The 70,788-nt window shown below is 41.5% G+C and overlaps 2 protein-coding genes across 4 annotated transcripts; both read right to left on the bottom strand.

Moving 5' to 3' along the window:
• Positions 1-10,436: 10,436 nt before the first annotated feature.
• LOC144713705 (WAT1-related protein At2g37460-like) lies at positions 10,437-13,468 on the bottom strand. The gene is made up of 7 exons (XM_078588373.1): positions 13,266-13,468; positions 12,731-12,793; positions 12,534-12,650; positions 11,563-11,803; positions 11,319-11,477; positions 10,811-10,962; positions 10,437-10,728 (listed from the first exon to the last, which is right to left on the bottom strand). Exons 1-7 carry the CDS (start codon positions 13,454-13,456, stop codon positions 10,548-10,550), a joined length of 1,104 nt encoding a protein of 367 aa, XP_078444499.1. The 5' UTR covers positions 13,457-13,468; the 3' UTR covers positions 10,437-10,547.
• A 13,772-nt stretch (positions 13,469-27,240) lies between these two features.
• LOC144713678 (Alkaline-phosphatase-like family protein) lies at positions 27,241-66,591 on the bottom strand. 3 transcript variants are annotated; one of them, XM_078588339.1, is made up of 17 exons: positions 66,217-66,591; positions 66,036-66,129; positions 62,990-63,034; positions 62,729-62,896; positions 62,540-62,624; positions 62,342-62,448; positions 61,940-62,020; positions 53,457-53,509; positions 53,281-53,380; positions 52,897-53,040; positions 33,318-33,414; positions 30,046-30,274; positions 29,873-29,966; positions 28,921-29,793; positions 28,753-28,845; positions 27,776-28,056; positions 27,241-27,695 (listed from the first exon to the last, which is right to left on the bottom strand). In XM_078588339.1, the coding sequence occupies exons 1-17, from the start codon at positions 66,342-66,344 to the stop codon at positions 27,608-27,610; spliced, it is 2,760 nt and encodes a 919-aa protein (XP_078444465.1). In that variant the 5' UTR covers positions 66,345-66,591; the 3' UTR covers positions 27,241-27,607. The 3 variants fall into 3 exon arrangements, with proteins under 3 accessions (XP_078444465.1, XP_078444466.1, XP_078444467.1); XM_078588340.1 differs by having other exon boundaries at positions 27,341-27,695; positions 29,873-29,894; XM_078588341.1 differs by lacking the exons at positions 29,873-29,966; positions 30,046-30,274; positions 33,318-33,414 and having other exon boundaries at positions 27,341-27,695.
• Between the last annotated feature and the right edge of the window lie 4,197 nt (positions 66,592-70,788).

The following is a 70,788-nucleotide window of genomic DNA, read 5'->3' as shown; positions in this document are numbered from 1 at the left end:
GTGGTACTTGTGCTTGGGCCATATAAGTGAGACTGGTAGGCATAAGCTACATGCACGAGGAGTGCTACCCAGGGCGAGAGCTTGATAATTAGACTTTTGCAAGTATTGTGTCATGGGAAAACAGTGCAGGGTGATATTCAGTGCGGGAGGGCAATTTAATGGTCCAAATACTATACAGTTGCACATGCGTATGCATATCAAGAGCATTTAGCTAGACAAACATTTCATTTCTTCTCTTGGAGAATATGAACTCATTTGTATTGTTCTTGGTCATTCACCCTTTCAAAAATAAAAAAAATAAAAAAGGGAAAAAAATAAAAAAAGGGAAAAAAATAAAAAAAGAAAAGAAAAAAGAAAAAAATTCAAAAAAAACTATTATGCGGTTTTGTTTGTTTATTCCTTCATTCCTATTTTTCTTTTCCCATGATTTGTTGGACGTTGTTATCACTCCTTTGTTTATGTGGATACCTACCTATCTCATCCACACTCTTGATGAACTCCACTTCCTCATTTTTTGTTCACTTTCTTGTTGTGTATTCTGCTCATTCATCTATCATTGGGAGTGGGCTAGTTTAAGTAACATCTACCCATCTGCCATCCTTCATTTTCCCTTCACCCAATCCTTCCCATGTTGATGCCATTCACCTATCTCTTGTCTTCCCTACCTATAGGTACCCATGTTTGAATTTAACCTTATCACACATGTATTCCTTTGGTATACTCTTGATATTCTGTCCTAGAAGTTGGATGAGAAGAATGACAAATTTCAAAATTCAGGTGGAAGAGAGATATTGTGCATGTGAGATGAGGGCCACCTTTCTTTAGAGGGTGATAACTTTCTATGGTGATAGTACCATACCTAAAGAGTGTTGTGTTCTAGAGGCCTAGATCTGGATGAACAAATGAACACGATTCGCAGCGAAAGACATAAACGAATCGAACGACATCATAAAAACTATTCAAACGAGTACCTTTACACGGATCCATGATTTTTTGGATCCCGAAGTGAGACGAGTCGAGCTGCTCATGTGTGCAGCCTTATCCACGCAATCCTTGGTAGATCAAATCTCCTTCTTCTTGTTGACGAGCCACATTCCATCTTCGTCATCATCCTTACATCGTCCCGATCGCATCAGGGATGGAGAGGGGGTGTGGGGAGAAGGGAGAAGAAGGGGAAAGGCCCATGAACAATTCTGGCCTGGGTGAATTTCATTCTGGGCCTTCCCCTATTTATACTAAGTGGGTATTTTTCATAAAACCCCTAAGACTTAAGTATATCTTCCGACGTCCAAAAGACCATTTGCGTGTGACCCTCTAGGCCCATGTATCAGTCTAGTTAATGACTCTAGCGGCCCAATAACCTTTATTGGCCTTCCAAATTAATTAACGTCAGATCGATTTAACCTAATTGATAGGTCGATTCTCCGACACATGGGGTGCCAAGCTACACCTCGTGTCCTAGAAGATACAAAGGAGTGTGTATTGACTCACTCATGGAGCCTGTTCATCATCAATTACCGTGTATGTATAATCCCTCATCCACTGACGTTCCTTGGACGACTTAGGGTATGGTCAACTGTCAAACCCTAATCGATCATCCGACTTAGTACTGATGCATTCGAAAATCATCGGAGAACTCTTCTCTGATATTTCACTGCCTTGGCCAAGAACTTTACCGCATCATCTTCCTTGAGCTGTCACCTCTTATACCGCAGGTGGACGATCCCATCTTGACAACTCAATCATCTTCGTGAACTTATTGATGTATCCGAACTAAGACCATTTAGAATCCCATGATTAGAGACCCGTTGGCCATAGCCAAAGTGCAACAGTCTGTCCACAAGACGTCTTTGGTGTCTCAGATCTAAGGACCATTTACACAATCGTGACGTGAATCAACCTGATTGACATTTCGGTATAATACCATTCAGGGACTCGTACGGATCAATTCAGTGAACTCTTTCCACTAAAGAGCACCCACTATCTATCCTTAGTGTCTCCACACTAACGGCTACGGGACCGGCCATACTCATCATATGAGTGAGGCTAGATAGTGCTATTCGATCCGTATACTTCGATATCCTTCTCGCGTATCCTTTAAATAGGAATGTTTAGAACACATGCTTAAAGACTAGCGATCTATGTATTACGATATCATCATAATTCACGAAGTCCGATCATGTGTTCACGGACTTCATTATAAGCATCACACGTGCGCTATAATGAATATGTTTTATTAATGAACATGGAATGAGATGACCACTAGATCTTTCCATCACTATAAAGGACTTGATAATTAGTGCTTTAGTATTTTATGGGCTAGTTATACTTAGAGATGTGATTGATACTCATAATGCTTCATACTTCAGTTCTTTTGTTTCAAGGGATGGACTTCTGAAGGAGAATCTAAAGCACATTGCTAAAGGACTAGCAATGAATCAAGTTGGGGGGTGTTGATAACATGATAAATGTATGTATATTTTCATATATTTTAGATGTTTTTGGTATCATTAATATATAATTTACCATGTTATCACTCTGATTAACTAAATATTTATGCACTAGCTATAAATTCTAATTTGTGCACATTATGATTATTTTTTACTAAATTTTGCACACTATAGTTATTTTTGACTAAACTCCTCGAATTCTTTGAAGTCAAACAATTGTAGTAATGATGAGTATTCTATAATTTCACGCGCAGAAATTTACAGGAATGAGAAGATGGAACTCTTAAAGAGTTGGAGAATTTTTGTGAGCTTAGTGATTCTACAAAGGGGCTTGAAAGGATCAATTGGAGTTGTGGACCTTCAAAAGAGAAATCTGAGGAAGATGGTGATGGGTTTGGTGCCTTGGTTCAGCCATGGAAAACATGTTCCATGGATGCAGAAGCATTTTGATCGATTCACAATCGATCTTTAAAATAAAACTTTGAATGTAGATTTTGGGGAACTTATTCAACCATTGACATGCTCATTTTGAGATTGTTCTGAAGCCATTCACGCGTCCGGCCTCTAGAAGTATCCACGCAATCACTCATCTTTTGGATCTCCACCTCTTCCTCTTCAACTCTTCTTGGAGACTCTCTCCTTGGTTGATGTAGAGAATGAAGAAAGGAGGGGGCTCCCAAATCAGGCTTGCATGGGTGCTTAAAATGAGAACCCTTTCCCTCTTTATATTTCACTTAAGATTTTTCTCAATAACCCTCCAACGTAAAATATGTCCATCAATGCCCTTATGACCTTGTGCGTGTGACCGTCTAGGCCCATCTATTGTTCTAGTTAATAACTTTAATGGCCCAATAACATTTATTGACCAACCTTAGTAATTAACTATATCAACATATAGATTAATTAAAGAATGATCAATTTAACCTAATCGATTGGTTAACTTTCTAGCCCGTGGGGTGCCAAGCTACACCTTGTGCTCTAGAAGATACCGATTAGTCTCAAGCTCTCTCATGGAAAATTTATCGTCATCAGTTACCGTATACGTATAATCCATCATTTGCGCGAGACTCTCGAACGACTTAGGGTATTGTTTATCGTCAAACTCTAATCTGTCATTCGATTAGTACTGATGCATAATAGGATCGTTGGAGAATGCCTTCTCCAATATCCTCACTACCCTGTCCAGGTATTTTATGCATCATCTTCCTTAAGTCAATCTCCTCTTATACCGTGGGTCAGATGGTCCCGTCTTGACTACTCGATCATCTCCGTAAGCTTCTTACTACATCCGAGTTATGACTTGTTTGAATCCCATCATTAGTGGCTCATAAGTCATACTCAAAATGTAGTCATCCATTCACGACATGTCCTTGGTGTCTCAAGTCACTAGATCACTTATATAACTGTGACATGGATCAACCTGATTAGGTTTTAGGTATAATACCATTAGGGATTCGTATGGATCAATTCAGTGAACTCTTTCTCCCAAGAGCACCCATGATCTGTCCTTAGTGTTGCCACACTAATCGCTACATGATCAGCTATACTTATCGTATACGTAGGATCAGCTAGTGCTATTCTATCCGGATAATTCGATGTCTGTCTCGACTATCCATCGAATAAGAATATTTAGAATACATGTTTAAAGACAAGTGATCACTATATGTATTCACTAAATAATTGTATGTATTCATAGACTTCATCATAAACATCACACAGAATAATAATTAATGCAAATATTTTATTCAATGAACTTAAATAAACATGGTAGTGTGATTAGCTTGACAACCACATAATATCTATCAGAGGGGCCACTACCTGACATGCCCATTGGGCTCTCAAAAGCCTTATAAGTAAAGAATCTAAAGATTACAAGGGGAAGCTAGAAGCTCTCAACCAGTGGAGAAAAAGAGGCGAAATGGCAAGAAAAGATAATAGAAAATGCCCAAAAGGGTATTTTAGTAATTCTCTCAATGTATAAATAAAAATTTTCTCTCTCATTTCCCCTCATTCTAGACATGCTCTAGCAAGTGGCTGGTCAGCAGGACAAGGCATTTTGCAGAATCCAGGTTGTTCAACACACTTAATGTAAGTTTATTGAAATTTTCTCTTAATCCCATCTCTCGTTTGCATTGAAAAATGCCTAATCCTGGCAAACCACAAGGATATAGACTTGAGAGAAAGCATTGAGGGATCAGTGAACTTGTATTGAGGTTTTAAGATCTTAGATTTCTATTTTCTCTATCATTATCCATCCATTTACCCTTAAAATCCATCATTTTCCAACTCCAAACACTCATTTTCTCTACTTTTTCTCTCCAGAATAGGTTTTTTTTCTCTCTCTATACCTTCATCATATCCCTAGTTACTTTCCAAAATATTTCATAAAAAATATTTTTCATTTGCACCTTCAAATTCTATCTCAAACTCTTTCTACACTCTCCCTTTATTTTCTCTCTCTATCTCCTCATTTCGGCCTCTTCTCTCTAGAATGGGTTATTTCTATCTTTAAACCGTCATCCATATCACTAGTTCATTCAGTAAAAATTTCATAAAAATATCTTTCAGTCACACCTTCAAATTTCCTCTCAAACTCTCTCGACACAATCTCTTCATTTTCTCTCTCTATATCTTCATTTTCTCTCTATCATCTGATTTTGACATTTTATCTCTCTAAACACATTTATTTCTACTTATAAAATATCTCCCTATCTATCTCTAGACACTTAAGCATTCCCTACTTCGAATCCCTAAAAAAATAGCATTGAAAATATCCCTTTTACTCTTTCAAAACTCAAATTTTCCCTCTTCTAGCCGCCATAGTGCACTGCCGTGCGGTGCTTGTGCGGCAGGGACAGCCCTCTGCCGGCCGGTCCACGCGCAAGCAGCGCACACAAAGGTTGGACACAGGGTAGCCCTGTGCAGGACTTAGCCAAATTGGCTAAGTCTTGACCATTGGGTTAAGCCCAATAAGGTTTAAGCCCATTTGGCTAAGTCTTCACTTAGCCAAATTGGGCTGAACCTTAGTGGGCTGACCTACTAAGGCCAGCCCTAAATGGGCCACACCAGGCCTGCTGGCCCATCTGGTCTGCGCTGCCGCTGCTGGGGCCGCTCCGCCACCGCCACTACCGTTCCACCGCTACTGCTGCCGCACCCCTGCCACCTGTCGTCGCCGCTGCTGCTCTAGTGTTGCTCCACCGTTGCCGCTGCTCCACGATCACCAGAGTAGGTAAATTGTATATTTTTAGTATTTAAAAAATTATTATAAAATTATTATAAAATTATTAAAAATCAGAAAAAATAGAAAAATATTTTCTTCATTTAAAAATTCCAAAAAATTAGGCAAAATCCAGAAAATTCATATAAACAATTTAAAGTCATTTTAACATGTAAAAAAATTCTAAAAAATCTCTAACTCTCATTATTAATATTTCTAACGATTTTTGGTGTAAATTAATTCCAAAAAATTCTAAAAATATTTATTTAGAATTTGTTTTGTTAAGTAAAATTAGAAAAATTAGTATAAAAATATCTTTTGTTTTTATTTTTATTTTGGCTTTAATTAAAATCATAGAAAATTATATAAATACCTGAAAATCTAAAAGAATCATAGAAATTGTTTTTTTCTCTTTTAAAATCATTTTCTTCATCCGAAGCTTGAGAAAAAAAATCTGAAATTAATTTTCTTCATCTATGTGGATTGACCCATTAGTTTACCTATATTCATTATAGAGTATTTAAGTGGGAAATTTTCATAAATATTGTTGCTTAAGTCTGAATCAAAACATATACATAAGACCGCTAAATTTGGACTTATCAATGATTTTTCAAGGAAAGTTTGGGTTTATTTCTTGAAGCAAAAGTTGGATGTCTTCTCGCGGTTCAAGACTTGGTGCACAAGAGTTGAGAACCAAAAGGGGAGAAAGATCAAGGTTTTGAGGACTGACAATGGTATGAAATTTAGAAATTCTAAATTTGATCAGTTCTGCGCAGAGCACGGTATTTGACGTCATTTTACAACGAAGAAGACCCCTCATCAGAATGGTGTCGCAGAATGCATGAACCACACCATTGCGGAGAGATCAAGGTGTTTGCGGTTGAAGGTCGTCGAATTCTGCTCTTGGATGGGAAGGGGGCTGAAGAGGTATGGACTGGAAAACTTGTGGACTATTCTATGTTGCGTGTATTTGGATGTCCAGGTTATGTCCTTACACCTTCTGATGAGAGATCAAAGCTTGATCCAAAGTCCAAGAAGTGCATTTTCTTGGGGTATAGCGATAAAGTGAAAGGTTATTGGCTTTGGGATCCGGAAGCGCCGAAGATTATTTTCGATAGGGATGTGTTTTTATGAAAATCACATGGCGATACCTTCCAATGAGCAGGGAGATCAGAATTCTGGTAACGGAAATGTCTAATATAGGACTTGGGTGGAAGTGGAGAATGTGTAGATTCCACCTAATTAAGTTGATGGTGGAGGATCAACTTATGAGGCCGCAAAGAATTCTGAGAGCATTACTATTAGGCGGGCGAGGTGGGAGACGAGGCCGCCTGCACATCTTAATGATTATATGACTGTTACTTTGTTTACATGATATGGAGAACCAAAGCCTTTCAAGGAGGCAGTGAATTGCCCGAGAAAGAGAGATGGCTGCAGGCGATGTCCGAGGAGCGCACATCCTTAGACAAGAACCCAACATGGGAGTTGGTGGAGCTTGCGGCGGGGAAGCGAGCTATCGGATGCAAGTGGTTGTTTAAGAAGAAGGCACCACTTTCTGATGTAGAGCAGCCATGATACAAAGCACGGCTAGTCGCAAAGGGCTTTGCTCCAAAACAGGGAGTTGATTATAATGAGATCTTCTCACCTGTTGTGAAATGCACATTTATTCGCATGGTGTTAGCCATTGTTGCACACAAGAGCATGGAGTTGGAGCAGCTGGACGTGAAGACTACATTCTTTCATGGTGATTTGGAAGAAGTGATGTACATGCAACAACCTGAAGGCTTCGTTTTACTAGGGGACATAGAACCTTGTGTACAGGTTGAGGAAGTCCTTGTATGGGCTGAAGCAGTCCCCGAGGCAGTGGTACAAGAAGTTTGACTCATACATGGTGTGTATTGGATATTCAAGGTGCAAATTTGATTGTTGCATCTACATGAGGATGTATGATGATGATTCTCCTATATATTTGATGCTCTATGTGGATGATATACTCATTGCTTTGAAAAATTTACATGACATTGCACAATTGAAGGCATTGTTTAGCAGGGAATTTAAAATGAAGGATCTTGGAGCTGCAAAGAAGATCTTTGGATTGGAGATTTATAGAGACCGTGTGAATGGTCAGCAATGGTTGACTTAGAGGAGCTATTTTGAGAAGACTGTGACCTATTTGGCACGAGGAACGCTAAAGCAGTGAATACTCCTCTGGCTAACCATTTCAGGTTGTTTGTTGCTTGGAGACCTGAAGTTGCCAATAACATCGCTGAAATAAAGTCAATTCCCTATGCTAATGCTGTTGGTTCTCTCATATATGCTATGGTCTGTACAAGGCTGGATATTTCTCACACAATTGGACTGGTGAGCAGGTTTATGAGCAATCCGGGGAAGGAGCAGATGGAATCTTCGATATTTGAAGGGCACAAATGATATGAGAATTCTATTTGACAAGGGGAGTTCACTTTCAGTACGTGGTTATGTTGATGCTGATTTTGAAGGTGACATTGATAATCAAACATCCACGACCGGTCATGTGTTTACGATGGCCGGTGGACCTATGAGCTGGAAGTCGATACTTCAGTTAACTGTTGCATTGTCTATGACAAAGGTGGAGTACATGGCGGCAATCGAAGCTGCTAATGAGGCCTTGTGGTTGAAGGGCTTGTTCAAAGAACTTGGTATTTCTCAAGGCGGAGTTCCTCTCCTATGTGTCACTCAGAGTGCCATTTTATTGGCAAAGAATAAGGTCTATCATGCACGGTCAAAGTACATTGATGTGCGATATCACAAGATTCGGGAGTTGTTGAATTCTGACGAGATTATTCTTTAGAAGGTATACATGGAGGAAAATGCCGCTGATATGTTGACGAAGGTTGTCACGATGGAGAAGTTCAAACATTGTTTGGACTTGGTGCATGTTGCAGGTACCTTGATGGAGGTAGAGCGCCTATTAGGTGGGAAAGCAACATGAACACCTTGTACGACTAGAGTGTCTACCAATGTGGGGATTGTTGGGGATTTTTCAGTTCCCCCACCACGGGAATGCGGGAGAAGGGGGCTTGACTTGTCAAAGCCCCTTTGAGAGAGGGAAGGAGGGAATCAAGGCCCCCCCTTCTCCTCTTGTCGCTTAGTGAGGAAATGGCCCATTTGGGGGCCCATTTCTCTCTTATTTAAAGGGGTGTTCATCCCCCTTGAACCCTAATCTGATTTACAGCTGTAAAGTGGTTTTTTGGTGTTTATTCTTCTTGTCTCTTCTTCTCTTCTACTACCTATCTCTCTCTCTCCTTTTTTATTGTCTTCATCACTCCTTGGTGGTTACGCCTTTGGCTTGGGAGTTGAAGGAGTTGCTCTATTGCACCACACGATAAGCTAGTGCACTGCAATGAGAGCCTTGGACGTTGATGTCACGCCGATGACATAACGAGGTTCTTATTATCTGTTTTATACGTAGACATATTTATCTTGTCTGAGTTGATTCCGCATTTCTATCATAGCATCTTGGGTTTGGATTTCTTCCATCCAGTCATCTTCTTCAACAGTTTATATCGTCGGGTTTTCCAGTATAGTTAATACATATTAATTCAAATGAAAGGAAATATATAGCATACGATGAGTGATAATCAATCTACAATCATTAAGGAACTATACTATAATTCTGCTGACTAATAAATTGCCAATCGTGGTCGCCACTGCGTTTCGTTGATATTCTTTGAAGAGATAGTCTTCTTGGTCGGTTCTGTCTCAACTGAGAGTTGGAATGGAATTCAAGGACTATGAGGAATTCTTTGCCAAACAACCCAAAGATAGAAAATATGTTCAATAATTTGTTATCAATATATTTTGATTTATCCTAATCCTTGTGCTGCGCCGATTATGAGGCTCGTAGTTCATTCCTAAATCTCAACTGCTGTTATGATTCTTTTCTTTTGTTCTCATGTTTATTACTCTTTTCTCTTACCTTTTACACCTTCAAAAAGCTCTTATATTCATTTAAATAGATCTTCACTCTCATTGTTGATGACCTAACATTTTCCTGTATCGAAACAACTGAGCAGTTCCCTGATCAGCACAATGGCGTCACAGCATACTTTAAGGTCAAATAGAACTTTAAACATTCGAAGCTTTCTAGTTCAGGAGTTTTCATCGCTAAAAGAGACTGCAAAGTTTGCACCAAGATTTCACTGCCTAAAGTAAGTGGGCATACCGTATCTAGCGCGATTAGCGCCGTATTTCTGGAGAAAAATAACTGTTAAATATCCCAGAGAATCCCACACTAATTTCCTTAAAGAGATGGCGTAACAATCAAAATAATATGTTTTCCTAATACTTTTATGCACCGTAGTTGATCCAATCTTCTATTACAAAGAATTAAGGCTGAGGGTTTCGGTGGAATCCTGCCTGTCCCGTCGTAAACTTCACGAATATGAAGTTTCTACTAAAGGAGGAGAATGAATCAAGTTAGGGTTTTATATTATTTGGTGTCCACGCCTGCAGATTGTATTAATTGGGTTATACTTTCATGTCACAAGGCACTCAATGTCTAACAGCCGGTATATACTATATCGTGGTGAAGATTACTTTTCATGAAAAACATGATTCCGAGTTTGAACTATGTATGTAAAACTGAGAGAAAAAGCATAACAGAAAACTGAGCGAGGTTCTTGTTATGGCGACGGCGAGGATGTCGCTATCAAAATGCAGATAATATGAGCTGAAATGAATAGGACAAGAAGCTGGGATTAGAGATGAAAAATCGTTAAAATAGCCGGTTCATTAAAATCTTGATTTATTCTTAAACAATCCCAGCGAATACAAGGTCTAGTTCTTGCATAGCCCATTGGATGTACAATAGAAACAAAAAAATAAACGCGCCGCTGTTATTATCTTTTAGCCTGGAACGTTTCGTCCCCATTGGAGTCCACACTTAGGTCTGATTTTTTCCTTTCTCTCTGCATGGGTAGTTCCACGGCAGTTTTGTTCTCTCTCTCCATGGCGTAGTCTTTGTTCTTGCCCCATATGAGCATGTAAAGCCCCACGACGATAACCAGAGCTCCAATAACCCTAACAATTCATTAGCGAGACGATAAAAATGATATGAAAATTGAAAAAATAATGGTTAATCTTTAGTTCTTGATAAATCAACCTTCCCAAGGTGATCTCCTCTGCAAGAATGAATGAACCCATGGCGGCGACGATGATCATGCAGAGAGGGTTGAAAGCGGTGACGAACACCGGGCCTCTCTCCTTCATCACTATCCCTTGCACGTAGTAGGCCACGCCTGAGCACATTATTCCCTATAATCCAATTTATGCAATCTTAGGTCGAGAAAAATAAGAGCAAAATGTTGAGTTTGACCTCCCAAATGGAAAATAATATGTACTATTGTGGATTATAAGCGATCTCTTAATCCCACTAACTGATTCGCTTATGTTAATAATGGGATTTAAACATTCCACTAAGTGTAGAAATTTAATGTGTAGAAGCAACATCTAACCTAACTAAAAAGTTGGGATCCCTAAGAATGGACTAAAGATGATAAAATTTCTCCTCTTGATTACAAATAGTACTACCCTTCAAGATTAATCAATCATATATTCTTCGATTAACATCAGAAAGATGAAAGAAGAATCGATAGAAGCAGCGGTCTCACCGAGTAGGCTACTGTGAGTAGGCGCAAGTCGAAGCCGATGGCCCATGGCTTTATTCCACGAGACATGATTAGGGTTACTACCGCGCTTTCTGCCGCTCCCATAGCGCATATCCACGTCGTCAACGTTAGCTCGGCAGGAAAAGACCTCAGCGTGTTAGACTGCGTTCGTTAGCAACTATCATCTATATAAAATTCAGTTGAATCATGATGCGTAGAAAGATAATAAACAAAATAAACAACCCACTTGAACAATAAAGAAAGCCGACCAGCAGAAGCAACAGGCGATGAGAAGTAAAGTGCCCTTTGCCCAGTTCGCGCTGTTATAGGCAGAGTCTGGATCTTCATGATGGTTCATCCCCTTCGCCCAGAAGAACCCTAGAATGGGTCCTTTGTACATGATCATCACCAGGGCACCTCCAACGGTTATTAGGGTTCCGATGATCTTTGCCTGCCCTCTCCTTTCTCTGATCATTATTTTCTCCATCCTAAAGCATGTAAATCACTTGCTTTATCATAATTTGAAAGATCATTTATAAGATTTAAGAATAGAAATAATAACAAAAGATCTTGATCGTTGTATCTTTAATCATAGAAATATAATCTTAGATGGGTCTCTTGAATGGGTTACATGATGGTTCATCTCCTTCGTCCAGAAGAACCCTATTATGGGTCCTTTGTACATGATCATCACCAAGGCACCTCCAACGGTTATTAGGGTTCCGATGATCTTTGCCTGCCCTCTCCTTTCTCTGATCATTATTTTCTCCATCCTAAAGAATACAAATAATAACGAAAGATCTTGATCGTTGTATCTTTAATCATAGAAACATAAATCCTTTATGGGTCCCTTGAATGGGTTACGTGATAATTGTAGATTCTAGTGAGATTTATTTTTTGGGCTTTCCTGAGAAATAAAAAATTTAAGAAGGGAAGAGTGCAAACTGGGTTCTGTCACCTGAGGAAGATTGCTAGGAGGAAAGATTGCTAGGAAGATTGCTTTATCATAATTTTAAAGACCAGTTATAAGATTTAAGAATACAAATAATAACGAAAGATCTTGATCGTTGTATCTTTAACCATAGAAACATAAATCCTTTATGGGTCTCTTGAATGGGTTACGTGATAATCGTAGATTCTAGTGAGATTTATTTCTTGGCCTTTCCTGAGAAATAAAAAATTTAAGAAGGGAAGAGTGCAAACTGGGTTTGTGGTCACCTGAGGAAGATTGCTAGGAGGAAAGTAACAGCGGGGAGCATGTTGAACATCGCCGCTGAATAACTGGCGGAGGTGAGCTTCGCTCCAACGTAGTAGAAGTTCTGATCGAGCACGGGCCTGTTCATGTGGAAACTTAATTATTTGTAGTTTCCGTTTGAGCGAAATGAAAATGGGGTGTCCTTGATTTTTTCTCTTACTCTAGCAGCGCGAGCAGCATAATCTTTAAGATGCAGGAAACTGTCATCTTAGGCCTCGCCTTCCTGTTAAGGCAACGGGCATGAAGAGCATCTGAGATCGACAAGTATCGAAAGAGATGGATGGATAGAAAGATAAGTGAAGAGATATTGATAAAGAGATAGATTAAAAGATTGAGAGAAACTTATAGATATAGAGACAGAGATAGATAGATATATATATATATATAGCGAGAGCGAGAGCGAGAGCGAGCGAGCGAGAAAGAGAGAGAGAGAGAGAGAGAGAGAGAGAGAGAGAGAGAGAGAGAGAGAGAGAGAGAGAGAGAGAGAGAGAGAGAGAGAGAGAGAGAGAGAGAGAGAGAGAGAGAGAGAGAGAGAGAGAGAGAGAGAGAGAGAGAGAGAGAGAGAGAGAGAGAGAGATAAAGACATGGATACATAGATAGAGAAAGAGGATAGCTAGAAAGATAGACAGACAGGCGGATAGATCGACTGATAAATAGATAGAAAGAGAGACCAAGACAGAGAGGTAGGAGAGAACCTCTCGAACCAGAAGGCGAACGGGGCCACAACGGCCGCGGCCACTGCGTTTCGGTAGACCACAAGCACGAAGTGGTTCATTCCCTGCTTGAGAGAGGCCACCGAAATTACGTACATTCCTGCAAACCCAACCTGAAGGAATATCATGAGAAAATACGCCTTCGCTTTCATCCACACCTCCGAGCATCCCATCCTCTCTCTCTCTCTCTCTCTCTCTCTCTCTCTCTCTCTCTCTCACTCGTCCTATGTTCTATGTTCGTGCTACTCAAAAGACGCTTAATAGGAGCTCAGGAGAGACTGCTAGTGCCCAATTAATAAAGGGGAATCAACAACGAGATTAAGCTATCTACTACCTTTCTCTCTCGTGACGAGGAGAATTCCTCTTGGTGGAGCTTGGAAAGCCCGTCTCTTTTCTTGTTTGGCTTTTTATCGAAAGTTGATACCTTTATGAAAACTTCTCTTGGACGAAAAATACGGGGGACAACCCTGGAAGTGTAAACAAACGTGAAATGCCAAGATGTATTCAAGAAGAGGGAAGTAGAGAAGAAGATGAAGGGAAATCTGTCGATCCTCAATCGCAACACCAATAAGGCTCAAACATTAGACGGTGATCAGAGGCTGGATAGGACCTGGGAGAGAAATTATGATAAGAAAAGCATCAATAAAACAACTCCATTGCAGGGTTATTTATAGCTCACATGTTGACCATTGTACTGCCACTGCCCTGCCGACCGCTGTCCTTAAGAAATAACAGTGTCTCCTTAAACGATATCTACCGATCATCTCATTCCCTGTTTTGAACGAAGTCGACCGTTGTCTCCTTAATAGGAAGAACTTGATCTGGGCGAGAGGAGCTCAGTTATGACTGGCCTTGGGCAATATCCGACAACCCATCGAGCGTCTACTCTTATGAATTGTGTCAAGTCCTAACTCTCTCTCTCCGGCTTTAGTTGTTTATAATTTGTTTACAATCTGATGATATTAGAGGAAAAAATTTGCATCCCACCACTTCAGCTTCGGCTTTGTGCTTGATAAGGGGCAGCCTGAACGTTGTTTTCTAATCTTTGAACGTTTGGATCGCTCAAGTCTAATTATGGACGGAGTGGGTGGCTCTATATCTCGCTAATGACAAATCGATCTTCAAGAATTTATCTATACGTGTGCTAATTCCAAAAGTCAAAGATGTATAATGGGGGCCTAAGTCCACATTGCAAGATGATAACTAAACACTGATGACATTAGGAGCATACCTGTAGGTGCCATGACAGCGGAATTGACACCTTGAGCTCCAAGAATCACCTCTGGAAACTATGAACGGGATCCAGCAAGCTTGAGGTTCCCTCTATGGTTCAGGGACCTGGAAGACCAGGTAAGCAGCTCACTTCAGGATGCTGGTTGCCCTAAAAAGTATGCACTATATAGAGGCGAACCATAACCTCCCTTCAACATACTAAACCCTGGATGTACTCGTCTCCCATGGAAAAGACGACGATACCCTTATCCCATATGGTCAACAAGGTCAACATCCAACAAAGAGTGCTTGCCAAAAGGTTGACAACCAGTGGATTAGTCTTCCACTATGGACTAAATGTCATCCACCTTGCCTTTTAAGAAGTGTACTTCCATCTGGAATTCCATAATTCTTGATTTGATTCCTGAAGAATAGGATTTGGGAAGAGAGTTCCAAAGGATCTTCAACTGTATTTTTTCCGGCAATGCAAGGCAAGAAGGATCCAGAAAGAGAGAGGATAAGCCAAAATTATTGGCAGACAAGATGGGTTGCATATAACACTTAAGAGAAGTAAAACTCACTGAACATGACAAAAGTTCAGACATAAGGCAGATCAGGAGTGTACCTGAAGATCCCATCACGGCATCGTCCCTCCTGGTAGCGTATCAGCTCTGGAAAGACGAGATGCACGCTATATGGATCACGAACCTTGTAGACTAGGTAAACTGATCCATGATTCTTCCCTGGCATTTTAACCTCTGATGTATAACCGCCTTCCAAAACACAAGCTCACTCCATATGGTGTTAGGACAGGGCATCCAAAAAAATATCCAACCTGTCCTGATCTAATAAACCATTTTTTATGCACACACCATAAAAATACATAGATATGATGATAAATATCAAACATCAAAAACATTGGATAAACTTAAATCCCATGAACATAAATCAAGTTCTAATTTAAATGATTTTCTGAAAACAAATTGTGATTCATCTAGTTATGAATTCATAGGAGATAAACACATTAGTGTCTTAAGAAAGAAGCTTCACTACACTAGTCAAGAGAATGAGACAAACCTATACTTATGACATGTCCCTAATAGGTACTAGGTGTTAGTACCTAAGTAAATGGGTTAAACTAGGATCACATTGGTCTCGATGTGCTCACATGATACTAGTCCATATCTTACTCACTCATTTACAACCAACAAGTTCTTGTTGTTAGAGAACCTTACAAAAACCTCTTTATCACAATATTTCCCTATGGCTTCACAACATATGGCTCATAGATGCACTGAAACAAGCCATGTACTCAGCTTACATCCTAGATGCAATTTTCATATTTTTTGTTATGAGTTCATACGAAAATCCTTGAGCAAGTAAGCAAATGAATTCAGATGCTGATCTTATTTTATCCAAGCATTTGACAAAGTTTCAGTCATAGAATCCAATCTAATGGTATCATCACTTTTAGATACAGATGCCATACTGATAACACCCTAAATTTGGTATTTATTTCAAGCAATTAGCACAATTTTATGCATTTAAAGAGTTTAAAATGGGGTTGTTATCATATATTTACATGTGATTAATGTTTCCAAGTGATTTCTGATTTTCCCTAATTTTCTGTTAATTTTATGAATTTTATAGGATTTATTTAAGCTTGAAATAATTATTTTTAAACGAAAATGGAAGGTCTAAAATTTAATTTTGAGGTTAATTACTGTGGGGATGAATTAATGAATTTTATAGAATTTCCTGGAATTTTCTAGGATTTTTTAGTATTTTATATGATTTTTATGGGATTTTATTTGAGGAAGAAAGGAATTTTTAAAGAGGAAAAGGATACAGTTATAAGTAGAAAATGAGTTTTAATGTCATTTTCAAACTTCCAGGGCCTTTTTGTAAATATGTGTTGCAACTAAAACAGCTCTCGGTCATGATTGTAAACAATTAAAATAGTTTCAGGGTTTAAATGCAATTAATCTTGATTTATTTAATGGCTTTAAGGAAAAAATGGACGAGAAAGAAAGAAAAAAGGATATATGCATATTTATTTTTTAGGCGGCGTCGTTTTGTGCGTGTGTATTTAATCAGGGGCTATTTTGCAAAATTATAGGACATTCTCTCTCTGGGAGATAGTTCACCTCCCGTCCTGTGCATACAAAGCGCACAGAAGATGAGATGGCGTTTTGTGATTAGGTCTAATATGAAGGGCGCACAGGTTAATGCAAATTGCTACATATTATATTTATTTTTATTATTTTTTCTTTATTTTTGATTTCAGGACAGGTACCAAACGGGGTACGTGGCACCACGAGGTTGAACCCGATTTTTAAAGTTTAAATGCGTCGGCCAATCAGGGAACGAGACGACATTGCGTGTATAAAATAAATTAAATTAAATAAATGGAAATTGATCCAACGGCTACGATTGGTCAATTTTTATTTATTAATACCTTTTGATCCTGAAGTCCGATTGAGATGATTTATTATGGATTTTCTCGTCTTGACCTCCTCTATCTATCTGTATGGTTGGATCATTCAGATCCTGTTGATGGATAAAAATTAATTACTGAACAGGGGTAAAATGGTAATTTTCACCATTTAACCTAAGTATAAAGGCCGAATTTCGAGAGGAGGGGGTCATTCTGGATGGTGCTCCATCACAGCTGCAAGACAGGGAGGAGCTCCAGCTTGGATCAACCTGTTTGGTACCTTTTTCTTCTTTGTATTTGAATTTTTGGTGTATTTGGATGATGTTTTAGTTAAATTCTTTCATCGTTCTTCTTGATCTTGGTCTGAACTTCTAAATCGCTAGGCTTGAGAAAAATGTGCAAGCCCTTACTGAGATTGAGAGGAGAGATTGAGAGATCTACCTAGCTATTCCAAGTGCACTCATTAAAAAAATATTAAAAAAGATTTTATTTTTAGGAGATTAAATTTCCCCTTTTACTATCTAATAGTTTAGTTATTTCTGAATTATCAAACCTTCAAAAACCAACCAAACCAAATCAAAATTTTCCTCTCAACCTCTCTAATTGACCCCTTTGACCCTTGTCTTTGGATCAAAGAAACCAATTTAGAGCCCATATTTCTTCTATTCCTCTCATCTCTCGTACCTCCCTTTCTAAATTCCTCATTTAATTAGGGTGATTTGATATTCATTGAAGATCAAATTAACTTTAATTAGTGTCAAATTATTCAATTAGATCATCAATTGAATTAACTTACTAGCTTCTCTTAGACAATATCCTTTACTTATCACTACACATCTTAAGTAGGGTTTTTATAAATTTTATTGTATAAGCAAAAATTGACAACGACAAGGGATTAAAATTTTATAAAATTCACCCCTATTTTTGGCTTATCACATACTCATTATAAATATGAGATTGGTATCTCTTTTTGTGTAGTCTTATATAAAAAATGGGGCCAACTATTGAAAAGTGTATTAGGTTTTCCGTGCAAGACTTTCCTCAACAAAAGTTGACTGTTTAACGTAAGTATCTTTGATTTTCAAAAATGATGTGAAATTCACTCAAATGCAATTCAATAAATTTTAATTACATATTCAGTCACTGAATTAAATTAATTAGGTTCTCTGATTTAATATTTTACTCATATAAAATAAACACATTCAATGAAATATTTTTAATAATCTGATATAATCCTTATTTAAATTTCATTTTAGGAATGATTAACTAATTGGTTAAATTATAAAATGTGGGAAATACTTGATTATTAATAAGATCCAATCGCTAGTATGAAAAATCAATAAAGGTTGAAAGTTTCCACAATATAATAATTACATACTTGGATCTCTTTTTAAAAAAGAGACATTCTCAACCTGTTCCTCAATTTTCAAGAATACTAAAATGAAGAGGCCGCGAGTAAACAATTTGTGACCAACTAATTAATTTTTAAGATTTGTGTTCATGTTAAGGCTTATTCTCCCATTCAACATGAACAGAGGCAAAATCCTAGCATATCGTGATCTCTGATTTTAGAGTCATCACTGATCGATATGGGACATCTGCGAGTGATATAAATGTGATTATTGATAGACAACATTATAAAAATTTGAACTATTTTCCTTCCTCTTTCATGATGAATCAAGGATCATCATCTTTATCAACAATATGAATCAGAAATTGGAAATACAGCTTCATATATCTCTTTGATATCGTTTTAAAAAAGGATATCACAATCACTCTTTAAGTATTTTCAAAAAATGGTTGATTTTTAATCTGCTTTTTTATTATCCATCATGAAATCTCAATTTTTTATTATTTTATGAAATATTTTATAAAAAATTGTTTTTTGAATCAAAGTATTTATTTTTTTGTTGATATTGATTTTTTTTACTGATATATGCTTTCACCCTTCAGATTGAAGATGTCTTTTGGTTGCAAATATGCATAAGTTTATCTGCACTATAGGGTGTAAATAATTATTTTTTCCACCTCACAAAGTATCTATAATTAATAAAATCTGTGTACACACTACTGGTAAAAATTGACATAAACCCCAAATTTGATAAATCTGATTGAAATTTCCAAGTTAATTTAATTAATTGAATTTAAACATGATTTATTTATTTTTCAATAAACAGCGATATTTGATTGAGATAAGTCTATGTTTTCACCTATCTATTAGATTGATTAACTTGCTTATCATAAGGTTTATCCTTGAATACTAAAATGGATTACAATGACTTGTGATTTTCAGAAAGTACAAATACATTCGTTTATAAATTTTATTGTTGTACTTGAGTTGTACCTTGGTCATATTTTGATGATAAATATTAAATAAATCATGTTCGATTATGTATATATTAATATTTATGCCTTGAAAGTGATTATTATACAATTTTCTGTCACTGAATAAAAAAATATATTGGTCATAATAGTTGGGGAGTGTAAGGTAAAAATTTATATTATCATTGGAATATCATACAGAGAGAGTAGATACATTTTTACATTGGCTCTTGAAATCCAATTTATTGGATATTATTGAGAGAAATTGCTCATTTATTGAATGGCTGTGATTTTGGTTATATCATCGTGATTATTAAATTAATATGGTGGTTTGGTAAATTTAATGTAGACATGAAGTCTTAAACTCAGGCTACGAAAACCTTACTTTCTTATTTTATCGATTCATGTTTAGATACTTTTATAATTATCATCTGCAAGGGGATTTTATATTGGATTGAATTCATCAGTGAGAAATAGAATGTTATCTTAATATGAGAATGAAAAATAACAGTTCAAATTTTTATTTTTGGTTGTTCGCTCAAAAGATTTATTCAATTGTGAGGATCTATTGTGTTTCATTTTTAGAGATTTGAAAATGACTCATTTTGAGTTAATAAGTGAGTTGTCAATTCAAGCAGATTGATTTGGGGGAACTCATGAAGTTGACAAATGAGCCAGCAGTATGGGATACCACTGATTTTTTACCGACGGGGAACTAATGCTATAAGATGTACTAAGATGAGGGGTGGGTGGTGTTGAGAATGGAAGGACATCTCATACAAAACTCAGTCCAAAGAGAAGAGGGAGATTCACTTTGATTTATGGAAATCACACCAAGGAAGGTGAGAGTGAAAATCAAACAGTGTGGATAAGCTTCATTATCCTACAATAAGTGTGTGCATGTGTTCATTACAGATTCTAATATGTAAATGTTATGATCATTCAAAGTCACCATAACTCCTAAGAATCTAAGAAGATATGACATTATATCCCTCCAAAAAAAGAAAAAAAACTATAAGGCCCAAAAAAGGAATTAAAATGAATATAATTCAATGAACATGATAACAATACACAAAAAATAAAATGAAGGCCTTTTCACCATTTCACTTCCAAAAAGGAATCATGTATTTTACTCAAATTTCACCTTTGATTTTCTATTCATATACAAGACCTTTATGATAGCCCTAGGAAGGCTACGGATATGGCATGTTGTATCTAAATTCCAATAAATGAGTGGGTTCACACATTTACTTCATATCAGACAGTTGGATAGAAAATGTTTGATCTTATTAAAAAACTAAATCTTGAAGTGGTGAAGAACCAAAAATGAGGCATGAAAACATACACATCCTAAGGCCATTTTTTAATCATTACATTGATCTTGCCTTCATTTTGGTATGCATTATCATTTCATGCATTAACTTTGCCATTAGGTCAAAGATATTTAATGTAATTTCTACATAATTTACATGCCCAAAAATATGATTTAAGATTATTGCTTATTTTGAAGTAAATGTGCCTCCTCAACACCTCTACCATCCCCGTTGATAATCATAAATAGCATACTGTTTATAGTAATATTTCATGCATTTAATGTGTTTATTTTCATTGAAATCATCATAAATGCATGTAATGATTTATTGCACTTTTGCATATCATTTCCTATTTTGCTTGATTTTATAGTATTTTAAAATATTTTTATGATATTAATTTCATGAATAAAATAATTTTAAAATTCATAAAGTATATATTTACAATTATTTAAATATTTTAAGGTATTGATTATATTTTAAAATGATATTTTGTTTTCTAAATTTTCAAGTATTTTTGTTGAGTTTTCTGAAATTAAATTGATAAATAAAATAATTTATAAGTCATAAAATATAAGTATGTCTTATTTAAATATTTTTAAAGAACTAGTTGACTTTTTATGCTCCTAAAAGTGCGTGCAACGCTGGCAATTTGCCATAGTAGTCAGAGAATAGAGAATATCGAATGACTTAGAAGAAGTTTCAGGCTGAAATTTTGAGGGTAGTTCAATTTTTCCCACCTCTATCCATCCACCATCTTGGGTTTATAAATAGAACCCGCCTTGTAAAAAAGGCACCCTCGCCTTTTGTTCCTAATTACGGTTAACAGAGTGCTTTGCTCATTCAAAATCTTGTTTGGATCCATTCTTGTACTCTTAGAGTGAAACATTGAATGACTGGCATTCAGATCAAGACACACACAGTGCAGGTAAGCTCCTTATCTTATATGTTGCTTCTTCCCACACACCAAGGACACCAAGACAGACTTGATGGACCATCAATGCATGTCTGCCTTCATCTTCATCGCAATCATCACTGTATTTCTTTCATTTGCTCCACTCCACTCATGTCCATCTCCGTCCACTGTCCCCTGACACTCCCAAAGAGCCGGTTAAGGTATTTTAAATTAGAATTATAAATTATAATTAGAATTTTTCTAGTATGAAATAATACTAAAATTCTCCAAATTCTTCTATAAAATTTGAATAAATTAAGTTAAATAGAAAAATATTTTATGACCTTCCTATAATTGTTTTGAATGACTTTCCCCTAGTTTATATTCTTTAATTTAATATAATTCCTAAATAAATATAAAAATAAAAATTATGATTTAAAGATAAAATTGACTTATTCAGTACTTTCTCCCTATGGATTCAATCCTTAGTCGGCCTATGCTCATGAGGAAATTATAAATATTTTTGCATAAACCAGAAACCTTAAATGACATAGTTAACCCTAATTTCTGGTTCATCACTTATCCGTCACTTTCTCCATTTTGATTCGCCTGTTGAAGGACCCCGGTGTCCTCATCAATCATCGTGGCCAATCAGGGGCCTGCAAAGAATAAAAAAATAATGAGTATTAAATCTCATTGCTCGGTCTTCTTTAAAAAAATTGGAGACCTGAGATTAAGTCTGTCATTCATTAAAAAATGATCCGTTATGACACGGGCTTTGTTCCTGGTCGTCTCGAAGCCTGGTCATCTTTTCTTCTAACATTTTTTAACATCATGGCCCATTTGGCCACGATTCATCTGTAATCCTCTATATTTAGTCAAACGTCAAATAATAATGATAAAATATTATAATGCAGCGATAAGTATATAGATTGATAATATAATATGATGATTATTTGATATCATGATATAATGCACAAAAAATATACCTATGGGGATATAAATAATTAAGAGAAATAAAAAATAAATGTTTATTAGTATCATGAACAGTTTTCAGTCTGTTATTCAGTGAAAAAATAGTTATTTTATTACTTACTCGAAATATCCCTGGTTTAACTGAAATTTAAGTATTGTTTCTGTTTTTACTGGAAAAGTTCCATATTTAAGAAAATTTTATAGTTTAGGAACTCATGTATTACAGGATATGAGTTTGATGTATATATAAGGTAGTTAGATTCATAAAACATAATAAATAGACGCTTACCTCTAAAATATATTACTATGGAATTATGGTTCTGTCACTGAACAAAAGGTTATCTATAAAAAGGAATAATCAAAGGTTTCATTCTAATGGTTGTGTAGGTAAATATAATAGTATTCATAGTGGAATAAATTACTTTTACCTTTTTTAGTTTCCAATATAGTAAGCATACTTTTTGTATGATCAGTGTCTATGTAATCCCATTTACAATACAAAGATCCTCATATTCAGCCCTAAACATTAGGAAATATATATGTCTATGAGTCTAATTTTATTTGTGTATATGCCTTACATTTTGAATCTACATAACTGATCTATTTGAGATAAATTTCTCTCAGGTCGCCATATATTGGAATAACATTCTGGGCTTTACTAGGATATCCTTTTTATTCCTAATCAAGTGACCAGACACTGATCCTCATATTTTGAGAGTCAATTTATAGATACATATAATTATGAAATTATAGCTGGATATTTGTATATAAATTTATTCCGAATTATTATAGTTTCTTACCAATTGACAAGGATTCCCAGTTATTGGTAATCATCTTTTCGTCTTTTTCTTTTCAACCCATCATGTGGCCAAAACTAAACCACTATGTCTTGAGAATGATCACAGGCCCACCTAACATTATATGTACTTTTTCGCTGTAATATTCAAATTAATTTTTCTTAGTTCTAGGTTCTCTTAAAAGGCCAAATTTTCATAAAATATACTAATGTATAATTTTATTTTTTATTTTAAAAGATACTATGTTATGCCCATATCTGATAAGGTGAGCCTAGAAGTATAATTATTATACATATGTATATTAATTTACTGTAGAAAAAATTATACATCACTTTCAAATAAAAAAATACGAGATCATACATTGTATAATCATTTTTGGGATATATAATTTTTATTTCACAAAAGTTTAACACAATATTCCTAATATATGAATATTTTCAGAAGACTGAATGAGCATAATGGAACCATTGGGCCTACATGTCCTTATCTTTCTCAAACTCTACATGTCATTTATTCCATTTGGAATATTTTCTATGTCTTCTGTCCTAGGGAATGTGTTATCTACTGCATGATTATTTCCTTGAATGGAGATTCATTACATCCATTCCTGCTTTCTTGCAAAATTTTACCTTCTTCATTGTAACTATTTATTCATATCTTATTTCATCAAGCATGAAAGCCTTAATAAAGTGGCCCGTTCATGTGTATTTAAATGCTATTTAGTTTCAGGGCTAAAATTATTTCTTATGTTTATGAACATATTCTAACTTCCTAGGAACCCATGGATACACTTTGTCCTTATAATGATGATCTTATATGTTTCTAAGGATTCTTTTGATAAAAAAATTATTAATTTTTCTCCTCATTCTTTCATTCATCTCATGGTCCATAAGGAACCCAGCTTTCTCCTCTAGGGAAATTTCTCCAGATTACATTTCTTGCCAAGTTCTTTGAAAATGTATACAGCATCTTTAAGATAAGGTTAACAAATTATTCCTACCATATTTTTAAATCTAAATTACAACTTCATCACAGCTATCTAGTTTACTCCGAATGTACCAAAATTAATCATGAAAGTATCAAAATCGCCATATTCACTTTAAAAATAATTCGTCTCAAATTAAAATAAAATTATGCAAAATATAAGGTATAAATATTTTAAAAAACACACTTATAATTATAATTAGGATAAAAATAATATATGTAAATATATTTGGTTGACTTGAAATTCATGGAAAATGAATATAAGTTATGACACAGCCATATTGTAGAAAATATGTACGAACATAACCTGAATCCACATAGCTAGCCTCTTCAACCCTTGAGTCCCAGGGGGGTTGTGCTTGAGTCTACATGCACTGGAGCACTCTCTAACTACTGGAACACTTGACGGGGAGAAACAGGTTTCTCAACAAACTAAAATACTTCAATAATAGGCCAATAAGGTGTCAAGGTCGTCCATAATGATAGTAGCCTTGAAAAGGTACTTAAAACATTCAGAAAAATAAATCTAGCACGATGAAACAGAATATCATGAGCCTGACATGCTTGGGCATAAATATTCTATACATTCTGGTCCTTTTCAAATTTAGAAGAAAATATTGTGTGGCTTAACAAGTTTCTGACAGGACAAAACATAGAATCTGTGCCTTTGAAAAGGTGTAGCAGAGATATTCTGCAGATTATGGCAGAAGAAAAGATTGTTACAGGATTCTGCCAAAGAAAATCTGTCACAAGATTTCATTTTCTGGAGATTTATCAGCCTCCAGAAGGATCTCCATCTTCAGTCACCACTTTCTAATTGGCCTCAAGATATGGGCTTCTAGGCTACATCAAAGTATAATATAAGTGAGAGTAAATATACAAAATTTAATGATGAAAAATAGCTAAAAATTCATGAGAGAAATTGAGTATCCCTTTCCAAGAGTTTTTACTTTATGGATTATGTTTTAATCTATGTATATCTTCCACCTCGATACAGTTTTTTCACCTTTCTTGCCTCTTCTGCAATCAGACCCATAATACTGAATTTTAAAAACTTTTATAAGTTACTCTCACAATTTGACAATAATATGTTTATAAATATATAATAAACAGTCACTCTATATAATTTATCATTTTTCAAACTTTTTAGATACTGTCCCCATTTTATTTCTATCTAAGAAATTTTTAAAGAGCCTCTCAAGATTTATTGAGTTTTCTCAAAAGAAGAATGTACAATTTTGAGCATCATAAAGACACTTTATTTATAGTTCATCATCAGCACTCATTTGATAATTTATAAAAGTTCATCAATTGTATCTTCATTTCCATCATTGTAGGGTTCTACTCCAACATTGATGGGGGCTGATGAAGTTGAGGTCGGTCTTTTAGTAACCACACAACATATGTCAAACTCTAATGTGATGAGCAAACACACAAGTAGAGGATATGCAGAATGGCAACCAAAACCCTAAACTTGAGAAAAGGTAACCGATGAAGGGTTGTCCCCCTTAATCACAGTTGAGGGTTCTCAAGTACTCCTATTGAAGCTCCTCGATCCCCATTTCATGCGCAATGCAAACTTCAATTTAATCAAGGAGACCCCTTAGAGCGAGGGAGAGATAAAGGAATGTGGGCACAACGAGGGAGACAGAGAGAGATATAAAAAGATGGCAAGAGAGACATAAAGAAGGGCACAAGGAAGAGAGAGAGAGAGAGAGAGAGAGAGAGAGAGAGAGAGGGAGAAAAGAGAGAAAGAGAGGGAGAAGAGAGAGGCAGAAAAGAGAGACAGAGAGAGACAGAAAAGAGAGACAGAGAGAGAAAGAGACAAAGAGAGAAAGAGAGAGAGAGAGAGAGAGAGAGAGAGAGAGAGAGAGAGAGAGAGAGAGAGAGAGAGAGAGAGAGAGAGAGAGAGAGAGAGAGAGAGAGAGAGAGAGAGAGAGAGAGAGAGAGAGAGAAAGAGAGAGAGAGAGAGAGAGAGAGAGAGGGAGAGAAAGAGAGAGAAAGAGAGAGAAAGAGAGAGAGAAAGAGAGAGAGAGAGAGAGAGAGAGAGAGAGAGAGAGAGAGAGAGAGAGAGAGAGAGAGAGAGAGAGAGAGAGAGAGAGAGAGAGAGAGAGAGAGAGAGAGAGAGAGAGAGAGAGAAAGAGAGAGAGAGAGAGAGAGCGAGAGAGAGAGAGAGAGAGAGAGAGAGAGAAAAGAGAGAAAGAGAGAGAGAAGAGAGAGAGAAGAAGAGAGAGAGAAAAGAGAGAAAGAGAGAGGAAGAGCGAGAGAAAAGAGAGAAAGAAGAGAGAGTGATAAGAGAGAAAGAGAGAGAGAGAGAGACAAAAGAGAGAAAGAGAGAGAGAAGAGAGAGGGAGAAAAGAGAGAAAGAGAGAGAGGAGAGAGAGAGAAGAAAGGAAGAGGAAAGAGAGAGAAGAGAGGAAGATGAGATAGAGAGAGAAGAAAGGAAGAGAAGATAGAGATAGAGAGAAGAAAGGAAGAGGAGATAGAGAGAGAATAAAGGAAGAGGAAAGAGATAAAGAGAGAAGGAAGAGGAGATAGAGATAGAAGAAAGGAAGAGGAGATAGAGAAAGAAGAAAGGAAAAGGAGATAGAGAGAGAAGAAAGGAAGAGGAGATAGAGAGAGAAGAAAGGAAAAGGAGATAGAGAGAGAAGAAAGGAAGAGGAGATAGAGAGAGAAGAAAGGAAGAGGAGATAGAGAGAGAAGAAAGGAAGAGGAGATAGAGAGAAGAAAGGAAGAGGAGATAGAGAGAAGAAAGGAAGAGGAAAGAGAGAGAGAAGAAAGGAAGAGGAGATAGAGATAGAGAGAAGAAAGGAAGAGGAAAGAGATAAAGAGATAAGAAAGGAAGAGGAAAGAGCTAAAGAGAGAGAAGGAAGAGGAAAGAGAGAGAGAAGAGAGGAAGAGGAGATAGAGGGAGAAGAAAGGAAGAGATAAAAGAGATAGAGAGAGAAGAAAGGAAGAGAAGATAGAGATAGAGAGAAGAAAGGAAAGGAAGAGAGAGATAGCTTTGAGAGATTTAGAGAGAGAGAGTCAACGTAGTCAATTTCTATCATATTGTGCAAGATAAAGATTAGAACCCCATAAATAGAAAAGAGGGAGAAAGAAATTCACCGCAGACTTCTTCTCCGGCACAATTAAAACACAGTCTTTTTCTTCCGCTCAAAGCCGTAGAATATTTTCCCAATAATAGTGATATTTTCCCAATTTCCTTCCCCTGCCTATTTTCCATTTAAATAGGAGGGTGCCAATAAGAGTGATTGTGTCACATTTTCTGCTTTCTCCTCCCCTCTCCCTCTCGTCATCCCTTCACGCCGTTCTCCTGACCTTCCACCCATTCCTCGTATTCCAACGACAATCTTATCATGGACGTCATTCCGATGAATCAAGAATCAGGATCATATTGCAGAGATAACGGAGACGACAACAGCCACAATTCCCAGACCCAAGTAGGTGCACACCGTTGCCCCGCAAACATACAAATACCTGTCACCATTAATAATATGATGATGACCAATATGAATTCAAAAAATTAATGGATTTAGCAAAGTTAGAATCTCACTCACTTTGGGGAGAAGACGCTCCAAATAAACAGGTGGTTCCTCATGGAGAAGAGAATAAAGGTGAAGCCCGTTAACGAGACAGAGTTCAGGGCCAGCGGGACTAAGCAGGACAGGCCCAAAGAAATGCGCAGGGCTTTGCCCAAAGAAACCCCCTTGGCTGAAATCTGCTTTCTCGTCGTCAGAGATATGTACAGAACTAAGTTGAAGAGATATGATAATGGCGATGCACATGTGATGATCAGCATCATGATTCCTGCCAGCACCGTCGACTGCCCGAAGATTCCCTATATGACATATAGAAGTTGGTGAGCCAGAGAAGGGGTCATGGATTGATTGGATTTTTTATCAGATCGATCGGATCAACTGATCAGATTGATCTTGATTCGGTTGATCTGAGTTATAAGATCACAATCATGGCACATCGCTTTGATTGAATCTTTCAAGCAGATCTGGTTGCCAACCCCATGACTTAACATGTGTCTACAGTTGATCTGATCGACTGATTGATCCAATATTAATCAGGGCCAATCATTTGTTTGGTCTGATCCAATCTTAATCGGGGCCTATTGGTTAAATTGGATTGTTCTGGTCTTAATCGTGGCCAATAGATGTTCGATTTCATTTGGTCTTAATCAGGGCCGACAGATGTTCAGTTTGATTTGATACTAGTCAGGGCCAATCTGTTGATCGGAGTGATCTGATCTTCAGGCTGATCATTTGATCTGGTCTTAAACATGCCAATGGATCAGATCGATCTGATCATGATCACGGTCAACAGGGCTCCTAGATGGATCATACAACCTTTGATCCAGCTAATCCAATTGACTGGATCAGGTTGAATCTGATCCAATCGATTGGCCGATCCAATCAACTGGATTGGATTGGGGCTACTCAATTGATAGATCTGATCAGATCCAATCGATTGGCCAATCCCGCAGCAAGTGCCTAGGACATAGAGAGAGAAAAAGAAAGATAATTACATTGAATGCGCCAGCCACATCAATCGTAGCGAGGGTATTGCTGTTCCCAAGCCCATAATGCCCTGCCATTCCGACAAAATAGAGAGCAGCCACCTGAAAAAGAAAGCTAAAGAAAATTACTAATTTACCAGAAACAATAATGGACTAATTATTAAAAAAATTCCAGACCTGTACAGAGGTATTATGACCGGCATCCTCCAGAGAGAAGTAAACTGTGCTTGCGACAAGTTGAAGAAAGACCAGCAGCATGGGTACTGAATTGACTGGCTGCTGAAGAAAGAGTTGGAGAAGACACCAGGAACTTGCACAAGTCAAACCAATCATATATAAGGCATAGCTTGGGTGGTCACCGCTATTTCCTTTAGTTTCCATGGAAGATGTCAAGGAGATCACCAACGTCAACATCAAAGATCCGTAGAGAAAAATGAAGGAAACCCGGTTCGGATATCCAAGAACATGAAACAAGACAGCAAGATAGGAGATTAGGTGGCTAGTGATCAGTAGCCTGCCATAAACTACCCTTGATTTTGAGAAAAATATAGCCAGGGAGCTGAAACAAGCAAGAAAAGCCAATGAACTGATCTGCAATCTTTTCATAACTGGCATCCCGGCTTTCTCAATAGACTTGGAAATATCAGGTAGATGAACCCAGTTTACACCACCCTGGTGCCAAGCTCTCACTATCCTCATACTAACTAGAATAAAGATTATTGCGCAAATACTCAAACCATCTCTCGTCCTTGTAGTTGCTTTCGGGGACCGAATAAGATAAGAATGGATTTTCATGAACAGAAAAATCAAGTACAAGGTAGACGCCAAGAAATGCCACGTGTATTGCTCTTCTTCTACAAATGAGCTTGAGGCCAGACTTGACAGATGGATCATGACCGCGAGAATAACATACCCCTCATCTATATCCCAATGCCAAGAGGGACATCGAACCTCATCGTATCTTTTCAGCAAACTGAATAGAATACTGAGGATCCCAACACACGAAATAATCAACAATGACATTCCGGCAGATAGCACAACCAGCGGTTTCTGCAAAACTTAGAAGAATTTATTATTCATGCTAAGTTTCAAATTAGGTAGAATAGCGGTGAAGGGAAAATGGCATTACGTGAGTTGCAACTGTCGACAACCTGTCACTCGCAGCAACCAAAAAATTATAATAAGCAGTAATTGAGAGAAAAATGAGATCCCTGTTTGTTGAACTGTAAATAATATAAATAATAAAGAAAGTTATAAGAATGGGGAGGAGATAAATAATTAAGTGGAGAGACTGGAAATTACTCTGTGTCTGCTATGTTCATATGCCTCCATGACTTATGCAGATAGACAGCATTTGAGAACAAGAGACAGATATTCTCCTTCGTGCTGACCGCAGATGCTCTGAAACTAAAGTCTTGCGCATTATCTTTTTCAGTGCACAAGTCATTGCAAAGCATGTCGGGTGTGTACAACTGCAGTAACCTAAGCAACTGGAAGGAATTGATCTCTAGTGCTCGCAACTTCCGCTCATCTGTGTCAGAATGGCAAAGTTTTCAACAGGGATACAAGTGATCATTTGCAACATAAAATGCAAGAACAGGGATTCTTTGAAGTCAAATTTGAAGAGAAATTGAGAATCGGAAAGGAGGTGTCATCCTTCATTGTTGAAAATCGGCACTTATTTGAATAGTGCATTGTATCGGAGCCCTTTTTATGTGGTTGGAACTATAGTTAGTTCTTTACAGGGATAACAAAATAATATGATCCTGAGGAGGAGGAATCGTGCTAGACATACACGTGCCAACTCAAACATCATGTGAGAAAGGGGAAATTGGCAGGAGCATATGTTTTTCAAACAGGGGAAATGAATAGAGAATGGCAGGAAGCTTTATTGAAATTAACTGCTGGGCAATACTGCCTTGAGAGCGGGAAATCCTCCCGAAACAGAGGGAGACTAGGCCGATCAAGCTAGTCTATGCTTGGTCCCTTCTATTGTTCTTCCATTGACCTTCTCTTGCTAGTCTCTCCATTTCTTAAATTCTTCTTCTCCTCGCCTAGTTTTATTTTTGGCAATTCTTCGAATTCTTGGCTCAGATCCACTCCATTCTAATTCGTTCTCCAGTGGATCAAATCATAATAAAACGACGAATTGACACAAATGTAAATAAAAAAACTTATTGAAGTGTTTTGCAAAGAATATTAAGGATTTTAATCCTCAACAGGAATGATAATCTTTGTAGGTTTATATTTCAGGAATAGTTTACCTATAGAACAAACAATGTAACAAATTATATAATCAACGAATGATGATCTGAAAGTAGGATTTCAATTATTGACATTGGCTCCAGAATAGGGTCATTCTCCACAAGGTTAAAGATATTTAGTCGAAAAGGCTGAGACAAGAGATCAACAATCACAGGATTCTTTCAAAGTGATACCTTTAAACTTCCCCTGTTGTTTTCAGCCAGGAATTACAGAAAGTCGTTTCAAAGGGCTTAACACGGTTATTTCTTCTAAGATTCATAAAGTAGAACTGACTTCAGAGTCTTGAGATGGTAATATATTCACTCTCTGCCTCACTGTCTCCCTCACTCCCTCCCTCTCTTTTGTGATGTCCCTTCCCCAGAGCCGAGTCTTTGAGTGACATCCCTTAACTCCTTCCTCTCATGCTCTCTCCCATGCATGCAACCTTTAAAATCCTTGGCAATTTAACTGAGATATTTTGCAAAATACATCCGAGTCTTGATATGTTCACGAGGTGTCATATCAGCCTTATGGGTATTCTCTGTTCAATGCCAATTGTTGGATTCATGGGTATTCTCTGTGCAATGCCAATTGTTGGATTCAAACACATAGCAAGGGTGCTACTTTTCGCCTTTAGGCAGGATGTTGTATTTCAACACCCCCCACAACACCTGCTGCTGGCCTATTTACGGCCCAAGCTTAGTGTGTTGCTTTTGGGATTTTAACCTGACACCTGAATCTGATACCATGTTGGACTCAAGTGCTTACCAACTGTGCTAAAAGCTATAGCTGATAGCAAGATCGCTAATTCCCATCTTTGAGCAGGAGGTTATATTTCAACACCAATCATAACCTCTTTTATCATCATTCCCCATCAGAGGGAGTGATCATTCTGCTTGTGTAAGTGGACAATATTTTAATCTCAAGAAATGAATCCTTAGGGATGTCTCTTGGGAGTGAGTTGGACATCAAGCCCCTTGGCGTGCTCCATAACTAAGTATTGAAGTGTTCTACTCATCTACTGGCCTTTTCTTAGGCCAACAGAAGTATATTCTCTGGCTTCTTCAGCACCTTGGGAAAGCAGACTCACAGCTACTGCCTACTCTAACTGAGGGTAATTATTGGCTATTTCTCCGATGATGACAATGACTCTGTCGCCATTGTGTTATCCATTGTCACTGTTCTCCCCAAATTTCTCAGTTTCTTCAAATATGAATCGAAGAGTAAGGGAGACATCTCATATAAAATCTTATTTTAGAAACAAGAATAGCACATCTGATCAATCGCAGACCAGTCTGAAATTCCTATTCCCTTTGTCTTTTCCATGAACTCTAGCAGTATTTTATGGACCATAATTAACCATAATTTTATCAGAGGAAACAGCAACAACATTACAGCACGAGAGACACCTTCACATTATACTTGAGCAATCTGAACCCATGCGTGATCAGTGTGTTCATGTTTTGGGTTTAGATCCCCCAATTTTTCTCTTCTAGATGGTCAAGCTTCAGCCCCAAACGTAACAATCATGTGACAGCTTTGCTAGATTAAGTGGAATCCTTTTTCTCAATCTTTTGAAAGATGTTATTCTCCTTTCTCACAAGTACACAAAGATGTTCCGGCCGTCAATGCATAACACGGGTATATTTATGAAGGCGTTCATGAACTATTTCTATAATGATAAGTTCCTTTACTTTCTTGCATCATAGTAATCCAATCCTTTTGTCAGGGTTGTCCAACTGACTACTTATGTCCTCAGGCAGTATCATCAATCATCAACAATCATCCAACAAAGAAATGTACCTTCCTCTCATATAGGATGAAAAATCCTTCGGAAGGGACTAGCCTACAACTACCTCAGTTCACTCAAATTTGGAGAGTAACTCATAAATTTACAATACCAACAAATGATGATCCCATACTAGAATTGGAGGTAGCTAAGCTTTTGGCCATAACTGAGGATTAGAACTGCTGTTTTAGATGTCCACGGATTAAAAATTGCTGTTTTGGAGAAAAAATTTAAAATATCAGAACCTTACTTGTTGTAAGTCATGTTCTGATAATTTTTTACAAGTTGTAAGTAAATAATTATTGAAGGCTCGACAATGACTACTGTTGTTTCAAATACTGACATGATGCTACAGGATATTTGACATAAAATCTTGAGTTGACAAACCAAAATGCCCGTTTTCTTAATCAAACGTTTGATTTCCCAAAAAAGTTGAAATACTCATAGGTTGTGTAGTTGGAACAGAGTTGAAGAATAAAGGTAACAAGAAAGATTAATGTTATACTGGGGTGGAACTTAGAATAAAGAAGGATGCACAAACCTGTCATGTAGTCAAGTACCTCTTTTACTAATAGACCAACATTATTCTTCGGAATAGGTAACCCAAATAAAATAGCTAGGGTTGGTGACATATCAACCTAATAAAATAAAGATTTCTATGTCAACTAATCGCAATAATTGTTCAAAATGCAGATAGGTATCCAACATGAAGATTAAGATTATCACTATTATCGATCAAACAAAAGTATTGATTCTAATAGCCCTTGTAATGAAATCAAATGTTGAATGCCAGTGCTGGGAACCAAACAGATGGTGATGCGATCCGTCACCACATCTACGAACGTCGACCCAGGCCCACGTTGGGGGCCAATTAGCGGAGTCTATTTCAACTCATCGGCAAGGAGAGAAGGGAGCTTTTGATCTCGGTACGTGCTTCACACTCCTCCCATCTCAAAGGCCCATCTGACCTTCCTCCTTGCAGATGACCACCCCTGCTCGAGGACGTTCCAGACCGAGTCCAGGCGTCGTCAACCCCGTCTGCTCGAAGGCGTCGTCAATCCCGCCTACCCCCCCTTCTCCCCCCTTCTATCATTCTATCTCTTTCTACCTTCTCAGACATTGTGTGTTGCAAGACGTTGTTAAGCTATAACAAGTTATTTGGAGTTTTCGGAGCTTAACAGATGGAAGAACTACATATGGCGGAGAAGAGTTGAACAATGTGATATGTTCTATTCAAGGAAATATTAAAGAAGAAATAAGAAGAGAGTCAGTCAATGGCCACCGCAAGTGCTGACTAAAATGGGACGAAACCCCTATAAATAAGAGAATAGGAGAGCAGGAGGACGGGGTCTTGTTTTTCTTGAGATCTTGAAGAAGGCGGTTACAACCGTAGGAGAGGCTGGAGCACCAGGAGTTGGCCTGCTGAACCGGAGGAGGGAAGCTCCATCTTGGAGGGAGGAGCATCTCCACATGTTTGTATGGCTCTTGTACTCAATTCTATTCTTTTTAGAGCTTGAGTTTACAGACCTACATTGGTGATTTCTGGTGTTTCTTGAATTCGAAATTGGGGAATATTTCATTGATACGATCAAGGCGTATCACAATAGATGGTAGATGAGATAGATGTGGAGATCACTAGAAATGGGTATAAGAGCGATATAAATCAAGGCGCATTACAAGCTCCCTCTCCCCTTCTGGTCGCAGAAGTCTCCTGCACTCCAGCCTCAGCTTCTGCAACCAAATGGTGTACTGACCCCTTGATTTCCTTTTGCAGGTCTGTGGTAGACCTGACTCAGCCGGAGAGAAGAAGACGAGTAAAACGAACTTCACTTCCCCAAAAATATAGCAACACCATCAATGTTCCCCCTCCTTCCCACTTCCCCCGTGCGGACAAGCAAGGAGTTGCCAGAGTGGCAGACCTCCCCTACGAGGGAAAGGGGTGCCCGGGCCGTCGGGACAAACAACCCAAAAGAGAGAGAGAACCGGACTCCCCGAGAGACCAAGGAGAGAGCGAGAGAGAGGGCGAGAGCCCTAATCCCCACTCGCGCCTCCAGCTTGGGCCGTCCCCTCCGATGGGCTGGTTCCTGGCCCATTAGTGCCTTCCCATGCCGATGGTTCCTTTGGTTCTTTGACTCGCCGCCGATAGGTCCGTATCGGGGCCATATCAGTCTGACCTTTCTTTATAATCAAAGTCGCACACGCGACTTTACTTTATGAGGTTTCTTGGAGGCACGTCTTTGATACGTTTGTTAAGAATAATGTGTCAAAGATAAAAAAAATTAACACTCCCCCCCAGAAGCAAAAAGACAATTTGAAAGAGACTTTGATGTAGTTCTTGATTAAGGGAGAGATTCTTGAGGGAAGGAAGAAAACGATTGATTGAGAATAACGTAAGATAAAACCATAGATTGAAAAAACTTGAAGATCACAGAGCAACAGTGGTGGTACAGGCAAGTATCAACACCTGTATACCACTTGTAAGAATCTCCAATAACGGATCTATATCCTGCTTCCTTCATACTAAATCATCCCTCTCATAGGGAGCATCTCCCATACTAATTGGCCCATCCACTGTATCTCCCACTCCATTCCTCTACCTCCCATCTAGCCGAACTGCCTAAGTGGTTACATCTTCTTCCTGACCTCATTAGGCAGGCTGCATCAGAATTCAATGTGGTAAGAGATAGGCACGTCAGATAATCAAGAACCAGTCTAAGTACCTTGGGTTACACAATGATTGTTTCTTCATTGTAGTACACATTCTCAGGAGTGTAACTGAAAAACTATTGTCTGTGATACTTCTCATTCCAATCATAAGAAAGTCATTGTTCTGTCTCTGGATTTCTTTCTCGGTGAGCTGGGTCAATTATTTTCTCTCCAATCGACAGTGGCTGCTGAGGATAATCTTTCAACTTGACAACTTTTGAAAAACTGTAACGTTTTTGAAGGACTTGTTTTTCCCTCATCAGGGATAAACAGGTTTTACTGATCTGGTATCTATGTGCAGGTGGATGACAAGAAGGTGTATGTTCCATCAGTGGGACGTTTCACAATTCGAGTGGTTGTAGGTAATCCTCTGCATTGAGGGATGTATCCATGATTTCAGGTAGGCTGGTGATATGAACTTCCCCAGGCATTACATGGAAAAAAGAAGAAAGAAAGCCAGTTTCTCAAATGCCTCTTCAAGCAGAACGTGCAGACCCGACTCAGACAGTAATACCAGAGTATAAATACAGGTTCAAATGATGATCAAGAAGGTCTATTTGTGGAAGTCTATTCGTGGAAGCTCGCGGCCACAACTTGGCTAATGAGGAGACCTCCCTGCACAGAGGAGAATGTGACTGATCCGGCATGACTCTCAGTCTAATTCGTCCCTTCTTGTGTTTCTCCAGACATTCTACTTCTTTATTCGCGTTGGTGTCCCTTTTCCTCAGAACTCATCATATTCTTGAATCTGTGACATTTTCCAGAAATTCACGATCTACACAGTCAAGAACTCACGAGAAATTTGAGGCATACATATCGGAAGCCTTATCAGCTGATCTGCCTTGTGTTGATTGGGCCTTACATACTCCAATCTCCCCCACTCTGTGTCACAGCCCTTTCAAAGGTCCCTTATTGGTCCTTGGTTATTGGGTCATCCTCTAAACAATAAAATCTGCAACCCTTTGTTAGGTTGAATGCCCAACATGAAAATTAAGTTGTGACTTGAAGTCAAACCAATTTTGGGAGGTAGACCGATCTATGGTCCACATACCACAGCAAATCTTTACTTTCAAAACTCTTCATTAAAAAGTTGTTTTTTACAATTAAGTTCAGACAACAGAAACGTTTGGAGCATAGAACAACGGAATTTCTCCTAGTTGGAAGCTCCTGGTATGGTCTCAATTGGTCTGTTCTGAAGTGGATCCTAGGTGTTTGTAGTAGAGCCTTGCAAAATCTAGTTGTTTGGCTTCTTAATGATAATACTTATAAGGCCCTGATATATTTTCTGGAAAAGATGGTCCAGTACCTTTTCCCATCTAGATTTACTGGATAACCATCTTCTCTGTCAAACTGTACTTGCATACTAATCATTTTCTCTGTCACTATTTAGAAACTTTGGATCATGTTTTTGGGAGTTCCCCCATTGGCTTCTGGAATGCCTCTTGATTCCTGACAATCTTCCTTAAATTCCTGATATTCTGCTTTGATATCTTCAATACAGGATTCCCAATATATCATGGGCTATTACTAATGTAATCAATAGTGTCAAATATAAGAAGTCCACCCTTGGAACTTCCTATTATCTTCTTCTCTCCTTGGAGTTCTAGATGTTTGAAAGGTTGGTCCCCTACTGCTTTGGCATGACTCAACAAAACATCCATTCTCTGCTTCTTCAGGGCCTCCTTTTTAAGTATGCAAGGTTGAGGGTTGCTGGGTTCATTGAACATGGTCCTTGGTTATTATTACCAGTTTGACAGAACTGCACAGTTTCTCTAGGAGGCTTGGTTGCTTTCAATTGGAGGAAGATGATGTTCCCTCTTGTATCATATTTTGGGTTCAAAAATTAGATTGTGGTTCAATTACAGAACACAGAGAATCAAGTTTATTATCTAGTGGTCATGTTAAGGATTAATGAGTAATAGGGGCATGTTCCCTGTAACAAACTGAAATGTAAAATCCATTGGATTGGATAGTTACTTTAGATAGTAAAAGTGAGACATAAGTGGGAAAATGGAGTAGGGGGGCAGGGTTCATAATGGCGCTCTAGGAATTGGGCAAAGGAAAAATAGAAAAATAAATAAATGCCTGTGGAGACTATTGAGGATCAAAAAAGAAAACACAAGAACGAGAAGAGAAGCAAAAACAGCCTAAGAGTCATGACATTCCAAATGTGGAAGCCCTTACCCTAGGATGGCTAGACTGCCAAATTGTACCAAGAAGAACCTCAATGATCATTTATCGCGTGTCCATCAAATGACTTGAAAAGGGTAATTAGAACCCTAAGATTATTCAATAATCTATTATTTTTCCTGCTTAAGGCTCAGTCACCGACTGAGCTTACCGTTGACCTGTCTTCTGTGGTAAGCCCTTCGAGGGCCTCTATCAAAAACCTAATTCAAATTACAATAAGGGGGCTCCCTACCTATCAATACGAGAGGTCACCCTTAACATTATTAGTTATATGTCTCTATCTCCAATGTGCCAGCCCACTCCATCGGAGGCGTCTTCGGAACTTTCAGCATCGTCATCGACGGCCCCGCGGTTCGCGTCCAGCCTGACCAGCATGCCATGAGAAGGTGAAGACGCACGGGTTCAAATACCCCGAGTAAAACACATCCACCCAATACAAACGTTTTGCTTTTCCACAGCCCGTGCTTGTCATGTTCGTTGTTTTACCATGTTCGTATGTCCATGTTCATGCATTCATGTTTGTCGTGTTCGTGTTCGTCGTGTTCGCGTCGTGCCAGTCATGTGTTGTGTCGTTATGTTTTCCATGTCTTGTCGTTTTTATTTTGTTTTAAAAGGAGTCCCTATGTATAAGGGCCCCCCATAATGGACCCTTAATGAGGGCTATTGGGCCCTTTTGTAAGGGCCCATCATGCCCCCAATATAAGGGCATGATGGGCACATTATCTACGTAGCGGCGTTTTATTTTGGTGAAGGAATTTGGGTCATAAGCGTTGCTCATCGAGAGGAAGAAGAGAGGAAGAGAAGAGTAGGAAGGGAAGGAAAGAGTGGAAGACGCCGCCTCATCCTGCCAGACCGCCATGAGTGCTCTTGCGTCGACTGGTCCGTGTATACCGAGCCACCGGCCCTGAACTGCCGCCTCAGGCGTTCCCACTGTGCACCAAAGCTTCACGCAAAGCTCAGCATCATCGAACGACCGCAGATCAGATCCGCGTCGCGCGCTTCCAGTTTGAGACACAGAATATGTTTATCGTTCATCGCACCTACGCTTCACGCGACGCTCAACACCGTCGCATGGTCGCGTACCAGAACCACCCTCGCGTCTGGTCAACGCTGCTTGCGCTCACACTCGCACCTGATCTGCGTGCGTCGAGTTGCCAGTGCCGAACCATCGCTTTGCGCCTTCTCAGCGTGTGCAATGCCCCACGGAAGGACAGCGTTGTCGCACGACTGCCACCTAACGCCGCCGCAAATTCCGGTCACCACCGAGGTGCGATAAGTGTCACTGCCGCCCGCAACGGCCCTACTGCCGCTACATGGCCAGTGTATCCACCGCCGCCTCCTGCCTACACACACCTGCGCCGCTGCTCCTGGGCTGTTCGACCGCATGCGACCCTCCACTCTACTGTGGGGCTGATCTAATCAATGGGCCGCGCCCTGCACCGACACGCTCGCCGTCCGCTGCTCCGCCTGGACGCTGCACCCTCCGATTGCGGTACCACCTGGACGTCACCGCCGCTGCCGTGGACGCGCACGCTGAAACCGCTATGCGTAGCACCACTTGCTACGGCCCCGCTCACATGCCATTGCTGCTACGCTTCGCGCCACCTGCGCCTCGCGTGGCGCCACCTGCGCCTTGCACACCGCCACAGCCATATCCGCGCTACTAGCGATGCCCGCGCTTGCCCCCAGCCTGGGCCGCTGCCCACAGTGCCACACTGCGCCAAGCGCAACTTGAGTTGTCGGCACCAGTCGCATTCCTCACCTACAAGCACCACCCGCCGAGCTCTGCCCGCGCTGACCCTCCACTCAGGTCGCGTCCGCCAAGCCACGGTTGTGCTGTCTCGCCACCACATCTCTCCTCGCCATCACCCTCCATCTCGTCTCCCGTGCTGCGCCCCTGCTGCCAGTCGCCACCTGCCCGCACCAGCCAATAGCGCCGACAAGTATTTTGACCACGGGCGACACCACTTACGAGGTACGTCATTCCCTTGCTCGTCAGTAACATTATCTTCATCAGTATATTTATCGGCTGCGCTCCACGGCGCTTGGGTTAGAATAGGTGAGAGATAATCACATTCTGAAAACTATAACTTGAGTGAATACTTAGGTACGGGGCGAGCTCGTCTGTTACGTATGAGCGCCTATGGAATTATTCCGCTCGGCACTGTCAACGCCGTCATCGCTCCGACGAGGGTCAGAAGGTCACCTTCACCATCATCAGCCGCCCACCCCGGAGCTTGGAGCTCGGCGAAACCCCACGAGTTGGGGCCTGCATGTATATTTGCCAAGGATCACTGCATCGCGTCGTTTTCATTCAGGTAAATTACCCGTCGGATGACATCACCGACGACGTCCGGCATCAAAGTTACAATAAGGGGGATCCCTACCTTTCAATAGGAGAAGTCACCTTTAACATTATTAGTTATATGTCTCTATCTCCAACGTGGATAATAATGACAATCTTTTTCATTATAGAAAAATTATGGACAATAGGTTGTCAGGATCCCTGCTGGATCCTGACATCTTTTCCACAAACTGTTGAATATATCGTTGTTTTTATTTATCTTATTTCTTTTGTACCCCTGTGTTTCTCTCTCTACTACTACTCTCTCAATATGTACTCCCATTAGGGAACAATGTTAACCTAATGTGAAGTTTTGCTGTTTCCACTCAACCCATTGCTTCTCTCTGGGTTTCTACATGGTATCAGAGCCTGCAAGCTCGTCCACCCTCTAGGCTGTCGATCTGCAAGCTCGTCCAAAGTTTCACAGTTCTTGCAAGCTCGTCCAGCGTCCAGTTCTTGCTCTTTCTGCTCGACGACTCAGCGTCCAGGCTTCCTTCGCTTGCCAGGCTTCGTACAGGCTTCTCCAGGGATTCGGGATTTTTCCCTCTCCTTTCCAGGCTTCCCCGTGCTCATAGTAGCTTGCCCCTCGCCTTGAAGATTCGGGCTTACCTCGCATAGCTCACCGTCTCGTATTTCCCTTGTCTTGAAGGATAAGCCTCTCTCGCTGTCTCAGGCTTCTCTCTGGACGGTCTTCTCTCTGGGCGGAGATCGGATTTCTCTGGACGGTCTTCTCTTCTCTGGACGGCCTTGACGGTCTTCTCTTTGGGCTTCTCTCTGGACGGTTGTTCGTCCAAGATTGAGCAGTCTTTCAAAGAGCTATATCTTAAGGAGAAGGCTTCTCTTAAGGGCTATACCTCTTGACGGTCGTTTTATATTGCCCCCCCCCTCTCCCAGGAGGAAATATCAAAATTCTCTCCAACTGGCAGTCGTTTGGGAAGGTTTCTCTTACCACTTTATTGGCGGACGGTCGTTCCTCATTGCTCGATTGTTCCTCAAAGGACGATTGTTCTTAAGGACTACTTGTCCATTTGCTCTCTGTGACTGTCAAGATTCTGCCTTCTTCTCAGACTTCGACTGGAGATTATTCGACTGGCGATTGTTCCCATATTAAATTTTCGGCACCACTACTTCGACTTCGGTCAATTATCGTTGTGTGGACCTATTAACTCCGATCGAACATCATTCTTGGCTGTTCTCTGGGTTGGCTATTTCAGTGGTTTTTCGGTATTCCGTGTTACCTTGGCATTCTTTAATATGGCCTCCACCGATTCTACCACTTCTACTGTCTCACTGCCTCCGGGGGTACTGTCTCACCCATCCGAATTGAGCTCCCTACACTACTCGTTGCCATGTATGCCTACTGAATTTCGGTTCACAGGGTTGAACCTCCTTCAGTGGCGTCAGTATGTTCAAATTACGTTGAAAGGGAAACTCATGAAACATCTTCTGGAAGCTCCGCCGTCTCCTAATCCGCACTATGAGCATTGGCTTGATGTAGAAGGTGTAGTCAACCGATGGCTACTCGATAGTATCAGCCCCTCATATGCTGCTAAATTCTTATCCTTCAATTCAGCGAAGGAGATCTGGGACGCCGCTCAAGAATCTCACTCGAAGCGAAATAACTTGGCCATTATATATGACCTTGTTACTCGCTCCACGAATTTGACGCAAGGTCCTCGCTCTGTTCGGGCCTATCATTTAGAGCTGTCGTCGCTTTGGGCTGAGTTGGACCACTACATGCCCCCTGATCCTCATTCGGTTGACCATGGATATGTTCTACAGCTTCGGGTGTTCAAATTCCTTATGGGACTGAATCCTGAATACGAGTCTTTACGTGGCCAACTACTTCATCGGGAGAAGGTTCCCACCTTGAAGGAAGCCCTGGTAGAAGTTCAGATGGAGGAAAGCCGCCTCGGCCTCTTCCATTCCGAACCCGCCTCGGCGATGGCTATTAAGCAGCACGGGAGCTCCCGACCTACATCTGTTCCAGTGGCATCGCCGTATATGTCCTCTCCTAAGGTGTCATCCCCCACCATGAACTCTCCGGTCCAACAATCGGCGTCTACAGGCCATAATGCTCCGGGTAATTCCTCTATTTTCTGCAACTACTGCAAGAAGCGTGGTCATACCAAGGAGACATGTTACAAGCTCCAACGGAAGAATGCCCATCAAAGCCACTTGGTCTCTCATCTTCCTCCCTAGTCTGGGCCGGTCATGCCTCCTACGTCTATCGTTGAGACTTCTTCCCCATCCGGGCAGCCAACTATTGCAACTGCTGACGCCACATCCTCAAAGGTCGCCCAGCTTCGACATGATGAAATTGATCAACTTCGCCAGCTTCTTCAATCCAAATTTATGGACTCTACTTCCTTTGTTCATCAAGGTACTTCTTCTTCCTATTCCAATGTAAAGTGGATAGTTGATTCTGGTGCCACCGCCCATATGACTCCTTTCTCCAAATGTTTTCTTACTTACACTCCTTCCCTCTGCCCTCGTCATGTCTGTACTGCATCCGGTGCTCTCCTCCTTGTCGCCGGTGTGGGAACTGTCCAATTGAATTCCACCCTTACCCTTAGCCATGTTCTCCATGTGCCTCGTCTTACCTTGAGTCTATTATCCCTTCATCATCTTGTCCGAGATCTTGGTCACGATGTCTTTTTTACTCCTAATTCCTGCTTCTATCGTGATAAGATGTCCGGGCAGACGACTACACTTGCTAAGGGGCACGGCGGCCTCTACATTCTCCATCGTCCTCCACCTGTCTCCTCTTCGGCTCCTACTCTCGGCGTAGCTCTCTCAACGGCGGCGTCGGATCCTCTTTGGCTTCTTCACCGTCGCTTGGGCCATCCTTCTTTTTCTACCTTGAGACTTATGTTTCCTCATTTATTTTGTGGATGTCCTGTGGACGGATTTGTTTGTGAACCATGTCGGTTAGCTAAACACACTCGGACCACATATCCTACATCAGATCTGTCTTCACGTTCGACGTCTTCCCTCTCTCTTATTCACAGTGATCTATGGGGGCCGGCTCCTGTTCCGAGTGTTTCGGGTGCTCGTTATTTGGTCATTTTTGTGGATGATTTCACTTGCGTTACATAGTCTTACCTTCTCAAAAATAAATCCGATCGCTCCCAAACTGTCATCACTTTCCACGCTTTAATCCAAACTCAATTTGCTACCTCCTTCCAACGCTTCTGCTCGGATAATGCCCGTGATCACGTTAATTCCACCCTCTCCACCTTCTTCACCTCCCATGGCATCGTCCATGAAACCTCTTGTCCATACACTCCTCAACAGAATGGGCTTGCGAAACGAAAGTTTCGCCATATCTTTGACACCACTCGTTCCCTTCTTCTTCACATGGACATGCCTAAATTTTTCTGGGGTGAGGCCTCTCTCACTGCCGTCCATCTCATCAACCATCTCCCCCTCTCGTGTCCTCTCTCATGTTTCCCCTATTGATGCCCTCCACCACGCCTACCCCATGGTTTCCTTGAAAACTAATCTCCCTCCCCGGATCTTTGGGTGCACCTGCTACGTCCCTAATCGTCATCCTCTTCGGGACAAGCTTGACGCTAAGGCGCTCAAATGTGTCTTTGTGGGTTACTCCTCTCATCAAAAAGGGTATAAATGCTATCATCCCTCTACTAATTACTTCATTGTCAGCAAAGATGTCACTTTTGACGAATCCACTCCTTTTTATGCTTCTTCTTCGTCTTCCTCTCCTTCCTCTTCTCCTTCATGTGCTGACTCCCTGGATTTCCTTGTACCCCTTCCACCTTTCTCCTTATCCCCACTCCCTGCACCATCTTCCACTCCTCCTCCCTTGGTTCCTCCCTCAAAATTTGATGGCACCACATACCATCGCCGTCCGCGTTCCCTCTTGCCTGTTCCGGCCCCGACACCTCCGTCATTATCCAATCCTGAATCGACCCCCCTCCTTCGAATGATGATCTTCCCATTGCCCTCCGCAAAGCCACTCGCCAATGCACCTCCACTCCTTTATACCCGTTAGCCAATTACCTTTCTTCCCCTCGCCTCTCTCCATCTTACCGTGCTCTTCTTACCCCTCTCGATTCCATTCCCATTCCGAAGACTGTGGCTGACGCCTTGGCCTCCCCTGACTGGCGACGTGCTATGGACGAGGAGTTAGCCGCTTTGGATAAGAACCCCATGTGGGATCTGGTGTCGCTACCTTCTGGTAAGCACTTGGTTGGATGTCGATGGGTTTACACAGTCAAATATCAGTCCGATGGTACTCTCGAGAGGTACAAGGCACGCCTTGCAGCTAAGGGCTATACTCAACAATTCGGTGTTGATTATTTAGAGACATTTGTTCCCGTGGCAAAGATGAACACGGTTCGTCTTCTTCTCGCTCTTGTGGCCCACCACAATTGGCCCCTTCAGCAATTCGATGTCAAGAATGCCTTTCTTCACGGCGACCTCCATCAGGAAGTTTATATGTCCCTGCCTCCTGGTTATGTGGCCCCTCCTTCGGCACCTCCCTTAGTGTGTCGTCTCAAGAAGGCCCTTTATGGCTTGAAGCAATCTCCTCGGGCTTGGTTTGGCCGCTTTACGCTCTCTATGACCTCCTTTGGTTACTCTCAATGCAATGGTGACCATACCCTTTTTTACCGTCATTCCACGTCCGGGGGAGTCACCATCCTTCTTGTGTACGTGGATGACATTATTGTTACAGGGAATGACTTGCAGGCCGCTGCTCAATTGGCGACTTACCTTGCTAGTGAGTTTGATATTAAACATCTTGGTGTACTCCGATACTTTCTTGGCATTGAAGTCGCCTACTCTTCGACTGGGATTTTCCTATGCCAACCGAAATATCTTACTGACCTTCTTCAAGAACTTGGCAAGGCGGACTCTCAACCTCTTCCTACTCCCATTGAGGCAAACCATCGGCTCTCTCTAGGGGATCATGACAAGGCTGTCGATCAAGGACGGTATCAACGCTTGGTGGGAAAGCTACTCTATCTCACTCACACCCGTCCGGACATTACTTATGCTGTTGGCATCTTAAGCCAATTGATGCATTCACCAAAGGCCTGTCATATGCATGCTGTCAACCGTGTACTTCGTTATCTCAAATTTACCGTTGGTCTCGGTCTTCAATTCAAGCGTAAAGGTGGCCTTCAATTAGATGTCTATACTGATGCGGATTATGCTGGCTCTCATGTTGATCGTCGCTCTACCACGGGTTACTGCACGTTCCTTGGAAGGAATATTATCACATGGCGGAGCAAGAAACAATCTGTTGTCTCCCGCTCTAGTGCTGAGGCTGAGTTTTGTGCTCTGGCGCAAGGCATATGCGAGGCATTATGGATCACCAATCTTCTCACAGAGTTGAAGCTGTCGTGTGATCAACCTACTCAACTATTTTGTGATAACAAGTCGGCTATCAGCATCGCCCATGATCCGGTACAACATGATCGTACAAAACATGTTGAAGTGGATCGTCACTTCATCAAAGAGAAGCTCGAGTCCCAACAATTTTACATATCACATGTTCCCTCCGCCCAGCAGTTGGCTGATATCTTTACCAAAGGCCTGTCCGCTCCGCGTTTCCAAGAATTGTGTGGCAAACTGGGCATGGATGATATCCACTCGCCAGTTTGAGGGGGACTGTTGAATATATCGTTGTTTTTATTTTTCTTATTTCCTTTGTACCCCTGTGTTTCTCTCTCTACTACTACTCTCTCAATATGTACTCCCGTTAGGGAACAATGTTAGCCTAATATGAAGTTTTGCTGTTTCCGCTCAACCCATTGCTTCTCTCTGGGTTTCTACACAAACGAAAAAGCTTGTTTCATTAACTTGGAGGACCTATATTAATACAGGTCCAGTAACAAATACATCCGTAATGGGCCAGGCCAAGTAACTAACAAATACAATAAAAACGAAAATAGAAATAGAGAGAAATAGGAAAACAGAAAAGACACAGGTAAATAGTGCACTGGCTAACACCCCCCACAAGTTGGGTCTTTACATTGGTCATGCCCAGCTTGGGAGCTAGCCTGTGTACTCCTGGGCCAGGTAGTTCATTAGTGAAGATGTCCGCTACCTGATCAGCAGATCCAACAAAGCCAAAATAGTAAGAATGCCAGCTTCTACCTTCTCCTTTATAAAATGTCGATCAATCTCAATATGTTTGGTCTTCTCATGTTGAACAGGGTTGTTAACAATAGCAATGGCTGACTTATTATCACAATACATTTTGATTGGGTCCCCTTGCTTGATTCGTAGCTCTGTCAAGATGCACTTAATCCAGTCCTTCACATTTGCCCTGGGCAAGTGCTCTGACTTCTAACTCTGCACTCAATTTCGCAACAACTTGCTGTTTCTTACTTCTCCACATTACCAGACTTCCCCCAATAAAAGAACAGTAACCGGAAATTGACCTTAGGTCAACCACTAGCCTGTGTGACTTCTAACTCTGCATCCACAGTCAGAATAGAAGTCCTTGCCCCACAGTCCTCTTCAGGTATGCCAAGACTGGATGAGCTGCCTGTAGATGAATTTCTCTTGGATCATTCATGTGCTGACTCAACCATACCACAGCAATTATCCAGTCAAGTGTGATTTCGATAAATCATCCTCCCAATAAGCCTTCAATTAGCTTCTCGATTAACTTGCACTGTCCTCCCCTTTCACTATTTCGTGTTGGGGCCAATGGGGTTAGATGCTGGTTTGCGGGCAGTCTTGCTAGTTTATTTTAACAAGTCAAGTATGTACTTGTGTTATCAAAGGCAGATACCTTCCTTGGAGTGAGGCACTTCTATTCCCGGAAAATAACGTAGGATCCTGAGTGATTTAATGGCAAATTCCTGAGATAGGCATCGACCCAGTCTTCCAATTTCTTCTACATCACTGCCAGTGACTATGATACTGTTAACATAGACTAGTAGAATAGTCACTTTTCCATCTTTACATGCTTAAAAAACATAGTGTGATCCTGATAGGATCCTAGAGAGGATCCTAAACCTATCTAGGGGTAGTTTCGTCATTTAGCCCACAGGGGCATTTTAGTCACTTGCTATTATGTATTTCACTTCAAATAGGGATGCCCTCCCTTTAGGAGGGCAGCGAAGAAAGAAGAAGAAGTTAGAAGAAGTGCTCTTGTCCTGCCCCTCTCCTCGTCTAGGTCTGGTCTCGCTCTCCCCTTCTACGATCCCCATCCTCGCGATCGTCTCCACTTCACCGCATCTCCAGGTGGCTCGTCCCCGGCCGATCCCTACCCCCCTCAGCTCGGCCTTCCCCTGACCATTCCCATTCTCCTCTCTCCCCCGGGAACTTCTACCTTACCTCGCCCTCTACCTCGTCCTCCCGATACAAACCTAGATCAAGGTCCGTATCAATTGGTATCAGAGCTAGTCTCCACCTCGCCTCTGCTGATGCCCTCGCCACCATGGAGACGAAGTCCGAGCGCTCATCCTCCACGGGGGGCATCGACACGTTAGCGAAAGCAATCGCCGATGCCCTGGAGCTCCATCTCGCCCCCATCGCCGAGCAGGTGAAGATACTCATGCTCGCGAATGAGCAGCGTCAAGTAGCGTCGGAACTGCCGCCACTCCACGACATCGGCCGGGACGCGGCGCACGCCGCCGCCACAAGGGAGCTGGTCGCGCAAGACTCCTTGTCTGACGAGGGGGGATCCTCTGCTGCTGCGGCCAGTGCGGCCACGTCCGCGACCAGGGTCGCAGCCCCGACCACCCTGGTCATTCACCGAGGTCCTCCTCCGCCGCTTCCGCGCGGTCAGGACAGGGGGGCGAACCCTGCACTGGCCGACCCCGGGTTTCCCCTGCTGCTGCCCAGCCAGGGCTGGTGCGAGAACCCCGCTCCGCCCGACCCAGGCTTCCCTCTGCTGCGGCGCAATCCGAACGGCCGGGAGAGCCCCGCGCCGACATACCATAACGGGCCGCCGCCGCGGGGTAAAGGGCCCAGCGACCCCTGGCCCAGGGCAACGGCCGGGGTCCCTTTTTCCACTGGGGGAGATCGAGGCCCAGTTTGACCCAGGCCCAGAGGTAACAAGAATGGGGCCGCCACTTACCTTGACGGGCCCGAGTTCTCTTTTCCACCAGAGGAAGGCGGCCCGTCCCGGCCCCAGCTCAACCCCGTCTGGAATGGGCCCGACTGCAGGCCGGTATGCGCCAGGCCCACCCCCCTCTGGGACGAGCCCGAATGGTCTCGCGAGGACCCCAGGTCTCCCCCTCCATGGAGGGACAGGGGGCCTCCCCACTCAAGGCCCTTATATAGAGATTCAGGACCTGCTCCGCCCGGGGGAGGGAACTACGCTCCAAGACAGAATGAACTTGGTTGACCCCGGCCACCGCGAGTCGCCCATGACGAGCGGGACGAGGGGCCACGTCTCCGCCACGCTCCTCGTCGTCTGCCTGCCGTCCTCCCACGGCACGATAGAGAAGCCGGACTTTTATGGGGCGTGGAGGATGGCGAGTGGGACCCTCACTCAAACTCCCCGCGGCGTGCACTGCCTCGAGGGTTCCCGAGGTGTCGTCCTCCAAACCGGGATATCAATCACGATCAGGGACGTTCCCGCCACCGCATCGCCGAGCCGCCAATTTTCTCGGATGGGGATCCAGAGCGCTGGTTGAGGCGCATCGAGCAATATTTCAGGACTACCCCGGCCGACAACGTGGAGCGCCTGCACATTGCCTCGTCATACTTGGACGGGAAGGCGTCGTCTTGGTTTTGCTACATCAACGACCGCACGGGTTTCGAGGATTGGGTTGATTTCAAGCGACAGCTCACCAGATGCTTCGGTCTCCAACCGCACGTGGCATACCGTCATCTCGTTCGCCTTGAGCAGACCGGGACCGTGGACGAACTAGTTGCTTCCTTCATGGAGCTTGTGGGTTACCTACCCACTCTCGCTGACAACACCGCAATGCACGCCTTACACACCGCCCTCCGCCCTGCCATGCGTGCCGAGGTAAACCGACTCCGCCCCCGAACTACTGACGAGTTGATTGCATGTGCCTTTGAAGCGAAGTCCACCCTCGTCGAGTTACAAGATCACAGGGACCAACCGCTGCAGCTTGTACAGGAAGAAGCGCCTCCTCCAGTACCCCCTGCCATTCCGGACGATCCTTGAGCCAGGCGAGAACGGGCCCCTCCAACTCATCGCCTGCAACTCACGGAGGATGAGTTTCTCCGCCGCCGGGCACAAGGTCTTTGCTTCCAATGCAATGACCGGTTCACGCCTGGACATCGCTGCCGGAAGGACCTTCGTATCCACATCGTCACCTACCCACCGAATGATCCTGGACCACCTGGCAATGATCCGCCAGCCATGTCGGACGAGGACCTTCCAAGCCCATGACCAGTTTACCCAGCTTGAGGACATTCGGGTCATCGAACGGGGGAGTATTGATAGGATTCCCAGCCCACGTGGGGGCATTCTCGTCATTTTCGTTTTTTGTTCCTTTAAATTGCACAGCCCTCCTTGGAGGAGGGCAGACTTGAATGTTGGATCTTAAGTGATTAGTGGTTTCTCTTCCTCTCTCGTCTCTACTACGTCTACGCTCCATCTCCCTCCACGATCCCCGTCCTCGCGATCGTCTCCACTTCACCGCGTCTTCAGGCGGCTCGTCCCCGGCCGGTCCATACCTCCACTGCTCGGCCTCCTCTCCCACCCTTCCCGTTTCATCTCCCAATTCCCCGGAACTTCTACCCTACCTCGTCTTCTAGTCCTCCCGATACGGACCTAGATCAAGGTTCGTACCAGATCCTCATTACTTTGGAGATATCCCATTCGCTTCATAGATCTCATAAACTTCCCAAACCAAGCTCAAGGCAATAGTTTTATTCCATCTAGAGCCCTCTTCATTTTAAATACCACTTTTCTATCATTAGACAGACTGTATCCAGGTGGAGCAGACATATACACTTCTTCATCAAGTTCAGCATGTAGGAATGCATTTTTAACGTCATACTAAAATATTCCCCAGCTGAAATGAACTGCGAGTGTGGTACGAACCGGGCCGGTTCGTACAGAGGGGAAGACAGTGGAGAGGAGTGAAGGTGCCGGGGTGGACGTCGGCATGCCGGGGTGGACTACGGCAGAGGGGAATCGGCGGAGTGGATGTCGCCGGAGAGTTCGACGGAGTGGACGTCGCCGAGAGAGGAGAGATTACTTGAAGGAAACACTTAACGATTCATGTCCTGCCCTCCATCAAGGAGGGCTACATATTTAAAGGAAACGTAAAGGGAATGTCTAAAGACGAAAATGCCCCTATCGGGCTTACGGGATCGTATCAGAGTGCAATAAGTATCTTGACTGTATTTAATCTTGCGAATGTATCAAAATAGGCTAATCCCATAGACTGCCTTTTGCCACCACCAGGGCTTGTACCTTTCCAATGTTCCATCAGAATTGTAATTTGGTGGGTACATTCGCTTACACCCCACAACTTTCTTTCCTGCAGGTAACTGTACTAGATCATGTATTATTGTCTCTCAGGGCCTGTATTGCAAGGTACATTGCTGCTTTCCATTCCTGCATAGACAAAAGCCTTCTCTGCTGATTGTGGGATGAGCACATTCTTACAAGTTCTCCTATGTTTTTCCAGTTCACAAGCATCACATGATAACTGTTCAACTTTAACATCCTTAAACGGGGAAGGAAACCAGGTCTTTGACAAATCAAAAGAGGGATGGCCAAAACAAGAATGAGAGAGCAAAATTTGGGCAACTTCATGTGCTCTCTCCCTTCCATCCTGGACATGCTGCAGAGTGGAGAAACACATTACTCCTTAAAAAATAGCAGTCCATCTTTGGCCTTTACATGTCAAGTATAAATCTATAGGTAAGCTCCTTAACTAAACGGTGAGTTGAAATCAGGTGCGTCTTCAGAGGTGGAACATGTAACACATTCCTTAACCTTCCTTGAGGATGAACCACTAGATCACCAACACCTGCAACCTGCAATGTTTCTCCTCCGGCGGTTAACCTCTAGATCACTAGGCCTATATTAAGGAATCTAGAAATATCGGGGGCCATATGATCTGTTTCCCCACAATCAACAACCCACAATACTCTTCTTGATTTCGAAAAAATACTCGCACCAACAAATTAGGCCTTCACCTCACCTGAGTGGACGAGAGACATGGAGCTCAACAGGCTCTTCCTTTGTTCAAGATCCTCCTTCAACTTCTCCAGCTCGGGCATCCGGCCTGAAGAAGTAGACTTCACATACTGAGCTGCTGGAGAATTTTGGGAGTCACATTTTTCAGTTTGTGGATTAGTGGTTGTATAAGCCTTCCCTTGTTGGGCTGGTTTCCCATGCAGCTTCCAGCACGTCTTGAGTATGTCACCACTGCTTGCAGTAGATGCAGAATAGATCATCTTTCTCATCCGCCTTCTTCACATATCCTCGCTGAGTTTTGAATTGGTTTCCCTTCAGGCTAAAGTTGCAGCTCTTAGTCTCTGATACAGTAGGACGTGGGAGGGTTCCATCTTTCATCTTAGTCAAGAAGGCTGTAGCCTCTTCTTTTTCAGGTTCCATCAGCATATGCAGCCTCATCTCTTTCTCTAGAACGATATTAATTTCTTCAAGATTTGGAACTCTCTCCCTGTGCAAGATCTGACTCTTTAACGCCTCATACTCCATGTTGAGGCCCATTAGAAACTTGTAGAGATGATCCTTCATCATATACTACCACTCTTGTGACTCAGGATTCTGAATTGGCTTGTAATTGTTGATCTTGCACCAAAGGGCCATTAATTCAGTTGAATATTCCTCCACGGACAGCTCCTTCTGCGCTAACTTAGTAGCATGAGTAACCAAGTTGTAGATGTGCCAGTCAATACCTCGTTTAGAGCTACTCCTTTGTGCATAGTCCTGTATCCCTTTTGCAGTCTTCAGGAACAAAAAAATCTTGAATCCTTCCCCAGCCATGCTACCCAGGAGCCTAGCATGAACCCATGAGTCTTCCCGCTTCCAAAATCTGTAGTTTGGATCTTCAGAATCGACCACCCTAGTAAGGTGATCAAGTAGGCCCAGTCCTTTGAGAATCAACTCGAAATACTGACTCCAGTGAAGTAGGTTTAAGCCATCATACTTCACTGACTCAGGGACCTTTGGAAAAGAAATCTGGGGAGCTCTCCCACGGTCTTGGAGAGACACCACCCTTTTTGATGGAGCTTGACTTGCTTCATAGCTCGCCTTCATGTCTGCATTTTCCATGACCAAACTCTCCTCGCACCAAGGAGGCTGAAATTGGATGCTGGTGTGCACAGGAGGATGCCCCGGATTAGGGTTCTGATACCATGTTAGGATCCCTGCTGGATCCTATCATCTTTCCCGTTAACACCTGGCAGCTAGGGTTTGGAGGAAGAGGAAAACAAAATGATACGTTCTTGAAATGTATCTGTGAAATTTGAACAATCAATTCTTGATTTTGTAATTGCAACCACGATTCAAAGGAAATCCTGGATAACTCCCCTAGGGAAGAATAAAGAGAGATAGAAAAGAGAGAGAGAGAGAGAGAGAGAGAGAGAGGGGCAGATCAAGCTGTGGAGTGCCTGATGATCTTCATTGGAGCAGCTCCCTCACTATTCCGTGGGAAGAAGTTGCTGTCTCGCTGGATGACCGCAGTCGGCGAGGGTAAGAGAGGGAAGAAGAGTTAACACGAGATGTAACAGGGCGCGCAAGGGAAATCAAGAAGGGAAGGAGAGGACTCACATGGGGAATTCTGTCTACCCTGGTAGTATTCCTTCTCCGTATATATATAAGGGAGGTTAAACTAAAAAAAAGGATATTTTGAATAGAAACTCAAACAATAAATATTTATGGATACATTCATCACAGAAGCTTAAGCTATCTACAATAATACTTAGATTATTTTACCTGATTAATAGTTCTGTAGGTTTTTGGCCTGATGCCAATGGTCTCTTGAGGAAGACCAACCAAAAGTGCTAGGGAGTCAGTTTCCTCATAGGAAGAACCTCCATGGTTTCCATTATTTGTCATGCCGTGGTCACTGAGAACTACCTAGGTAATAAAAAAAAATATTAAATTCCATGAAGTTGCTTATAAGAAGAAAATTTTAATGAAAAAATAATGTTATCACCCTGTCATAAAACCCAAAAGAAATAAGTATCAAATCATGAGGCTATTTTGATCACAGCACAAAGAATGAAGTAAACTGTCTCCAACGGATAACATCGATGTCAGACATTCGATAGAATAATTAATTGATGAATGAGAAGATTTGAGGTGTTAAGTAAGAACCAAAAGTGTGCTATTGCCATTGTTATGCTCCAGAATAGCACGCGTGTGAATTTCCCTGATAACATCATCCATCTCCTTCATTTTTGGCTCCATAAGGAAGCTGTTACAGATAAAAGTAAGCATTTTCCAACCAATTGAGACATTGATATTCATTGTTGCTCTCTGAAAGCAGTTACCTATCCCGTCCACCAATATGACCAACATGGTCAAGACCCAAGTAATGAAGAATCTGCACAAATACCCAGTATAAGGAAAAAGGCAAAAAATTATTGTAAGGGTGGAAACATTTAACCTAGGATGCAGTATGCGATCCAATCAAGATAAAATTTGAATAATAGAGACAAACTTTCTAATATGATACCACATATGTCAACAGCATTTCTATGTATGGTTCCATGTATACATATTCAGTTCCACAGATGAAGATGTTAGGGTTTGTAGAAGGTACTATGTCTAGATCCCTGTCCACTTGAAGAGGAACAATGATACAAGCCTCCCAAAGACGTACTGGAGAAGATCACGAGCATGTGGGGCCATGTGACACCCTACTGGAAAGAAGCAGGAATTGGAGGTCTATAAATAAGAGGATTCCTCAAGAAAGGGGACCTGGCTTTTTCATATCAAGAAAAGGCGTCCATTGGGCTGGATAAGGAACTTCTATCGTCGGCTAAGAGGACCTGATTCAGACGATTCCATGGGAGGACTATGACTGACCCAGTCTAATGCTCATCTTTGTTTCGATTTAGCTTCTTGTTCTTTTCCGTAAGATTGTGTTGTGGATAACTGCTGCTGTTGGATTACTGTTTCCTGAAATGGTTTTCGTTAATTCATTCTCCTCAGTCTTCACTAAAGAATTCTCCATTCAGGATCATCATTCCATTTTTTGGGTTTCTTGATTAAATTTCTATCAAGTCCATATCGTGATACCACATATTCCACCAGGATTTTGACTACAACACATCATATCATTCCGGGATAAATATGATAACTTTCAAAGCTTTATATAGACAAGACCCTCCATCAATACTTTTTTTTGGGTCACCACCAATACCATTTGACTCAATTGATCAAATGCTGAGGGAAAGGAACAAGCTACAAGTCCAATTTGGAAGCGTTGATACGTTCTTTTCAAAGAAGTATAGGCGAGGCCTTCACAAAAGAGCCCGATAAATCCATCCACACATGCAAACTCCAACACCAAGAGGATATAAATAATGAGCAAGGAGGACGAGTGTGGCAGCTTGTTTTTCAAGAAGTCGTAACTCGACATAGCAGCTGAGGCTGGATACTGAGAGGGGGAGTATCTGCGACCAGAAGCGTGAGGGAGGATTGCAATGTCTTTTCTCATCTGTTCTACAGCCAAAGAAGTAAATGGAAATAATGATTTGAATAGGCATGTAAGTGACACAGTAAACACCTATGTCTAACAGAAGCGGGAAGTCTCAAAAAAGATAGAGGAGAAAGATCAGCGTGTTGATGTAAAACTTCGTACTCCAGGAAGTATTTGAGCATCTTTCCACACGAAAATTACATCTAGAAATGATAGAGGAGAAAGGGCCTAAATGAGGGCCAAGAGGTATGAAGAGGCACCACTGACGCTCTAAAAATCTGTTCGTCCACCTTAGCAATTATTGGGTATAAAATGCCAGCTCCCTATTTTACTGCCGATGCTTTAAATAGATGTGAAGCCATCTGTTTTGGTGACATCTGCACTCAACTCTCCAGAGTCTTCCACTTGTCGCGTCTCCCTACAATGACATCAGTAATGTATGGATCTTAGGGAGGAAGTAATACGACCCCTCTCATATCTTAAGCCCATTTGGGGCTTTTCCATCTTAAGCCCGCTTGGGGAAGATTCTGTAACTCTAACGGGAACCTTTTATAGGGACAGACACTCAGTAGACGACACCCACCGCGTCAATTACCGTCCCTTTTGGCAAATGACCACTCCAACTCTCCTTCGCCATCCTCCTCTTGGTGATCTCCATTACGCCAGGATCTCTCTCTCATCCACATTCACGTTATGAAACTCCACGGATCTTGTCAGGAACTTGTACTATTGTCAACTTTGTTAACCAAGGAGAGATTTTCACCCTGTAGATATTTTCTGTCAATATCAAAAGCTTTTGCCCACTTTCCAGTTTAAAGCAAATCAACAGAGGTTGCTATGGAGAAAAAATAATCCACTCACAAGTAATAAATGGCATAGGAATTTTACAGATGTTGTCCACAAAAGACAAATGTCCAACAAAAACATAATTCTGGGAATACGAAACATTGTCACGAGGAACCATTGCCCCATAACATTCAGAAGTGTCATTGAAATTTGTGTAGACACTGCATCTGAAGAATACGTTGAGTAATCTGTCCGTACAAAAACATATCTCATGTTTTCTTCATCCATCATAGTCTCCTCACCATACATCTGTTTTCTAAAATGAAAAGTGTTGAATGAGCCTGAAATCCTCCATTTCTTCCTTAATAACTCTCTGCCTCAGTGTAGGTGGGCCACAGTTTATAAGTGGCCCACCAGGAGGCCCATTGTTACTCTCATTCCCCCTTATTTCTTCAGGTGACAGCGCAGGAGCAAGGAGGCTGTCTCCCACGTGTGACCAGTGAGTAAGTGGTCACACGTGGGGGGGGCATTTAATGAAAGCCTCCCACGTGGGAGGCCACTTAAAATGTCTCCCACGTGGGAGAATGTTAAAGGAGGGGGCATTTAAAGCCCCAAACCCTAGCCGCACAGTTTAGTTATCCATTTTTCTTGTTTTTTCAGTTTGAGATCTCCTCTCCTCCCTCTCTCTCTCAGGCGCCGCCTCTGGCTGGAGCACCCTTCCTCTGCCTCCTTCCACTCCTCTTCAAGATCTGACATGGTATCAGAGCAAGGTTCTAAGTGGAGATCGACCTCTACAACATTTTGAAGGAGCATATTTGCTGTAGATCTAACCCTAAAAGGGCTCGATCTGTGATCTTCAGCAAATATTTGAAGAATTCCTGCCCTCCTCGCCTGGGATCTAACCCTAGAAAGGTTCTTCCAGCAATCTGCAGCATCTGCAGCAGTGAGAAGGAATCCTTCCCAAAGTCTCTCCAAGTTTCTTTCAAGTTTCTTCAAGAATGTCAAGTTCTGGAGATGCAAGCACCTCCCAGAGTCGTCCTGAGATGATTCAAGACAGTCGTGAAGGGTCTGCGGCAAGAGTTGCAGAAACTGGGGCCGCTGTTTCAGAGATTGGAAGATCTGCAGTTATATTTCCCCCAGCCGAAGTGAAATTTGACGGGGGAAATATGTTCGAGTGGTCAAAAATGGTGACGTTGACGGTCTATGGGTGTTTTCTGGGGGATCACTTGACTGATCTTCCTAGAAACCCTACTGATCCGGACTTCAAGAAGTGGAAAGCGGAGGAGTCGCTTATCTTGGGCTGGATGTTGCGGTCTATGACCCCTGAGATGAGACGGGATTTCTTGTACTGCGAAACAGTCAAGGGATTATGGGATGAGATCCAGAGATATACTGCTGAACAGTCACACGACTGGCGGATTTATGAGTTGAAGGTTCAGGAAACCCTTGCACGACAGGGCAGTGAGAACGTTAGACAGTACTCTCGGCTGAAGGCGATATGGAGGGAAATCGATCATTTGTGGCCCACGCAGAATCCTCAGTCGGTGGAGCGCCAGTACATACTAAAACAGCGGATTTTCACGTTCCTTATGGGACTGAATTCCGTATACGAGTCTGTGAGGAGTCAGCTCCTTCACAGGGAGAAGCTACCATCGCTGGAGGAAGCAATTGGCGCCATTTTGCAAGCCGAAAGCCGATTTGGGGTCACCTCAGACTCACAAGGGCAGACTTCCGCTGCACTGCTCACAAAGAGGCCGGAGAGTCGGACAGACCTTGCTGGGAACAGGACAGCACGCCCATTCCAGCCAAGTACATCGGCAACGGGTGAGGGAGAAGATAGCCGTGATGCACTCTTCTGCAATTACTGTAAGAAACGGCGCCATACCAAAGAAAACTGTTGGAAACTTGCCTGGAAGAATCAGAACTCCGGGAAGAGAGCTATGGCTGTCTCGTCACTACCTCAGACCCCTAGTGGAGCTGTGGCGAGTCCCGAAGTCGAGGAAGTTCAGCAAAAATTGAGTTCGGCTTCACTAGTTCAGTCAGGTAATTCCTCTTCCCCAAAATGGGTTGCGGATACAGGGGCTACTGACCACATGTCTCCAGAGGGATCCCTATTCACTGATTACATGCCGACAAGAGGGCCCCACCGAGTTCAGACTGCCGGGGGAAGGTCACTACCAGTTAAGGGGATCGGTGACATTGTGATTGGTTCTCTTGGAACCCTGCAGAAGGCTCTGCACGTCCAAGACCTTAAAGCAAATCTTATCTCATTACAAAAATTAGTTGACGATTACAAGTGGAGATTCGTCCTTGATAGTGACGACTGTTTTTTGTGTGAAAAGGTTTCCGGGAGGAGGATTTCATCCTTTAGAAGAGATGGTGGACTACTTCTCCTCGAGGCGTCTCCACAGAAGTGCTTAGTGGCGAGAAGAAAGTGCCCCGTGGAGGAGAGGGTGATGCGTCTACATCGGCGGATGGGACACCCCCCTTTTGAGTTGCTGAAAAACTGTTTCCCCACTCTGTTTCGGGGTTTTTTGGAAGACAAATTTTTTTGTGAAGCCTGTCATGTGGCTAAACATCGTCGTTCAACTTTTAAATCGATTGAAGACCGTTGCTTGTCACCCTTTGAGCGTATCCACAGTGATGTATGGGGCCCGTGCCCAACGAACAGTCTTACCGGCTGTCGTTGGTTCGTAGTTTTTGTGGATGATTGTACGAGGGCATCGTGGACCTACCTGTTGAGAACAAAGTCAGAGGTGCCTGAAATTCTGATCAACTTCTGCCAGCTGATTTCAACACAATTTGGGAAGCAGATAAGACGATTCAGAACCGACAATGGGACTGAATTCTTCAACTCATCGGTGGAATCATATTTTTCAAGTCACGGAATTATCCATGAATCATCATGTGTCAACACCCCCCAACAGAACGGACTGGCAGAGCGGCGTCTGGGGTACATTCTTGCTGTGACGCGCTCCTTGCTGATTGATGCGAGTCTCCCGAAGAGCTATTGGGGAGAGGCAGTGCTTACTGCTACTCATCTGATTAACCGACTTCCGATGCGAGTCATTGGGTATCTGTCACCTTTGGCCTTGCTAACTGCTGAGTTCCCGGGGCTCAAACTCTTCTCAGGACTGCCAGCCCGTATCTTCGGCTGTACGGCGTTCGTTCACCAGACTGCCGGGAAGCTAGATCCTAGAGCTTTGAAGTGCGTCTTTGTGGGGTACTCGGGTACCAAAAAGGGATACCGATGCTACCATCCACCCTCCAGGAAGTTCTATGTGTCTGCCGATGTTACCTTCAACGAAGCAGAATTCGTCTACAGAAATGAAGGTTCACCCACAACAACTGAAGCAATTGAGATTTCAAGCGGACTACAATTTTTGTCCCTTCCGGAGACGCGAGTTGAAAATGTTGGGGGACGAGAACCATCCGACAACACAAGTGAACAGATGACATCCGACAAGGAGAGTATAGCAGACCCGGAGAGAACTGCCCAGGAAGAAGAAGTGGAAGATTCCGAGAATCCTACAGTCGTCATCGAAGAGTCCAAAGAGCAAGATGTGCCAGCTGAAGAAGATGAAATTGTAACAGCCTTGCCAGAGCCAATCCAGGATGATCTTGGATGGCCAATTGCACTACGCAAAGGTGTGAGGGCCTGTCGATCGACCACAAGATACCCAATTGGGCAATATGTGAAATATGAGAAGTTGGGAAGAGAATACAAAAGTTTCCTCACCATGCTGGGAGGCATCGCGATTCCAACCCGAGTTGAAGAAGCGCTTCAAGATCCGGGATGGAAAGCCGCCATGGATGAGGAGATGGCTGCCCTACAAAAGAATGGAACCTGGGAACTTGTTCACCTTCCTAAGGGCAAGAGGCTAGTTGGGTGCAAGTGGGTGTTCACTCCAAAGTTTAACAGTAGCGGGACATTGGAGAGATTAAAGGCCAGATTGGTTGCTAAAGGCTACACTCAAACACAGGGTGTGGATTATGATGAAACCTTTGCCCCAGTGGCAAAGTTCAACACAGTCCGGGTACTCATTGCAGTGGCAGCAAAGTGTGACTGGGGAATCCTGCAGTTCGACGTGAAGAACGCATTCCTTCACGGAGAATTAGAAGAAGAAGTTTACATGCAACCTCCTCCGGGCTATCAACAACCAGGCAAGGCAAATCTCGTTTGCAGACTCAAGAAGGCTCTTTATGGACTAAAACAGTCTCCTAGAGCATGGTTCGGCAGATTCACCGGGACTATGTTGAAATTAGAGTACCATCAAGCTCGTGGAGATCATACACTCTTCATCAAGCACGGTTCTGGTGGAAGGATCACTGTTCTACTGGTCTATGTGGATGACATCCTCATCACCGGGAGTGATTCAGAAGAAATTCAGCGGCTGAGTGGTGCGCTGTCCACTCAGTTCGAAATGAAGGAGTTGGGGCAGTTGAAATATTTTTTGGGAATTGAGGTAGCTCACTCGAGTACTGGGATCTCCCTGAGTCAGCACAAATATACCCTGGACCTACTCAGGAGACGGGACAGTTGGGATGCAAGCCAGCAGCAACCCCACTAGATCCGAGTATGAAGATTGGGAAAGGAGATGATGGGGCGCCAGTGGACAAGCAATCCTATCAGAGGTTGATAGGAAAATTGATCTACCTCAACCATACCAGGCCGGATATCTCATTTGCAGTCAGCCTACTCAGTCAATTTATGAGTGAGCCCTATGAAATCCACCAGCAAGCAGCTTACAGGATCCTGGCGTATCTGAAATTCACTGTCGGACAGGGTCTATTGTTCACGCGCAATGGAGGACTTAAGCTCGAGGCGTTTACAGACTCTGATTGGGCTGGCTCCCTGGTTGATCGCCGGTCCACATCAGGTTATTGCACCTTCTTAGGAGGCAGTTTGGTCACTTGGAGAAGCAAGTAGCAGAAAGGGGTGTCTCTGTCAAGTGCCGAGGCGGAATGCGGGCTTTGAAACGGGGTGTTTCCAGTGCAGATGGCTCAAACATCTACTTGAAGACCTTGCGCTCTACGATGAAAGTGGCACTACTCTCTACTGCGACAACCAGTCAGCACTTGCAATTGTCAAAAATCCGGTTCAACACGACCGAACAAAACATATGGCCCTGAATCGTCATTACCTGACCGAGAACATTGACAGAGGGGTCATACGGCCCCAGTTTGTCCCATCGATGGAGCAAACAGCGGACATCTTCACTAAAGCTCTGCCAACGTCGAGATTTCAGGCATTGGTGTCCAAGCTCGGCATGGTCAACGTCCACGCCTAGCTTGCGGGGGGGTGTTGAATGAGCCTGAAATCCTCCATTTCTTCCTTAATAACTCTCTGCCTCAGTGTAGGTGGGCCACAGTTTATAAGTGGCCCACCAGGAGGCCCATTGTTACTCTCATTCCCCCTTATTTCTTCAGGTGACAGCGCAGGAGCAAGGAGGCTGTCTCCCACGTGTGACCAGTGAGTAAGTGGTCACACGTGGGGGGGGGGCATTTAATGAAAGCCTCCCACGTGGGAGGCCACTTAAAATGTCTCCCACGTGGGAGAATGTTAAAGGAGGGGGCATTTAAAGCCCCAAACCCTAGCCGCACAGTTTAGTTATCCATTTTTCTTGTTTTTTCAGTTTGAGATCTCCTCTCCTCCCTCTCTCTCTCAGGCGCCGCCTCTGGCTGGAGCACCCTTCCTCTGCCTCCTTCCACTCCTCTTCAAGATCTGACAAAAAGTGTTACAAAGTATATATCGTGCTCACTTCTGAATGCAAGGATATCACGCAACATCTCTCCCTCGTATGTCCTTACAAGGAGATACAGAGATATGCAAGTATATTTGTGACTTCAACCAGTTGGGCCGTCTTGATTAAAAGTTAAACCCAGAGTTTAGCATTTAGGAAAAAATGAATTGGGTATGAGCACATGTACAGTGCAGTTTACATAGTATCAAACTCTATCGATACTATTTAAACTGATAATTGACAGTAAATTTTTTGAATTGGGCAAATATTGTGATGTGTCCGAGATCATTTGGGAGGAAAGGTTGGGGCCGGGCTCCTGCAGCACGAAGGGAAGAGGATGACTCGAGGCAGAGAGAGTGCAATGGTGTAAATGCAACTTAGCTTCCACTATTCTTCACTGTCCCCAGTCTCTCCCCCAATGGAATAATTAAAGTGTTTCCCACGAACGGGATGGAGTCCAAACGACCAAAATATCCATGTAACTGGGACACTGCACCAAGGTTATGGCACAGGTAGATAAGTGACTGGAGGTTTTGTTCCAAGTTCCCAGAAATATTTCTGTTGCACTGACGGTTGTACCCTAAAGAAAAGACTTATCTTCGATGAAAATATGGCACAGTATCATATTCAAAGAATTCAAGACCCATTAAATGAATACAAAATTCATAAATAAAGATAGAATATGGTTTCATATTAAAAGACGTCAAAGAGACGTTAAATGAAGAAAAAATGTGAGAAATATTTACCTGCACAACATTTTAAAAGGTCATAAATACTAAAAGATAGGGGAAGAGCTAACCATAACATTCCAATCCTTTGATGCAAGCTCAGATTCTAAATGTCGGGAAACATTGAAATCAACTTCGACTGTATCTTTCACCTGGTATACAACAAGGAGATTGTCGCAATCAGTCCACAACTTTATGAGAAAGAAGATTTGATTAGGCACACTAAAGTAAAACAGCACCTTTATGACAGAATTAAAACTCCATGAGATAGGAAAAAGATCATAAATAAAATGAAAGAACGCATGACTGCTCCTCAAGAGGATCTTAACCAAGTGTCTTTTCATGCAGAAGTTTAACGATAGAGTAACAAGAAAAGATCAGCTCAATCCTATGTTGCTCACTGAAAAAGTGAATACACAGGAGGATAGGGGAAAAAGCTATTTAATGAAGATGTGTGTAACTTAATTACTTACATAGAAACTGCTTACTCCATCTTGCCTTGAGAACCGTCCAGGAAACAATCTAATCCATGTTTCATCACCAAACATCACAATTTTCTGGTCACAGTTATAAAACTGATCTGTAGAAATATGATAAGTTAGGGAGACACCAAATACGAAACACTTAACAGGACTGTCAGTCTGTTGATGTGGAGTTTTTTCGTAACTCACCAACCAAGTTATCATCTAACATTTCTTGAGTATTAAAATTGAAAGCCACATCCAAAAAGCCTCCAACTATCCCAGAAACAATTGCCTGAAATGTCCCGAGAAGAATGTTTGCATCTGAAACAATTCTTTTTGAAAAAATATAATGAAACAAAAAAGAAAAACAGATGACCATTATTTTAGCAGACGCACCTTCAGTCTAGGCATCGTAACAGTAGGGGTGGCCGCAAGTGCATGGTATCCAAGTGCTTTACCAGTTGACAGCAAGGAGTGTGTGTATGGCATTGAACTGACCTTGGCTTCGGACGGAGCAATCTGACCTTTACCAAGAAGGAATTCAGCAGGCAGTCCATCTATAACCTTCAAAAGTTGGACATTATTTAAGATTCAAGCAATCGCAGATGACATAACCATAAGATGTTCAAGTGCAGATTATTTTTCTCACAGAATTACCATCAGTATTAATCGGTCAAAAAAAGGTGGCAACTGTGACATCTCCTGCACAGACAAACAAATTCATGAAAGAGTCAAAAGTAAAGTAATGTAAAATAGTTAATATAAAAAATTTGTAAGGAATATAAAAAATGAAAAAAATTGATGTGAAATCCCAATTTATGGCTAAAAGGAATACCGTGACAATGAAACAGCTAGAAATGGTGAAAACAAAATTGAGAAAAAAATTTCACGAAATTTTACTCAAAAACGAGAAAATCTACAATTTTAGGCCGGCTCTCAAATAATCTTGAATTCAAAAGACAAATAATTGACGAGAAGAGAGATAACCTCTTCCTCTTAAGCCAACTTCCCTGTCAATAAAATGATTTATTTCTATATAATTCAAGATTCTAAATTTGAGTAAGATCTCAAAGGCAGACACGAAATTAATCTTGAATGAGTACAACAACACGTTAGGGAGGATACAGTACAAAGCCGTGAGAAAACACTCCAACTCTCCATCAATATTAAGAGAAAGAGTTAGGAGGTATCAAAGATTTTGCATGCCTTTTTTCCAAAGGATAATCGCGACTGAGGGTAGAGATTCGACCCTATGGTACACACCGTGGGAGGGAAAGTTCATTATTTAAGTGCATATTATATTAATTTATGGTCACTGTCTGCCTGTATATCTAGTTGTTTCAGATATGCAATATGTCTATTTTTGTTGACCGCCTTGAGAAAACTGAATCTAGTGATCATCGTCATGAAAAGGGTTGGTTTGGGCCCTCCCCGATCAGACTGAGCAAAACAATTGGGTAGATATTGCGCCAGCCAAGATGAGACAGAATCTGCAGTAACGGACCAGGGGGGAAGCCAATACTGATGAGGGAGACAAACAGCATCAACACATCCTCCCCTGACCTAGGGAGCCAGGCAAATAACAGTAATGGAGTTGGCTCAGAGATGGTGGGGTCCTGCAGGAAAACATCACTAAGGCCAGACTGAGGGACCCCGTCAAGCAAAGACAGAGGTTGGGAATAAATGAGTTTCCACTGCCTCACAAAGGGATACTATGCCTTGGGCTTCAGATGGTTGACCGACATGACACAGGAAAGGAGACTCCAAGAGAGAAGTACAAGGCAAAAAAAGGACACCTCTGGCAGAGACTGAGAAGGGGAGCAGGCAATCACTCCAGGACTTTCTACTCAGGAAATGGTGGGCAGACCCTGGGATTTCGAGTAGGTCACGATCGGGATATAGAGGCTGGACACAGGAGATCTCTTCATTTGTGGGGTGTCCATGTGATACAAACCTGTGGATTCGTATCGGGGAGAAGGCGAGAAGGGAGGGAGAAGTCGTCGGGATGGTTGTTGGCGTGCCGGGATGGACTACGGCAGGATGAGAGCAGACGGAATGGATGTCGCCGAAGGGAGCCAAATGCATTCTTGTGATACTTCTTGGCTACCCTCCTCAAGGGAGGGCTGCTCTATTTAAAGGGATTACAAAAAGGTCCAAATGACCTAAATGCCCTTGTGGGGCTAAATGGCAAAAGAGGCCTAGATACGTCGGGGTCATATCACCATGGCAGCATATGTTTAGGTGTGTGGATGATCACAACCAGTTGGTGGAAATGGACTAATTAGATGGTGATGGGTTCTCCCCACCAATGGGACATTGATCAAGCTGGAAGGTTGTGGGGTGCCGGTTGGATCCCAAATTTGTATGGTACTAGTGACCCTAATTAGGAGTTTTGGACAAATACACCACATTATATCAATGGGGTTGGACTCTGAGGACCCAAATGTTGTAGTACAAGAGGTTGAGGTGGCTGGGGGCCTCTCACCGCCATCATGGTTCACACTGTGACAACCAGAAGGTACACGCAGGGGGAGGTTTTCTGAATGTCAACCTCCACTGACACTGCCACCTTGGTCGCAAGGGGGGAAGACAAGAAGAAGTCATGGAAAGTGTTACGAACCTCATGTACTCAAAAGATTTTTGATGAACTTGTAACAATGTCTTGATGGGGCAACAAGAGGGAGAGAGAGAGAGAGAGAGAGAGAGAGAGAAAGAGAGAGAGAGATAGAGAAGGAAGGTAGAGAGGAGACGAGGAAGGTCCGGTGGCCTGAACGATGCCATCGAGTAGACCGGATGGACAACGCTCGAGCTCGGGGTGCTCCGAGCTCCATCGGAGTTCTGGACATCTGCGAGGGAGATCGGTTAGGAGAGGGAGGGATTAAGACGAGTAGTGTCCAAGCACTTAGGTCAAAAGCCAACTCCTCTAGAATGATAGCCGGCTTAAGTAAGCCCGGCTATTGGGCCTTTGTCTTGGGCTGGGGGCAGCGCTCATAGATGCGATGATGGATCGCATCAGAAAGGCAGATGTATCGACAGAGTTGCGAATTAGGAGGGCCAGATTATTACAGGGCCCTGCCAACGTCCCGCAACTGTTAGAGGTTCCTCTAAGGATGGATGCACTAACTGGAGAACCCAGTGGAACAGTGGCCACTACCGGAGAGGCATTCAACGAGACTTTGGCTTCTCAGGCGTTTGCAACCACCCAAAAACCATAGATTGATATCATGCTGCTAAAGGATATCACGCCACATACTGAGTAGGAGACACGAAAGACCACAAGTGAACAGGAGGAGATAGTTTTCCCGGATGACAGACATCCCCCAAGGCTGGATCAATATGTGCATCCAATCTCCAGAAAATTTCATAATGGGGTGGACGGTTAATGCACAAACATGGTATCTAACAATTTGAATTTCCTGACTTTCACACAATCTTCCAGCAGCATTTAATTTTGCATCAATGGAGAAAATAATTGACTCTAAATCAGAAAGAGCAAGGGAAGAACAAGAAAATGCACAAAAAAAAAATTTCACGTTTGGAAGGAATTCTGTAAGTAACTAATTCGGTGATGGGAGAGATTATGAATTCTGAAAATAAAGGAGGTACGCCTTGATATCTCGTCAATTGCGTGATATACCACTCCCCATTGATGAAAATTTCAAAAGAAAAAAAAAACAGTACAGATAGAATAGCAAATTCTAACCTCATACAGAGCTCTTCGCTCAACCGGATGAAGATTTTTCGTCTCAGGGAAATCCCCGTGGTCACAATTTGGCATTAAAAAACTCTCAGGCCCACTGGAAATTGACAAGACTCACCAGAAACGCAAATTTCAAATTCAACTCGAGAATGCCACGCAAAGAAAATGAGACATTGCAACCGACCTGAGACCCGAAAGAGCTGGTCTGACGGGGAAGAAACCCCACACGAACAGCAACAGACCGAGGATTTGAAGCACGACGACGACAAGCGTCCATACAACCAGCCGCGAGCAAGCCATTGAAGAAGCCATAACAACGGAGTAATTAAACAATAGCAGCAAGCATCGCAATCAAAAGGACAGCAGCCGCTCGACGAACTGAAGACGAAATTCGAGATCAAGAGAATCAATCCAGTCCGCGATTCTTCAAAACGATCAGATTTCCCGCCTCTTCTCCGCGAATGACTGATGACTGCCAGGAATTCAAGATCGGCGAGCTTAAATACAGATCTACCAACGACGAATTTCGCACCATCTCGATCAAATCTTTGATCTTCTATTATAGTTGAAGCAATAATAGTTCAGAAATCAGAATTCGATAATAAATAGGCCCTCTTTTATAGGTGTATAAATAATAAAAATTTTATTATAACACTATTATAGTAGTGTTATAATACAATTTTATTTTATTATTATACAGGGATCGGAAAACGTCATCCGCCACGTCACATGTCACCGTGACGGATGACGTGACGGTGACAGAGATGGAATGCATGGGGCGTGACGGTGACGGTGATATGATGGTGACGGGATACCCCGGACGCGTGACGTGACGACAGGTCCGTCACGGATGACGATCTTGACAGATTAACATAGAAAAATAAATATTATAAATAATAACATAGTAAAATAAATAATATTATGCTTCGACTATGTTTATTAACATAGAAAAATAAATATTATAAATAATAACATAGTAAAAATAAATATTATTATTTCCGTCACTGGTGACCCCGACGGTGACGTGACGGGAGGAAGCATGGACGCGTGACGTGTACATGACGGATTTTTTTGAAAATCCTCAGATGCGTGACGTGACGATGACGTGACGAACATTTCATCACGTCATTGTTCGTCACGGCTCGTCATCCGTTCCGTCACGTCCAGGGTGTCACGTCCCGGACGTGTCGTTCCCTGCCCGATATTGATTCACCTGGAACCACTAAGGGTCTTGTGATATGTATAGTTATGTTAACTAGTCAAAGTCAAAATCAAAGTCAACATGAAAAAAGTGGCAATAATTTTTCCTAAAAGAATATGGCATTACAAGGTAATTTAGAATGTTTATCTTGGAAAGTATCAAACTAATCAAGGCGAGACAGTGCAAGAGTATTAACCAACATTATAAGAAATAAGAGTACCAATACAAAACCAACTAGAACATGAAAAAAAGTTTCTTCTAGTATAAAAGAAGAAAAAAAAAAGAAAGAACAGGAAAAAGGGAAGATGAAAAAAAGAAGAGAGGGAGAGAACAATAAAAATAAAGGAAAATGAAAATAAGTTGAACTAAATAAGAAGAGAGCAATAAAAAGGAAGGAAGATGAAAATAAAATGAATAAAAGAAGAAGAGAACAAGAAGAAAAGAAAGGAAGATGAAAATAAGAAGAATAAAAGAAGGAAAGGAGAAGAAAAAATAAGAAGATAACAAAATGAAAAAAATGAAGAAGAAAAAAATAGGAAAAGAAGAACAAAAGAAGAAGATAAGATAAGAATAAGAGAAAAAAAAAGGATGAAGGTGGTTTGGACCGGTTCGTTCCGGTACGACCAGTACCCGGTCCAAAATGTCAAATCCTACCTACACCTAAACTTTGGTATGGTCTGGATTTGGTCAGAATTTGGTTTCGATCGGTAAAACCTATATGTTTGGTCACATGCCTCTGAAAAAAATCATATTGAAAGCTTAAAAACCAAGGTCAAAATTTAGGTAAAAATACTAATCTAAAGAGTTCAATAAACAACTGCACTACGTAAGGATTCCATTATTTCCATGGATTCTCTACATAATCAAGGACAACAATGTATTTATGGCACATTTTTATATATTTATATTTGAACTTATGTATTTATATTGTCATAAATTTACATATTTACATAGTCATACATTTACATATTTACATAATCATACATTTACATATTTATATATTTAAATATTTAGGTATTTACACAATTACATATCTAGGTGTTTACATTTTTGTGTAGTTATGTATTTGCATATTAACATATTCATGTCATTTTTGTATTTTTGTATTTATAGTATTTGTGTATTTGTATATTTATGTTATTTTTGTACTTATGTTATTCGTGTATTTATGTTATTTGTGTATTTAGTTATTTGTATACTTATGTATTTCTTATATGTTATTTTTGTCTTTATCTGATTTGCGTATTTAAGTATTTTTTATATATGTTATTTTCATTTTTATGTGCCTCTCGTATATTTTATTTGCATATTTATGTTATTTTCAAATTTATGTATTTTTCGTATATGTTATTTGTGTATCTATCTTATTTTAGTATTGCTATATTATATGTATATGTATTATATGTATTATTTGGATATGTAGTATTTGTAAATGTATTATTTGTATATGTATTGTTTGCCTACAGATCATATTATGGATTTATATTATTTTATTTCGTTGTAAAAAGAGTAAAACTAACTAGCGCAGTAAGTGCAAACTTGGTCTGTGCGCATTACTGACATGGGTTTGAAACTGACTCTCAACATACTATTTAATTTTTTCTAATATAATATTCGGTCCAATTTAGGTTTGGTTTTATCCTGAAACCCAGTACCGAACTTTTGGTAAACCCGATATTTGAGAACCGACGGTGTCGTTCGGTTCTGTTTTACCAAATTTCGGTAAGAAATGTCCAACCCTAGTGATATGTAGGGTTGGACATTTAGTACCAAGGACCTGTTTGACCAGACCGAGCTAGGACCATAGCTCCTCCATTTGAGGGCGGACCAGTTGGTCGGGCAGGTTTAGGTTTAGGTTCAAGAAAATTACTAAATATTTATTAAATATATTTTTTAAAATTCTAAAAAATGTTAAATCCAACTCGTCAGGGAGGTTTCTATTGGGCTTAGTGTCGCCGCCGTATATTTGACCATTTGTGGGCACCCACTTGATGGAGAGGAGTTCTTCTTTGAAGGCAGGCTACAAGACCCCTTAAAACCTATTTCTCAATGCAAATTTTATGCCTTCTCAATTCACCACGAAGAAAAAGAGTTGTGAAGGGAGAAAAATCTAGAGATGGAGGAAAGAAGATAAGGGAGGCCAAGGGGCATTCATTGCCAACGGTTCTAAAGCTCATTAGGTGGATATTCAACACAAATTTTCTAGTTTTTTTGACCTTGACCAATCAACCTAACCAAACATGGGACTGGTCCAGATCTGACCAGGACTGAACAATGACGGACTAGAACCAAACCAAACTTTATATAAGGTTTTGGTCTTTGCAAAAAGTCCAGCTTTGATTGGAACGACCAAGCCCTAGTGATATGGTCAAGCCAATGGCTATTTGAAAAAATCTAAATTTATACCTAAACTTTGGTACAGTCTCGGTTATGTCAGAGATTAGATACATTTAGATATACATATATGTTTGGTCATAGGTATTAGACAAGATCAAATTCAAAGTCAAAAAATAAAAGAAACAATTCAGGGATAAATATTAATTTAAGTGGTTAAATAGTCAACTTTAATAGATAAATATAACATTTTTGTCATGGATTCACTGCTAAATCAATGACAAAACTTTACTTATCGATATTTTATTTAAATTTATATTTGTTGTTACATTTAAATTGTATTTTTATTTAAATATATAATAGTGTTAAATATCAATATCCATAATTATACCATACTTACTAGTGTTAGTATATATATTAATACTTTGTCTATTATTCATTTTCAAACAACATGAAGTAGCCTAGTGGTACCAAGGCTTCAGAATTAGACAACTGTTGAGGTTTGAATCCATGAGCTATGTATAACGGTTAGCCATCTGGATTCTAATTACTCTATTTTCCCCAATTCAGTTGTTGACCCAATTTCACTTTGGTTTGCTCTTAATACTGTAATCATCACCAAACTTTCGGTAAACTTGTGGACCCCATAGTGATAGTATCAGTTTGGTTTGTTTCTACTAATTTTGGTAACAAATGGCGAACACTGTTTGGTACCTAGAGTATTCATGACCAGAGCAAGAGATGTGCATACTGTGTTCATGGGAAACCACACCTCATTTTGCATCCCTCATAGAGGCCTGTGTTGTGCGAATGTGTGAATATTTTATAATTTTTTAAAAAAATAAATAAACAAAAAATAGCCCCTTAAATATCTTGCTCTCTCTTCTCTCTCTTTCACTCTTCTCTCTGTTCTCTCATTTTTGCTTGTTTTGCCTCGCCCTTCCCTCTTTTTTGCTCTTTTGGCTCTCTCCCTTGCTCACTCTTCTCTCTTGTGTGCTTTTATCTCTCTTTTGTCCCTCTCTATCTCTATCTCATTCACTCCTCTCTATCTCTATATCACTTGCTCCTCTCTCTATCTCCATCTCTGTATCGCTGTCTCCTCTCCCTCTTTGTACATCTATATTTTTCTTGCTCTTCTCTCTCTGTTTTACTCACTCCCCTCCATCTCTTTATATCTCACTTTCTTATCTCTCTCTCCATCTCTATCTCACATGTTCCTCT

Source organism: Wolffia australiana, chromosome 16 (genome assembly GCF_029677425.1).
Source record: "Wolffia australiana isolate 7733 chromosome 16, ASM2967742v1".
Taxonomy (NCBI): Eukaryota; Viridiplantae; Streptophyta; class Magnoliopsida; order Alismatales; family Araceae; genus Wolffia; species Wolffia australiana.
Note: the sequence above shows the minus strand (reverse complement) of the source record. Positions and strands in the feature narration are given on the sequence as shown.

Excerpts from the sequence above, each read along its gene's own strand:
- LOC144713678 (XM_078588339.1), bottom strand. The coding sequence starts at position 66,344 with ATGGCTTCTTCAATGGCTTGCTCGCGGCTGGTTGTATGGACGCTTGTC. Across the intron at positions 62,897-62,989 it reads TTGACCGATTAATACTGATG|GTTATAGATGGACTGCCTGC; the intron begins GTAATTCTGTGA and ends CAACTTTTGAAG. Across the intron at positions 30,275-33,317 it reads GGTACTTGACTACATGACAG|ATGAGCGGAAGTTGCGAGCA; the intron begins GTTTGTGCATCC and ends ATTCTGACACAG.
- LOC144713705 (XM_078588373.1), bottom strand. The coding sequence starts at position 13,456 with ATGGGATGCTCGGAGGTGTGGATGAAAGCGAAGGCGTATTTTCTCATG. Across the intron at positions 12,651-12,730 it reads ATGCTGCTCGCGCTGCTAGA|GCCCGTGCTCGATCAGAACT; the intron begins GTAAGAGAAAAA and ends CCACATGAACAG. Across the intron at positions 11,478-11,562 it reads CGGCTTTCTTTATTGTTCAA|TCTAACACGCTGAGGTCTTT; the intron begins GTGGGTTGTTTA and ends TAACGAACGCAG.